At 51.6% G+C, this 69,365-nt stretch overlaps 2 protein-coding genes across 5 annotated transcripts; one reads left to right on the top strand and one right to left on the bottom strand.

The window, feature by feature from the left end:
• Window positions 1-5,566: 5,566 nt before the first annotated feature.
• Window positions 5,567-17,128, top strand: DSTN (destrin, actin depolymerizing factor). Its single transcript, XM_030944987.1, has 4 exons — window positions 5,567-5,777; window positions 14,100-14,407; window positions 14,648-14,724; window positions 15,771-17,128. The coding sequence occupies exons 1-4, from the start codon at window positions 5,775-5,777 to the stop codon at window positions 15,878-15,880; spliced, it is 498 nt and encodes a 165-aa protein (XP_030800847.1). The 5' UTR covers window positions 5,567-5,774; the 3' UTR covers window positions 15,881-17,128.
• Window positions 17,129-20,875: 3,747 nt separating this feature from the next.
• On the bottom strand, window positions 20,876-43,704 carry RRBP1 (ribosome binding protein 1). Of its 4 annotated transcripts, XM_030946113.1 has the most exons (23): window positions 43,605-43,704; window positions 37,491-38,192; window positions 34,691-34,839; window positions 34,362-34,484; window positions 33,439-33,591; window positions 32,830-32,948; window positions 31,921-32,074; window positions 30,140-30,278; window positions 29,626-29,813; window positions 29,437-29,474; window positions 28,211-28,301; window positions 27,525-27,617; window positions 27,090-27,182; window positions 26,908-26,988; window positions 26,721-26,810; window positions 26,205-26,297; window positions 25,230-25,301; window positions 24,992-25,087; window positions 24,464-24,547; window positions 23,750-23,848; window positions 22,854-22,937; window positions 22,290-22,388; window positions 21,531-21,842 (listed from the first exon to the last, which is right to left on the bottom strand). In XM_030946113.1, exons 2-23 carry the CDS (start codon window positions 38,170-38,172, stop codon window positions 21,561-21,563), a joined length of 3,102 nt encoding a protein of 1,033 aa, XP_030801973.1. In that variant the 5' UTR covers window positions 38,173-38,192; window positions 43,605-43,704; the 3' UTR covers window positions 21,531-21,560. The 4 variants fall into 4 exon arrangements, with proteins under 4 accessions (XP_030801971.1, XP_030801970.1, XP_030801969.1 ...); XM_030946110.1 differs by lacking the exons at window positions 21,531-21,842; window positions 23,750-23,848 and adding an exon at window positions 21,327-21,442 and having other exon boundaries at window positions 28,223-28,301; XM_030946109.1 differs by lacking the exons at window positions 21,531-21,842; window positions 23,750-23,848 and adding an exon at window positions 21,327-21,442.
• Window positions 43,705-69,365: the final 25,661 nt, after the last annotated feature.

The raw sequence follows: 69,365 nt of genomic DNA on the forward strand, positions 1-69,365 counted from the left end.
ACAGGTTCAGTAAGTGGCCATAGCCCTGACAAACACAGACAAGCCTGTAGTTCCCAAGCCAAAACAAGGGGCCATCCTGCATGAGCAACACATCTCCAAAAGGTTTCATTATTCTGATACAGCTGAGCACAAATCCTGTCATAAGAAAACTAAACTGCTACAACAACCTTCTGTCTGGGTTACAGACTGTGAAGAGTGGGGGCTCACAACTTCAGGAAATAAAATAATTCTTAATAGCACTGCAGATAGCAATTCCTAATGGCATCAGCAGCAACCACCTCCACACCTGGAACAAAGCCCACATGAGCCACAAATGCTTATTCTCCAAGAAATCCCTGCAGTCGTGCCGCATTCAGTGTAGCAGCACGATCTGATCTCCTTACATGCGCAGAGCAGAGATGGCCCGAAGGGTCGGGTGTTACCCTGCTAAGGCAGCGAAGAATTCATCACACTCGCCACAAATTTCCTGCCCGAGGCTGTGGGAGCCGTGCAGCCTCCCTGGGCTCGGCCCTCCCCCTCTAGAGAAGGGACTGCACACACAGCCCTGTCTCACGGCTAAAGCTCCGGAGCACAGTCCCAGGAATGCCGCAAAGCGTTCGGGTGATGCAGGCAGAGATGCTGCTTAAAGCTTTACCCGCTGGTTCAAGGCGAGCCTCCCTTCTCAGACTGGCAGGGATTTAAGATCCAATTCCCGCGTATGCAAGGGAAACACATCATTGTAAGCTCTGTACATTGCCTGTTTTGAGGATTTGAGCAGTGGCCAGCCCTTAAGCTGATTCTGGAGCAAGATGCATTTCATTCTCACATAAAAAGTATTTCAGACAGGCTTTACTGGCAACAAAACCAAAGGGGAAAAAAAAATAAGCCAGGTAGGAGAGTAGCTTGATGACATTCTTGCTTACTTAAATTAACACGAAGCTGTTCCACTGCTGAGCTGCCTTCTTGTGTTATTTCCTCCTTTGTCTTTCTAGTGGAGAAAATGCCCCGGGGGTAATGAAGCACTGAGCTAACTTTCCCATCCCACTCAATCCAGACCAATTCTGATGAGGCTGATAAAATTCACCCAGTTTTACAGCAGAAAGCAGGGTCAAATTTTAGTCTGGTTGCTTATGGCCTGCAGTTCTTATCATGCAACCTGCAGCAGTTGTGGAGGTTGACAGCAAATTAAAGGGAATACGAGTTCTGGCATTCATCTGTAGCAATTTAGGAACAGCCTTTTCATTACTGTAAAAATAGGAAGTATTGATAAGCAACATCTAGCTCTGATCTGCACTAAATCTCAAATTGTAATACCGAAAAAGCAGGAACAAAGTTAACACTTCAAACCAGGAAACTAATGCAAAGGGGAAAAGCAGCTTGTCCAGACTCACGCCATGGACTAGGATAGGGCTTTGGACCAAATACCAGGCTCTGGTTCCTGCATCCTGTCTGCTGCACCACCTCCTCAGAAAAGGGATGCAGCATCACAGCAGTTTCTGGAAATCACCCTTAGATTCTCCTGTCCCCAAATTTCCCTTTAAATTTTTACTCCAGCGCACCTGCTAAGCAGAATGTTTCAGCAATGCACAGCCATGGGCTCCTTGTGGGGTTTTTTCTGCCAGTGAAATAGCTATGACTGAAAGGTTTACAGAGACTTTCTGTTCCTGTCTAAAATTATCCTTGCTGATCCTTGCGATGCCAAGACCACAGAGCCAATATTCCACAAGCCCTGAGAAAAAGGCACTGTATTTCAGGCACACTCAGCTAGTGTTGGTACAGCAGCATCCATCAGCCGCGACCAAAGCTCCGGGTCACCACCGTGCACCAGGGGACACTGCCTGCTCCTCTGCGGCATCAGACAGCACAGAGAGTCAGGATCTGGGTGCTCTGTGGTTGTTCAGCCAAACAGGAGCCTCTGTGATCCCTGCTCGGGGTAAAAGTGGATGAAAAGACGGCAGGTGGATGCAGGCAGATGGAGGAAGCGGGGCTAAGAGGGAGAAAACAGCAATTAGCATAAGCAGCGGCAGCCTCAGCTCACCAGCTGCTTTGCCGATTGTCTGCCTCCCCGATTTCCAACAGCAAAGCAGCAATTTGCCGACGAGCACAGTCAGTAGCCAAGGCTGCCCCTCAGGACTGAAACTATCAGGGAAAACAAACGATTTCCATGGTACAAAACCATGGCTTGCACGGCTTTGATGTAGGAGTTTGCCTAAGTAAGGCATGGAGCATGCAGCTCAAAACAGACACTAAATACTTCAGAGCGAAAGGCTAAAAAAGGAAGGTTTTAGAGGAGGAAATGAGTCAGTAGCTTGGAGGACGGGAGGGGGAGTTCAAATAGCTGAGGCATATAAAGTAAGCAAGTAGTCACCATCTCAAAAGCTACAAAGTCAGCAAAGTGGATGTATTGATCTCAGGTTTTTGTTGATGTTGGGTCTCATTTGAAAATGGAGACCACGGATGACTTTTTATATTGACCATGCTGGATTTTGAAGCCATCCTTCATTGGGCAGACATTTGCCAGCTGCAGTTCACACTTGTGTTTCTGACAGGAACCTAAGTGGTCACCACCAGCTACAGAACTGCTGGAATATCTCAGGGTCCCCTCTGGCTGAGGGATAGATTTTTGGGAGGCAATGTGTGTGGGGGGGAAGTTTCAGGCTGATTGCAAATACCATTTGCCTTAAGAGCAGGAGGGGGATTCACCTTTCATGATGGTTCATCCAAACGTGCAGCCTGAGCTTCCAGCCTGGATTATTTATAGCACTAACACTATGGGGAAAAAAAGGGCAAAGCTGGTTCGCTGTTGAAAAGCAGAAGAGCTAGTAAAAAACCTTCTTCTCCACCATGCAATTCACAGCATTCCTGTCTGTCATTGTGACTACCTTGTATTGCACTGAGGCTGGGGACAAAAGGGTCCCACCCCAAGGTGGCTTTAGCCTCGCTCACCACACACCAGAGGGTGTAACAGGCTGTGCAACACACTAAGCCAGAGGTGTTGGTGTCAGGGTGGCAGTAACTTCCTCACCTCTGCCAAAGGCTGGCACTGATCGAGAGGGGAACTCAGAAACAGAAACAAAATTTCCTCCTGCCCTCCCCAAACCAGGCAGCTCCCGCTGGGTTCAGGCACCGAGGCAAGAGCGACACAACAGCTTTGACAGGAGGAGCCTGCTGCAAGGCTGGGCCGAGGGAAGGCCAGCAGTACACAGGGTCAGGGTGATGCTGAGGGCACGTGAGGAGAGGCTGTGAGGTCAGGGAGCAGCACAGGGCTGGAGAAGCCGGCTCCCTTTCCCTGCAGACGCAGCAGCACAGGGTTGGCATGCAGCCTGCCATACACACTGTTCATCCCCAGCAGGCAGCTCTGGGGCAGGGGCTGTGGAGCCCTGGGCTAAGGCAGGCACCACCGTAACCACACACTTGTCTGTGTATTTTGGTGCACAGATCCTGCCTCTCCTCAGTGGGCTATGCTGCTTGCTCTCCTGGGGAATTAAACATTTCCAAAAGCCATTGTGGTGGTTGGAGAGTGAGTGCCCTTCCCAGAGCAGGCACATCTTTCTCATGAGGCAAGTTAAAAGTGAGAGTTTTCTCTTACTCTCCTGGTGAAGGAGTTCTTGTCCCTGCTGAATTTCCTTTAACTGGTTAGATACTTTCTCAACCTACTGCAACGTTTCCAAAACCACCTCTCAGAGCAGGCTGAGCCAAGAGGCCAGTTCCACCTCATTTGCCCTTATAAGTACACAGCATGAAATAGCCCCAGCCCTGTTCTCATGGCCTTGCATCATCTCCTCCCCTCCTCCCCAGGATGTCTCACTTCTGTACCCCCCTGTCAGAGTGAAACCCATCTACGAAGAGCAAGCCTGGAGCAGTAACAGACCAATTACCCATATCAGTTATGATTAGAAAGCACAGCTGCTCCAGGTTTCTGCCACCCACCACCAGAGAGGGAGGTCTGCTGTGGCACTGCCACGCAGCTCTGACCACCACTGCCTTGATTTCCTCTGCAAGCCACAATCACAGAAGGAGGCAGGACCAGAAGTTGTCCAGAGAAACTTACTGACAGGACTGAAGCTCTCCCTACTCTACAGGCACTTTATCTGAACTTGTTTTAGAACTACATTTCAAATGGAAAAAAGAAAAAAAACCAAACACATCCCTGTTCATTTCTTGGTAATACTTCCAAAGTAAGTCAAGATTTGGGGTCAAATTTAAGCATTACTTGATTAACTGTATCAGAAAGCAGCCTAGGGAAGAAGTATCCTCTCAGGCCAGTTAAAGGCTGAGTTGTGCTGGTCTTTTTGCTAGTTTCATTACAAATCTGATGCAAGAGCTTTTGCAAAAAAGGAACCCCTGGCAGGAGTAAGTCACCCAGCAAAAGAACCTAATGAAACAGGATGGACTTTTCAATGCACCCCATCTTCAGCATGGGGTCTTTCAGCAACTTCTCTCTCATGTGAGCAAGCCTAAAAACATCTACAAAGAGCATGCCTCGGAAGAGGGGATAAATCAAATAAAAATTAAATCCTTTTAACTAGAACAGCAATATGGATGAAAACTGTAAGGTGTGTAAGCATTGCCCACACCTTTAATAGTGAAGCTTCATGACATTTGTAATGAAGTATTGTTCCCTCATACCCCAGCCCTGAAAACGCCGCCATCGAGTCTTGTTTTTGTTTCCTTCTTACAGGAAGGCACATACACAACAAATAAGCTTTTGATGCTGGGGGTTTTTAGCTCATCGACTCAAGCCGGGAACATCACTGCAGTCAGGATTCGGTGATAAAAACCTAACTCTCTATACATTTTGTACCATCAGCAGATGCCTTTGTACTCTGATTACAAGCAGCCCGAGCCTCGCCGGCCAGGAACATTAAGGAATGAGTATTTTCGCCAGTCAGGGCTGCCATGAACACGGAGCAGCAGCTTCTCGGAGCTGCCCCGGCCTCGGCAGCAGCGTTTCGTCAGGGCCGCCTTTGTTCCGAGGACAAGCCGCCCGTTGTTCCGGCCGCGGGGACGAAGCGGTGCCGGGATCCGGGATGCGCGGGTGCCGGCGGGAAGCGCCGGGCTCTGCCGCAGCCTCAGCCCGAGCCAATCAGCACCGCCTGCCTAAGATCGCACCAAAGTAGGTAGTGAAAAACCCTCGGAGGGAGAAAAAAAAAAAGGAAAAAAAAAATAAAAAAGAGAAAAACTCCCACACTTCCGCCCGGCTGCCCGCCCCTCGCCGCTCCTGCTGCTGCGGCCGCCTCCTCCCGCAGGCTCCCCGCCCGCCCTCCGGCCACCCCCCGCTGCCCTCACAGCCGGCCCAGTCGGTTCCAGCCGCGCTCCCAGCAGCCCAAATCCCGCTCGTGCCCCCCGCGCTGTCCCTCACGGCTCCCCGAGCCCCCCAGCTCTGCCCTCAGCACTATCCCCGCACCCCCACCCGGCGCACCTTGGAACAGGTAACCCCGCCCATCTGGCTGGGCGCGCGCACTATTGGTCGGCTGGCACGTCAATCAGCCGATATCTCCCTGTGATTGGTTAACTTTCAGGGGCGGGGCCCTGCGTGCCGATGGGGTTGCCGCCCCCCGCCCGGCCTGCGCGTGCGCACGGGGCCGGGGCGTCGCCACGCGGGGCTCCCGCCATAGCAACCGCTTCCTCCTCCTCCGGGCACGGCGGCCGTGACGTCGGCAGCGCTTCCGCCCGGCTCGCGCCCTCGCAGCTTCTCTTCCTGCCGCCGGAGCCCGCGCCGCGCCCAGACAGCCGAGGGAGCCGCCGCCGCCGCACCGCGCTCCGCCGCCCGCCCGCCGCGCCCCACCGACGCCATGGTAGGCACCGCGCGCCGCCGGACGGGCCTTTGGCTTCTCTGTCTCCCGCCTCCGCCTTCATCCCTGGGGGAAAAAGGGGGGAGGGGGGCGGCGGTACCGCCCGCCGCATCCCGGCCGGCGCTCTGGCTGGCGGCGCCGCTGTGCCTGGCCATATCGTGCGCCCCTTTTTCTTCTCCTTCCCTTTCTCCCGGTCCTTCCCGTTCGCCTTTGAACTTGACGCGGGGGATCCGTTCTCCTCCCTTCCCCCCGCCCCCATCCCGCCATGAGGCGACGGAAGGTTACTCCCACCCCGCCTTGAAGCGATGGAACTGTCCTCCCTCCCTGTCTTCCCCCCCACCGTAAGGTAATGGTACGCTCCGCGTCGCGCACAGGCGCTAGGGGCGGGCGCGTCCATTCGGCCCTGGGAGGGGGGGGTTGGCGAGGAGCGAGGGCGCGGCGGGAAAAGGCCGGGTGGTGGTGGGGGGGGCTGTGCGCGGCGCCTCCCCGCGCCGCAGGGCGCGGCCGGGAGGGGACCGGGAGCCGGTGGCCCCGCCGCTGCCCACGGGGGGCTGGCTGGCAGCGAGGGGGTCGCAGCCCCGCAGGAAGGCACCGGGCCGTGTCGGTGGGAGGCCGGGGGCTGCCCTGCTCGGGAGGAAGCGCGGCCGCCGCCTCGGTCCCGGCGGGAGCCATCTTCGCACGGCCCTGGGCTTCGGGCCTGGCCTGGAAAGCGGCGGCGGCTCCGCGGGGCCAGCGCGGGCCCTGCCAGGGCCGCCCCCCGCCGCCCGGCCCGGCCGGAGCCCGCAGCGCTGGCGGCGGACAAAAGGGGGAAGCGGAACCCGCGGAGGGGAATCGCTGAGTGTAAAAAACAGGGTGTCGCAGCGGCCGCTCGAGGAAGCTGAAATTTTGAGGCAGTTGCTACAAGAACTTGGGTTTCTTTTTTTTTTGTTGTTGTTTTTTGTTTTGCTTCTCCAGACAGTGCTGAAAACATTCATCCAAGGCATAACGCTGGAAGCAAAGAAACAAAAAAAGTATTAAGGATCTGCAATGATTTGCTTGTGTTTCCTGGCTTTCAAAAGAAAAAAGTGTTAGGGCTCTCCTTGCATAAATGGGGCAGAATAGACCAAACGCGTGTTCAGTCTCATGGTGGCTCATTCTGTTTGCTTTGCCCGTGCTCAGAGTTTGCATCCTCGTTTAACTCGGGAGATGGAGGTTGGCAAATTTGCCTCAATTATTAGCTCATGCAGCTTTAACTGCTGCCCTGTTTTTGCTTGAGTCATGCACAAGCACTTGTCCAGCAACACACACTTGCCAGGGTTATTTACCTGTATTAGAGGTGTTAAATATTGAGGCCTTCCCTTGGTATTTACCAGTAGTTCATTGAACGTGTGGTATATCCGGGAAATAAATTTTTGGTCCGTGGGGTGGCAGACAGGATGTACTGTTGTAATGTCCCTGCTTTCTCCAACACCCAGGCTGGAGCATCTGTGCTGGTCTGCAGCGTGGAGCAGAGCTGATGGGAGCTGCAGATGAAGCTGCTAAAAAGTCTGATGAGACTCGCAGCTCTTGTTTAAAAGAGGCTTGTCTCAACAAGCCAGCTACCACCTCTGCAGTATGCAAACCTAGTTAAGTGTGACTACTCAGCGTGTCAGGCTTCATCTTGCTTTGCAACCAGGGAATTCCCAAGTCAGTCAAAACTACTATTTCTCATAGTGATCTCCTTTTTGCAACAGGGTTTAGGTTGGCTTTTTTGAGAGGCTGCAAACGAACTTGGTTTTGGGCAGAGTGGAGGCCTTCTGGCAAAGTGTGGTAGTGCCAGCAGGAGGGCATCCTTTGCTATCAAAAGAGCTTGGATTTCCAGCTTTTGTGCCTTGCCACAATGTTCAGTTTCTTTGCTACTGGATTAAATGAGTCCAAGGTCTTTGGGGTACCGTGCAAATGATTTTTCTTGGTTGTTAGTCAGTGCTATTCCCAGATCTGTGTAATTACAAGGTACATATGCCTCATATACAAGATAACAGCCTCATGACAATCGGTGCTGCTGATGTCTGGCATGTTCCTACTCGCCTTGGCAGAATCACTGTCAAGAGGCTCCTGCTGGGTGCACGGGCTGACCTAAGCAATCCTGTGTGAGAGTGCCTGACTACAACCAGGACGTGCTTGTGAAGCTGTTCTTGGCCTTTTCCTCACCTGGTTGTTCTGTATCCACAGCACTCTCCTCGGGAGAGGAGGGTCCCTCACTAAAAAGTATCAGGGATGCCCAGAGCTGCCCTTCAAAGCCTCATTTTGAGGGTGGCATTTAAGCTTTAGGTTGCTGTAGGTGCCTGGAGGACCACAAGAAAATTCTTATAGGCATTTAGGCTCATAACAGCTGATTTGTGTGCTGAATGTGTTCCTGAGAAGCTTTGATTTTCTGCAAGAGTCCTGTTACACACCAGCTTCCACCTGCATTACCTTAAAAACTTATATTTCTTCTGCCCTGCTGCTACTGGCCACTGCAGTTCCTGTTTTTCAGTACTGTTGCTGGGATTGCCTTTTGTGGGTATTGCTTGTTCTGTCTACCTTGATAATTAAATTGGGAGTGAACTTTGTGGTGGCTCAGAGAAGGAGATAATTTCCTCTTTGGCTAAAAGCTGAAGAAATGACTTTCAGGAATTCAAAGGATCGTTTTTGGTTTTTTTAAAAATAATTGTTTTTATACTCATCTCATCTTGTCAATAACCTTTCTTCTTGGGGGTTGGGGCAGGAAATAAAAGCTGAATAGAGTTTCACTTCTTTCCTGCACACCTTCCCCCTGCCAAAAGAGACCAAATAATGCAAAATAAAAATTTGAGTCTAGCTGGCAAGATCTTTCTACAAGTGATATGCAGATGACTCTGTACTTCTTGCTGGTTTATGGTGTGCAAATAATGGCCTCTTATACAACAGCAGTAAAAGGCTGCTAGTTCTGTTTCCTGTCAGGCTTCAGATCCGAGTTGAAATCTTGGCCTTTCAGATGTACAGGCTGTCCCCTGTAAATGGAGGTGTCTCTCTGTCCAGCTGTAGGTAAGCAGGGAATGTGGGCTTTCCCAGACTCCTGAAGTCGCTGGTGTTCCCACACTGTTGCTGGTCTCTGGGATGAAGTTAAAGTAGCTCCTCCTTGCATTTCCTCCTTGCACTGCTGCCTTTCCTGCTCAGTAAGGGGGGATGTTAACGTCAGATGTGTTTTCTTGAGTGCTCAGATAACAGAATGGAAGCCAAGCAGTATTTAATATCTTTATGGTTTTGACTGCCTACATTTTCAGTTGGCTTGTTGGCCTTACGTGGTGACACCTTTCCAGAGGTCTGATTTGGCAAAACTTTCTTTCAGCCAGGCTGTTACTCTCCCTAAGTGCTCCCACAACTACCTTGGCTTAGTTTTCCCCTCAAGCTGCTGCTGATGGCCCAGGAGATTGCACTGTGTGGCAGGGGACAGCTCTGTCCCTGAAGGGTGCTGTCCCGGTCCAGTTGGGTGGAAATAGGTTTAATTGAAAAAGTATTTATTGCAGAGATGTACTATGACACATGAGTGAGTCAGAGGGAAATGCCACATGGCTGCACAGGCAGCTCTGGCAGTGGCAGGGAATTTCAGAGGTAGATAGGAGGGAGGGTAAGCCAGGCATGAGGGAAACAGGGTTTGCTGAAGAAACTAAGAACCAGATACATGCCAATAATGTGACCAGCAAACATGGGAGCACAGTGTTCTCACATCTGCCCTTGCAATTAAACAAGGCGTGCTTTAATACATTCTTGGTGTCAGATTCTGGAAAAAATTGATGATACTTTTCCAAGAAGCAAAAGTTTCCACTTGAGTAGCTGTGGATAGTTCACCCTGATGTGTACAATGTTTGTGAGTGGTTCCCAGACAAAACAAGTCAAGAGCTGTATCTTGGAATGTCTCTGGAGATAATGCATGCCCAGGCACCACTGTGGAGAGTTCTTGGGCTCTAATCACAGGAGAGAAAACCAACAGTCTGAAATTCTCAAGACTTAAATTTAGTCCTTCAAACTTGTCTTGAGGCAAACTAAATCATTCATTTAAGGTCTTAGCTGTCTTAGAGTTGAGGAAAACAAAGACTCTTCTTGGGTAAAATATTTTAAGTATTCAAGAAAAATACTGGTGCCCACAGTATTCACTTCCTAACAAAAGAGATGTAGAATTTCATTGTGTCAGAGTTGTGTTTTAATGCAGGCTTGCTGTGAATCCAGTTTATCAGATGTCTGGCATGTCTCTCCTGAAATGCCTTTTCTGTATGTGGGGATTTTTTTGAGAAAGCTTTGGGCTATTCTTCAGTCTTCCCCAGTTTAGATTAAATTTGAGTTTGGCTACTTGGCAATGGAGGCAAAATGCTGGGAGCTCTTAGCGGAGGCAGCTGGGTCTGGTTCCTGCAGTGGAAGCTGGCTGGACACAAGGCTCCCTCTTTGGGCTGCCTGGTGGAGGGAGGGCATTGTGCTCTCTCTCCCAGCACTTGTGCAGAGCTCTGCACTTCAGGCAGAGCGAGGCTCTGAACAAGAGCTGCTGTGTTCCTGCAGAGCCTGCTGACAAGGCAGTGGATGCAGTCTCTGCCTCAGGTGACATCCAGTGGGGACAGTGCCACGGGATAATGGGTGAGGGGCTCAGCCCCCAGCATGTGCTGTGTCTGCAGCATCTGCGTGGTGGTGCTGGGGGACAAATCAGTTGTGCTGATTGCCTCAGAGAAACTTGTTCTGCCTCTTCTTTCCTGAATGTCTCCCTGAATGTGCCGTCCTGGGATGATTTTCCCATCTGGTAATTAGGTGGCTTGCCTGCTTGCTGCTGCCTTGTTGCAATGAAGGGTCTGTCCCCTACAGTGAAATGTCACCAGCTGGCTGATGGTCGTGGATCCCACGAGTGCCTGCAGTATGTGCTGCTCACTGAACCAGCCCCCATGTGCCATTCCAGAGCTGGATAACTGCTTCCATCCTGGAAAAGGAACAGAACCAGGCTGGCTGCTGGGGCTCTACAGCATTCAAGCCACAATGCACAAAATAATAACCACTGTGCTGTACTGAATCCTCTGAGCAGAGCCATATCTGGCCAAAGAGGGAAAATCTAGACTAACAAGTGTTTACTCTGTCATTACTGGGAGGGTGGAGGCTTCTCACCAGCTCTTCTTCTGGACAAGGCAGCAGACACGAGGTTAAAATGTCACTTGAGGACACGTTTTTAAAGTCTGGAATTTCTCCTTGTTCCAGTGCTCTTAGCAGTCATCCTGTTGCTGTTCTACACAGAGTGGTTGCAGCTACCTTAAAACAAAAGCTGCCTGGGGTTCGAGTTTTTTCCTTTTTAAGTATGTTTGTGAGGCCATTGTGGCTGGTGCAGGCCCAGGGTTGAAGGGGGAGCCCTGCAGTCACGACAGCAGATCCTGTTTTCAGAGGGAATTGGTTTGTTGCACTGTCTCATCTCAGCCCATACTGTAACACAGCTATAGGGTGTTCTCAGATGGAACAAATCTGCATTGTCCCTGGCAACACAATGGCTGCTAATGTCAGCTGGTGTGATGAATCCAGGGGTTCTACAGCAGCTGTGAAAAGGAGTAGCACCAGCTACTAACAGCCTTTTGCTTTGGAAAGCTAAAAAATCCAGTTGTCACTATTGTCCCTTCAGTTTCTGGTCAGACCCAGTTATCAGCTGAAGTTTTGCAGTGAATTTTGAGTTTCCAGACTAAATACTTTCTACATTTTTGGAATCTGAACTGACTTGCCAGCAGTGTTCAGTTTCTTTTTAAAGAAACAACTTGTCTCCTGACTTGGAGACATGTTTCTGGCTGTGTAGTAGCACAAGCAAATGCACATGACTGCACAGTTTGCATCAATCTGCAGCTCTATTGCTGCTGCTTCTGGCCCTAAGCTGAGCATTAACTTGTGCTTTCAAAGTTAACATGACTTGGTGCAAAGGAATTATTTGTTGTAGTGTTTAAGCAAAGCTTAAGAATTATCAAAGGTAGAGGTAGGTGACATGTACTGCTTTTTCATTATAAATAGCCTCATTTACATGGCAGTGCAGACTTTCTGTGCATTTTCTAAGAACCTTGGGGGGCTTTATGACTAAACCAGAGTCTTGCCACCCATTGCCAGCCACTAAGGTACTATTACTTAGAAAATAAACCCTGGGGAGGGGGAAAGGCTTCTTTTGAATTCACTGTCCTTAGTGAATGATGAAATAGCTGCAGTTGCTGCACTGTTTGCTTTATTAGGTTATTTTGAGTCTTCCCAAAGAGGCTCTTGCCCACACCAAGCACAGGGACAGGAGAAGACCTTTATTCCTCATTAGCTCTCAGTCACACTCTGACAAAGTGGCAGCCTCTCTGTATGGAGGAGGTGACGCCAGAATGAGTCACTTTCAGTCCATGTTTGCACTGTAGCTTGAATTTGTCCTGAAATAGGCTTTCTCCATGTATTTTCCTCACCTTATTGGTGATATGCAGGAGGATGGCTGCCTGCCACACAGCTGAGGCACAGTGACTGAATTGCTGTTCTCCTGTCCCAAAGTAAGTGCAAGCGATTCTGCCTAGGTTACCACTTACAGACGGAGCATGCATTGTAAATATAGAGGGAGGTCCATTGTATTTAGGTAAACCCTGAGAAAGCACTGCTCTCCACCCTAAAGAAAAGCTGTCTCAGATTGCTGGTGTATGAGATTGTCCTGGTTTTCCGTGACCAGCACTTGGGAGCTCTAGATACCAAACTCCATGGCAATAGATTCTGCCAGCTGTGCCACCTCTCCTCACTGGGTTAGCTGGCTGTGCCAGCCACCCCAAGTTACAGGAGGAGGGATGTTGGAAGAAAGAGGAGAATCTGGGCTTATCTGGGGTCCTCTGTGATAGGCACTGGTCAAGGCTTTAAAAAACCCCCACACATTAAAGTAGGTGTCCATTCCATAACCATCTCTCAAGGACAGCCTGAGCACTGCACCCCTGTCCCCCTGGTTTTGCAGCTGAACTCTGCTGTTCCTTCAAAATGCAAAATCCCTTGAGCTCACATTTTGAAGCTGAAGATAAATTTTAAAAAATGAAGAGCAGCCTTTATCCTTTTTGAGTTGTGTGTCTCACCTGCTGCTGTACCCGACTGTTGGTGCTGCTGACTGTGCTCGCAGCAGTGACGTGTCGTGGTTTGCACAGAGGGAGGAAGGCAGTTTTCCTTCTGATAGATGGATATGAGTAATGTCATTTGAATGTGGAGGACACAAAAGCAGTGAGGGAGGAAGCAGGATTCTAAAGGAATCTCATTGTTTATACTGTGTGTAGCATTTTGAACAGATAGAGTTGTTCAGTACTGGACAGGCTTCAATTTGGTCTTTACTGCTCTGGCCGTGATGTCCTTCCATCAGTGCCTGCTGGCTTCCCACATTTGCAATATTCACTCTTGCACAGCTGCCTTTAAACTCTCCAGCTTGGTGCAGTCTGAGAACAAAACTCAAATGTAAATGCTTCTACTTCCCACTTTTTTTTTTCTGTCTCATTCCCAGAAAAGCATCAGACTGAAAATGCAGTTCAGCCTTTTGTCATTCTTGCTAGGTCTTGTCCTCTTTATTCGGTGCAGCTGCTTTTAACATCAGATTGATAATGCTGCATGTGCACCTCTTGTTCCAGCTTACACAGGGGAACACGATACCACTCACTACAATTTCCCAGCTGACTCCAAGGTGGGGGAGAAATGTTGAGAAGGGTTGAGCTTGCTTTAAAAACTGCTGGAGTAGGTGCTGAGAAGAACAGACTTTAACTGTTAAGACTTGCGAATTCTCTGTTTGAAATACTGAATTCAGAGCAACTTCCCAAAGTTGGTTTGTTCAGGTGAAAGCTACCACTGCAATCCCAGTACCCCACTACATTTCCCTTGATCTCTAAACTAAGTCCATGTGACAAGTGTGGAATTTGGCCAGTTTTACCTCTGCTCCTAAAGCTCCTAACAAGCATGCTGGAAATGGCTGGGAAACTTTGAACAGAAGATCCTTGTGGGCTTGTCCAGCCAGCCTGAAACGGGGAAGAAAATTAAGCTGCTGTAATGCCAAAGGATCTGCCACTACTGAATCTCAGAGAACAAGGGGTTGGCATGCCTGTAAAACTCCCCCAAAACAGTGTTCCAATGGTGGAAGTGGGATTGTGCCTTCTTTGGAATCGTTTTTGGGTTGGCAGGCAGCTGTGGGCAGCAGCCAGACTCCAGATTCTTTACTTGGCTTTGGAAAAGAGGGGCTGCAGTGACTATTGCAAGAATCTATTGTCTCCTAGCCTTGGATGCAAGGCAGTGCCATGTTGTAGCTGGGAAAAGGAGGGGTGCAGGGCCTGAAGGTGTTTGCTGTGGTCTCTGCAGGCCTCCGGAGTACAAGTGGCCGATGAGGTGTGCCGTATCTTCTACGACATGAAAGTGCGGAAGTGCTCCACGCCGGAGGAGATCAAGAAGAGGAAGAAGGCTGTCATCTTCTGCCTCAGTCCAGACAAAAAGTGCATTATTGTGGAGGAAGGCAAAGAGATTCTGGTGGGAGACGTCGGAGTGACAGTCACCGACCCTTTCAAGCACTTTGTGCAGATGCTTCCCGAGAAGGATTGCCGCTATGCCTTGTATGATGCAAGCTTCGAGACCAAGGAATCCAAAAAAGAAGAGCTGATGTTTTTCTTGTGGTAAGCCACCTTCCCAACTCTCTCATTCCTAGCATGCAGTCCAGGCTCTGTGGGTGAGGTCTCTGAGTGTTTGTATTGCCCACACTGGGAAAATGGCAGGCTTAAAGTGAGCTGGGCAGCCTGATGCCTGTATTCTGGAGCCATGAGATGTTCCAGTTGTCCATGCTGGGTAGGATACAGCTTCTGTCTGGGGTGGGTAATCAGTGTCACTAAGTTCACTGTCTGTGGTGTCTCCCCTAGGGCACCAGAACAAGCACCTCTCAAAAGTAAGATGATCTACGCAAGCTCCAAGGATGCAATCAAAAAGAAGTTTCAAGGTACGTAATGTAACTAATGTTCCTAACTCTGCTGTGTCCCTGGAGTACACAGGAAGGCTGAATTGGGGGGGGTTTTTTGTTGTTGTTTTTTTGAGATACTAGTGAGAAGTGAAGTGTCATGTGACAGAGCTAAAATGAGCTCTAGCACAAATTTACATTATCTGACAAAGTTTCAGAGGCACTAGGACAGTGCTCAGGACAAGAGTAGGTTTTGCAATGTGTGATGGACCATATGGAGCAGCACATGGCACCATACAGGCTAGAAACCATAAGATTCATAACACAACCCTGGCTGTGTTTTGTGCAGAGCTGCCTCAGTGGCAGAGCACTTCCATCCCTGTGTCTGTTCAAATGCAGACTCATAAACTTACTATGCTGTAGTAAGCCAGTTTGGCTGATAGCCAGGTAGCACTCTTGATCTCCTCAGGCTGCACTGGGCCAAGATCGTGCACTGTGCAAGACTGACAGGATCTTTGTGCAGCAGTGCCAGCCTTCCAGGGACTGGAACTGCCATGGGAAACTGTTGTGTGCTGAGAAAAAGAAATCCCAAGGAAATTCTGTTTTCCACCATACAAGGCAGACATGGGTTGGCCTCTCCAGCCCTAAAAAGGAAAAGCAAGCACTGTTGGTTGGGTCGCCCAGCTCTCAGGTTTGCAGGGTGATGCTTTCAGCCACCCCTGCAGAGGCAGCGGGAGCTGAGCGAGCCCTCTCCATGTGCTTGCCTGGAGCTCCCTCCCCTGCTGTATCCAGGGCAGCACAAGAAATGAGGGATTTGCTCTAAGAGCCTGCTATGAAAGGCCAGCAGCCTGAGCACTGAGCTAGTGACAGATTTCTGCCTTCGTGTCCCTTCAGTGACATTTGGTGTGCAGCCAGATGTCTCCTGGGACGAGGCAGGGAAAAACCATCAAATTCCCTAAGCTAAGGCAGGACTTGTCTGCTTGAGTGACTGGATTGCTTCTTCTAATATTACTACCAGGTATGTTTCTTTGATTGCTTACCAGCATGTTGAAATACTGCATTATTGAGTGTTTTGCCTCTTTTTTTAGGCATAAAGCATGAATGCCAAGCAAATGGGCCAGAGGACCTGAACCGAGCTTGCATTGCTGAGAAGCTAGGAGGCTCCCTAGTCGTAGCTTTTGAAGGAAGTCCCGTGTAGATGTCATACAGTGCCACAACTCTACAAGCATTCCATGTTTTAATAGATCAGTTATATAAAGCAAACATTCTAGGCAAGGGTTTCACTAACAGTAGGGAAGCTGTCTTGTAGAAAAAAGTAGATTTTGGAGATGTAGCTCGTATGTACAAATGACCCTAAATAAATCAAATTAAGGATTTATCTTGGTGTATTAATATTTGCATTGGTTGTCCAGCCCAGTACTGTCCCCAGTGGATTAACACTAAAGGTCTCTAAAAATTGGAGCAGTGTATCATGAAAGGTGGAGAGGTGAGAATGATCTGGTTCCTGTTCTTGCTTTTCCAAATAGCAACAAGCAAAATTCAAAAACTTTCCCCTGTAACCATTTAAGACAAAACTTAAAACCTGTAGTTTAACTTCAGCTGAAGCAACCTGTGAGCACCAAACTGGGTTAAATTCTTCGTGCTTGCCAGTTGCAGAGCTGTACTAAAAAAGCCTAATTATGAAGCTAGACATAAAACAGACACACTTTTTCTGGAGAAGTAGTCCTAATCCACTCTCTTGTAAACTCACAGTGCAGTAATAATATTTAAAGGTTCACTTGTTCTGTAGGTTCAATTTTCTTGTTATAAAGTGTCTTGAGGTCTCTTTCCTCCTGAGTGATTCTATAGAAATTGCTTTTTCTGTTGACACAGTTTAATTTAGAACTACCTTTCTCTAATATACACTTACTAGTGGATCAGATGCTTCTGAGGCTTTTATAAATGCAGATTCTTAGATCAGAGCTCTCCAGTTATAGGTAGTAAAATGAAAAGGAACCACAACTTTTAAAAATGGTATTTTCAGCCCCAGTCCTTGGTCACTTGGTCCATTTGTCCATAATTACTATTGATTTAACTTAGTAGAACCAATCAGCCTGACTAATATGGCTTGATCTGGGCTTTTTGTCTGTTAGCTTCTTTAATTCTGTAGAAATGCATGGAAATATCACCTACTAGAAAGTTTGACCTGAAATGCCTTTTGTATGGGGGGTAGAGAACATTCCTGTGCCAGCTACAGAGATCTTAAAAGCTTCCATGTTTCATCAGTGGTTGATTAAAGCTGTTTCCTTTGTGTAATGTGTACATGGGAGTTGCATAGAGTTTTCTTGTATGTCTGTAGAGAAAAAGAAAAAAAAAACCAAAACCCTTAGCCTCCAGTGCATTACTGTGATATGTTCTGTGCGTGCCAAATTTGAACAGCCTAAATAAATGGGCTTTCCCTCCCCTGGGTCAGTGCCTGATTGCTCTCCAGCCTCGGGATCAGCCCTCCTGCAGGGGGCTGGCTCTGCTGGCTCTGGGTAAGCACTTAGGGAGCTGCTGTGCCTTCTGCAGCGACTGCCCTGCTCTGCTCTGGGAGCAGGAGTGGGGGAAACAGGCTGGAAGAAAGAGCTGGTGAAGCTGGAGGGATCTGGGGGAAAGCAGCTTTGTCTCTGCAGTGTGTTCTCCCCTTTGGCTCTGCATCCCCCTGCTTGCTGCAGGCTCCAGCTCCCAAACCTCTCTCTGCCTTTAGGCTTTGGGCCCAAATTCCCGTTGGCTGGGGCTGTCCTGGGAGCCATTCCCTGTTTGCAGTCTGAGCCCAGGAGCCCAGCCATGTGCTGGGTGTTGTGCACTGTCTGTCCCATGAGGACTGAGGGAGCTTTCTCTGGCCAGGCCCATGGAGCCAGGGCAGTCACAGGATGGCCCTTGCTCCCTGAGCTGTTCCCAGCTGTGCAGGGACAGAAAGCTGTGGTGTCCCCTCAGCTCCTGGCAGAGCAGTGCCAGCTGTGTGCTGTGTCTGGGGCCCAGGGAAATAATGGGCCATTACCTAACTCAGCATGTGCCCTCTCTGGCCAGGCTGAGTGGGTAAAACCCTTCATTAAAGACAGGCATTGGGTGACTGCTCTGACTTGGCACCCACACGGGTCACAGGGCTGGGAGCACAAGGTTCTCTGATGCAAAGGGACCCACTGGAGTGCAGCTTCCTGATTCTGAGCGAAGCAAACTGGCCTGGATTCTGCTGGGGCTTCCATCCTGTCTTTCAGTCAACTGGGGCCTCACCCAAGTGGGTAATGATCCCCATAAACAGCTCCTCCTTGCCCAGGTGTCTGCAGTTCTGATCCCTGTCCAAAGTCCACCTGGAGATAAGGAAACCACTGTGACACACTGGGAGTGGTGCTGCCTGACAAACAGGCACCTCCTAGCCAAGATCCAGCTGATAGCTGGTGCCTCCAGGCTGCAGGCATCTTTGTCTAGCCCAGGTGATGCTGTGGGCACTTCTGCCTGGGATTTCCTTCCTTGGTCACAAAATGGAGCAGGAGACACTGCAAAAGAGGAAGGATGTCAGACCTGTAAGGTAGGAGAGCATTTCCCACAGTGTGAAAGCCCTTGGATCAGGGACTTGGGTTCAAAGTACCTTAGTCCCAGAAGTGAGTGATAAGAGGTGACACTTTGAGCCTTGGCTGGGTGTGGTGCTATTGCTTCAGCCCATTGGAGAGCTTTTAGGACCCTCACAAGAAGTCCCAAAGGGATCCTTGTGCTCCAGAACTAACTCGTCATCCTCAGAGCTGCAGTGCTGTGGGCTTGTCCACATCGTGGGGTTTGTGGCCAAACTTCCTCTCTCAGGATTGCTCTGCTTTTCAAGGGGAGGAAACTTGTGACTGTTTTTAAGATTTCTCCCAAATCACCCAGACCTTCTGAAAAGGCAAGACAAGAAGGGAGAGACAACATGAATGCTTCCTATAACTTGGCTGGTTGCTGGTGGGAGAAATCACTGCCTAACAGGGGCACACGAAGGAAAAGGTGAAGGAGGTGAGGGAGGCAGCTCAGTCACACTTGCTGAGGTAGTGTGAACATTTTGAAGTACACGTGCAGGCAATGGTTTCGCAAAAGCCATTTTTGGTCATTTGTCCCGTGAGAAGCTGAGAACAGGAAATGGAGACTGATAATTCAAGCCTAAGAGTAAACAGCAGGCAGTGTAAATGTAATTTACAAGGAGGGTTAAATTGAGTCTCTGCAACTGTGCCTTGATAAGCCCAGGTACCCAGGCTGAAAGAGAATTCCAGGCATGGCTGAATCAGCAGAAGGATCCAGTGTTCTTATTCCAAGTCACTCCAGCTGAGCAACTTGTTGATCTTTATCAATGAAGGTACCTGCCTGCAGTGCTGGGGCTGCTCTGAGTCATGGGCTGACAAGCACCAAGCCTGGGTGGCTCTCCTGGAGAAAAGGAGGTGACTCTGGGTGGGCACATGGCAAAATCCCAAATCCCACCAGCTGGAGGGAAAGGGGCTGGCCAGGCCTCAGCTCCGTGTGCTCTTGGGCAAGGTGAGGCTTTCTCTGGCCCCTCAGGATGTCCTTCCCCTTCCATCAAGGTGCCAAGGGAATTAAAACATGGCAACAGTACTGTTCCAGGTGTAAGAAAGTCCAATGAATGTCTTTCCCCAAAAAGAGTTCTTTTATTTCAGCTTTGCTTCACAAGAGCAGTCCTCCTCTCTGTGTTCCTAAAACAGGCAGCTGGGTGTTGTGTGCCAGCAGGGCACTGTGTGCCCTGGGGCTGAGGACACTGGGACAGCCCCCACTGGAGCCAGCCTGCTCCGTGGTGCACAGAGCACGGACTGCCCTTCCTGCCCCGGCTGTGCTGCCTCTGTCACTGCTTCTGAGGGAGGCTGGGTCTCTGCTGTCTGTGCACAGCAGCTCGCAAGAAAGGAAAGAATTGTTGCAAAAGCCAAGAACTGCAAAACCAAAGGAACTGCGTCACTTCCTGGCAGCTGCAGGGCCCTTCCTGCCCTGGCTGCTGGGGGTGAGAGCCACCCTGCCATGCTCCACAGCTCCCTGCTGCCTGTGGCTTGGGTGGGGGTTTGGTGCAATCCTGACACAATCAGCCATTCCCTCGCTTTTGGGGAGCTTCCATCCAACAGGTCAGGCATGCTGGGCTGGGGGAAGTAACAGTGCTGACAGGCTGAGGTCACCAGGGGCCCTCGATTCATGTGTTCCTCCACATGTGCCACAAAGTCCACGAAGATAAACCACAGGCTAACTCTGGCTGTGGGGCAAAGGTCTGCTTCCTTTGTCCCTCCAGGATGGGGAGAGCAGCCCCCTCTGCCACCTGTACTGGGACAGGGAGTGGGGGGACACACACAAAGGAGGGGGCAGGGGTGGCTCTCAGCCCCCCATTTCCTTGGCCTTTGTTCTCACCTGGTCCCAGCTGAGTCACACACAGCCCTCCCCCAGCTTTCATCATGGCCCCAAAAGCCACAGTGCTGAGGGAGGAACAGGATGTCCCAGTCCTGTGAAGTCTCAGGGGTGTGGTACAGGGGTTGGTCACACACTGGCCTTCCCCAGGAACAAAATGGAAGCAGGTCTGCCCCTCATCCTCCTTCCTGGCCTTGGCTCTCTGCAGGCACTGGAGGGACTGAGGGGCCTTTTTCCTCCCCTGTCTCAAAGCCTGCTGATGTCAGCACTGGGCTCAGCAGCTTTATTGTGGGGAGACAGCACCAAGCTGTCACGTGGCCTCTGCCATTTCCTAAGAAACCAGCTTGAAAATAAAAAAGAAAGCAAAAGAAAAGAATAATAAAAGAATAATTAAAAAAAATAAGAAAAAAAAATAAAAAGGAAAGCAACAAGAAGAGAGAGCAGAGGGCTAGAGAGCCTGACAGTAGCCAAGGGCCACCACCACCGCACAGCACCCACAGGGACAGATTACAGGGGAGCACTAAGCTTTAAAGCAAGCAGGAGGAATGGTCCTGTCCCCACCATGCCCCTACTGCCATGACAAAGTGTCCATCCCTCTGCCAAACCCCACACAGGGAGGTCAGCCCTGCACCAGCAGTGGGAAAACAGTGGGAATGAAGTTTCTCTCCTTTGCTTATAGTGAATAAAAACCAGGGGATGGCTTCTGTGACACAGCTCCTGGCCAAAGCAAAGTCCTTCTTCAGTGACCCCAAAGCCCTACCTGGCTTGCAAACTTAAAAAAACCCAACACAAACAAACCTCCAAGAAAAATAAAGCAAGGACAAGCTCTCTTCACTACGTCGTTTTAATCGCATCGACACCCAGAAATACACGTGCCAAGAGCCACCCAGCCAAGAGGGCATCCTTCCATGGTGGGTCTTACTTTCACACTCCTTTCACTCAAAACAAAAAAAATAAAAGAAAATAAAAGAAAAAAAAAAGGAAAAAAATATATAATTATAATTGCACTGGTTGATGTACAAGCACAGTCTCTTCCCTTTTCACACACTGCTGGGTTCTGCTGGAACAGGAGGGTGAAACCCCAGCAGTGGCCACAGCAGCTCCCCAGGAAATGAAGAGTTGTACAAAACAGTATGAAGATTTTCTTACAAACTGCAGTGTTTACTGGTTGGTTTTTTGGATTTTTTTTTATGTTTTCTTGTAAGTTTCAAAACTAGGTTTTGGGTCACTAATGGCTTGTATCTTTTATCTACAGTAAATTTAGCATAAATTTTTATTTTTAGGAATGTGTAAGGCATTTTGGTAAGTTAACTGTAAGGTCCAGGGTGAAGACTCATCAAACTGAAGTCCCTTCCTTTGAACTGTCCTCTTGCCCCTGGAGAACAAAAAAAGAAGTGGGTTACTCAGCTGGCCTCACCCTTATTCTCATGGCAGCTCAAGGCTCAAAGCATTTCACAGATGGGCCAGGACCTTGACCACCATCTCGTGTGGTCTCAGCGTTTCCCAAAAGCCACCCAAATGGTTTCTGGCAGCAAGGACCACCTTGCCTCCACTCTTAAACCCCTGCCTGCTGCACACTGCCCCAGGGCCTCCACCAGCACCAAGGGGAGGGACATGGCCACCACCAGTACCATTTCCTGAAGTTGTTCTTTCAACTTCTTCACCATTTCTCTCTCTTTGGCCAGTTGGTCCTGGGAAACCTTCAGTAGCTCCTGTAGTTTGGTTGCTGCCTGGCCCAGGTCCTTTGTTAATTTTTTCTCTTTTTCAAGTCTTTCCTACATGGCAGTCAAAAGAAGGCACCTGCCTGAGCCTCCCTTTGCCACCTGGTGACCTTCCCCCCTTCAAAACACCTCAGGCCACCTCAGGTCTGCATCAAGCTGTCTCAGTGACCACAGGCATGGGGAACACCCAGTTCCCACCTCAACAGGGAGAACAGGCACCCCCAGACCTCTCTCTGGCTCCCTGCAGATGCTGTGGGCCAGGACTGGATGGTTTCCCAGTGTATGAAAAGCCCAGCCTGTGAGTGTTTGCTCAGAGCATCACACTGATCTCACCTGCAGGGATGCAGTGGCCCTGCTCTCCTTCAGCCACAATGGAGCTCTCAGCCCTCTCCTGCAGGGTGACCATGGGATGGGCCTTGCTCCCCAAAGCTCAGACATGATAAATCATGCCCATAGTCCTGCTCACATGTGACTTCTGCTGTAGTGGCACAGCCAACTCACCTTGAGATGCTGGGCCTCCTCCTTGTCTGAAGCTGCTGCATGTTCAGCCAGCCTCAGCTTTTCCAGCTCTGCTTGCAAGCTGCGTGCCAAGCTCTGGGCCTGCAAAGGGACACACTCAGTGAGCACAGAAGCCAACAGTGCCAGCATCTCCCTCACATCCTGCCTGCTCCAGCCACCCCCAGTGCCTGCTGGGTGTGTCCTGCTGAGGAGCTGGGTGCTGCAGACACAGAAGGCATTGCTTCCAGCGGGGAGATGGCATTTCTCACTTGGAGCAGCAGGAAACCCAGCTCAAGCCCATAACCCTCCAAGGAAAAAGCTGGCACAAGACATGGGGGGGTTGGGACAGCTGAATTTGAGGGGCCAGTGATGCCACATGGCTTTAGCACAGTTGCTGTAAGAAGTCCTTCAGATGTGGGAGGGAACGTCTCACAGGGATGGCTGAGGTGTGGACAGTGATGGGGAAAAGCCTTCAGATTAATTATTCAAATTAATTCTTGGGCTTCATTAGCAGCCCAGAATGCAGGAAGGCTTTGCACACCCTGGTATCCTCTCACCCACACCCACCTCCTCCAGCTCCCGTGCCAGCTTTTGCCGCAGCATTTGCTCCTTCTCTGCCAGCGTTTCGTTCTGCTCCAGCTGGGTTTTCAACTGTGTTGAGAAGAGGGGAAAACACCCAGAAAGAGCATTTTAAAAAAGATTCAAGAAATGAGCTAGCAGGGACATCACCAAGAGAGCTGGGCTGGACAGAAGAAATAAAACCAGAAGCTTTCCCCACAGCACTGAAGGGCAATAGGTACAAGCATGCCCCCTCTGCAGGGAGATTGCTGATGGCGAGCCTGGGGCCTGGCTTAGCACTGCTCAGTTTTGCTTGCTCCTCAGGCAGCACCAGCTGGGATGTGGGATGAGAGGCATCCCATAGAGAAAGATGTGCCTGGCAGGCCCCCATGCCTGGGAGAAGGCTCCACAGTTAACAGGATTAAAGGAGAAAGACAGAGCCCTTGCCACTGGTCAGAGGTGTCAGCCTGGAAGGGAACAGCTGCTGCTAATGCCCTCAGCCCAGCTGCAGCAGGATTTATGGAGCCTCTGTAACCCTAATCCTCCCTGGCAGGGAAGGGATCCCAGCACAGCTCTGTCAGGGGGGTGTCCCCTTCCTCTGAGGAGACTCTGAACCCCACAGGGCACTGTCACCACCCCCCAAAGCTTGCCAGAGGGCTCCCAAAGGGAACAGCCTGCTGAAAGCCAACTGCTATGGGAAAGGACACATGGTTAATGCATTCTCAGCATCCAGGATTCCAGCTGGGGGGTGCTGGGCTGGCTGCCCCCCAGCACAGGATGGGACACCACACAGCTGAGACAGCCCTGAGCAGAGCTGTGTGCAGCTCTCCATGCGGTGAGAGATGGTGACACAGGACATGGGACATGGTTATGGATCAGAGCCTCCCCAGGAGAGGCCTCAGCACCCTAACCTCGAGGGCTGCAGGCTCACTTGGCTCAGATGGTAACCCCACTGCTCCTCCCTCCTGTACGTGGCTCTTTGCCTCACTCAGCTGCTGCCTGTCCTGAGGGATGAGCAGCAAGCCTGGCTCAGTGACACATCCCTGGGCCACAGCCTTCCCACGAGCCTACAGATAAAGCCTGACAGATTCTTGGCTTGCACACCAGCTGGAGTGCTTGGGAGACCACCTCAGTTTCTGCCAGAGCAGGACAGTGGTCTCTGAGCTGGGCAGCTGCAGGCTCAACAGCTCCCAGGGGTGCAGAGCAAATGATTCTACCTGGATGGATGGATGGATGGATGGATGGATGGATGGATGGATGGATGGATGGATGGATGGATGGATGGATGGATGGATGGATACCAAACCCTGCCCCAGGGTGGTGTTGTGACAAGTGTCCAGTGGTGGGGCAGCTGGGTTTTTCTGCTACACACCAGCTTGAGCAAGCCTCTGATCTCCCTTTCCCATCTCATCACAGGAGGAAAGACAAGGAAATAAAAATCTCCTCCTAAATCTCCTCCTGGCTCCCAGCAATCCCCTCTGAACATGTGGTCCCCAGCAGCACCAGGTTTGTCAAGGCTGTGCCTTCCTGCCCTCCCTCAGCCCACAGGAAGGGTGCTGGCCCCACAGCTGCTCTGCAAGCCAGCCCCAAGGACCCAGCAGGGCATTCCCAGCTCTTACCAGGGCCAGCTCCTTGCTCTGCTTCTGTGTTTCAGTCTTTGCTGCCTCCAGCTGCTCCTGGGACTCTGACAAGAGCAGCCTCAACTGCCAAAGAAAGGAAAAAAAAACCAACTCCTTTAATGCACTTGGTTTAGGAACTCTTTGGCCCAAGGAAGCTTTTTCATGATGCAACATCTTGCCAAAAAGGTCATGGTGTCATCACATGCTGTGCCTGCTCAAGCAAATACAGCCATGGGACAGGTCTGTCTCACCTGAGCCACAGCAACCACACAGGCCACCCAGGAGCAGCACCTCTACAGAGATCTGTCCTGTGTCCCTGACCCATCTCCTTGCCCATGATTCTTGGCTTTAGGAGTCTACAACCCAGACTGGAGCAACATCTCCATCTGTTTTCCTCTTTCTTTGCAAAGCTGAAGATCCCTGGGGCACTTCCCAGATGCCCAGGGCACTCCTCAAATCCCCAAAATGTGCATGGGTGGGGAGTCAGGGTTAGAAAAAGCTGAAGAAGGCAGCAGCCTCCACACTTACAGCTTCAACTTCTTTTGTGTAGTTCTGGCGCTCGGAGCTGGCTGTCTCCAAGTGATTTTCCAGTTGTGTTTCCAGAAGAGAGGTGTATTCCTTTAACTGCATGAAAAGAGAGGAAAGCAGGAGGGGGTTGATTGTGTGAAGGTCCAACACATCCCAAACATCCTGTGGCTAAAGGCAAGTCAGGAGATGGGGCCTGACTCAACCCATGCAGAGACCTCCCCTCCCCAAAAGCCCTCACCTGATCTGTGCTCTGCAGATCTGCTTTCAACTTCTCCACCACACCTTCCAGGGATTTCAGCTGCAGGTGTGACTGAAGCAGAAAGGATCAGAGAAGGACACTGAGCACCTTTGGCTCAGTCAGAAAGTGGCTGCTGTTTGATTCCCACCTTTCCCACTTCATCCTGTGCCCATCCCAAGGGGAGCTCCATGGAAGAGCTCTCCCAGGGAGAACAAGTCTAACACACACAGAGGCCATAAATAGGGGAGCAAGGCAGCAGCTGTTGCCTGCAGCATTTCAAATGGCTGCAGTCAGGTTTCAACATCCGAGAAACCATCATGAGACTCAGCACAAGCTTCCGGCTGAAAGCACTTTTTGGTCTGGAAGCAGCAATTTTCCAATGAGGTGGCATGGACTTCGTTATTAAGAGAGACCAAGCTGCCAGAAAAAGCACTTAAACCCAGGCTGGTTTTTGAAGAGGACTCTGCAGATGCTGAAGTGTTTGGAAAGGAGGAATTCACCTCCTCTCCACAGAGAGGCAGGATTGCTCTGGGAGCTGCCCCAGGCACCAGACATTCTTGCCATCAGGAACACCAGCAGCAGCCACGTCACCCTGTGCAATCCCAGAGCAGCCCTCAGCAGTGCTGGCCCTGCAGGAGCCAGCAGCAGGCTGAGAAATCAAACATCTCTTGTACAACAGCCTCCCCCAGCTCCCTGCAGTCCCAGTTAACTCCAAAACTCCATGGGATGGATAGGGAGCAGCCAGACCATGGAAAACAGCTCAGTCTCAGTTCTGCATTCAGGAGGGAAGATTCTACATGAGGTGGGCTTTTTGTCAGCTGGCTTGGTGACAGGAGGGGTAGATTTGGGGAGAAAAGTTCCTGTGTCTCAGTGTTCATAGCTGATGGGAACACTGAGGGCCATCAACCAATTTACAGCCAACAGATCCCCTTCTCCTGGAAGTCCAGCTCCAGGAGCACCAAACCCAACACACACCTTTTGGAGCTCCTCTTCAGAGGCTGTGAGCTTTGCCTTCCACACCTGCTCCTCCTCCTCCACGCTCTTCTGCAGGTTTCGCAGCATCCCCTCCTGTGGGCAGAGCCTCAGCTGAGCCCAAAGCTCCTGCAGCCCCAGCAGGCTGAGCAGTCCAAGGGCTGGAAGCCTCCAAAGCCTCTCCAAGGATTTGGGCCAAACAACAGGGGACAGAATTAGAATCAGATGGGGCTGGGGGCTCCTAATCCCTGTTCTGGCTCAACCAGTTTATCAGAGCCCTTGCTGTGTCTCATCCCATCACCACCAGCAAGGTTCCCAACACAATTAGGCTGAAGAGCTCTAGAAATTCAGCTTTATCCTGTTCCTCTGTCTCACTGACAAATACTCCACCACACAGCAGCTCCCCCACCACACCAAAGGATGCCCACCCTGAGCTCATGGGCAGCCTGGGCTGACAGGAGACCTCTCCAGAGGGGTTTCCAGTGGGAAGCCAACACAGTGCAAAGGGCAGGAACTTACAGTCTCTGCAAGGATCGTTCTGTACTGCTCACACTCTGCCTGTAAAGTGCTTTGTGCTTCTTCTGCCTCTTTTAATTTAAGAGCTGAATCCTAAAAGGAGAGGGAAAGGAAGGAGAGAGAGATTAAAAGAAGAAACATGTGACCCTCCAGCACACCCTCACCCCTCCACTTTCCAGCCATCACTTACTGGTGGCTCTGTCGTGATCATCTGCTGCTTTAGCACACCCACGGTCTTCTCCTTAAACTCCTGTAGCCACATGTCATAGTCCTGAGTTTGGAAAAAAGAGAACAAGAGAGAAGGAGGATGCTTAGACCTCGCTCCTTCCCATGAGGAGAAGCTCTGGGGAGGGCTGAGGAAGCCTGTCCCACCTGCTGTGAGGACACAGTGACTCCTGGGAGGGCGGAGAGCAGCGTCTGCTTGGTTCGCGTCTGGAGTGTGTCGAGCTGTTGGGCCAGCTCCTCCTGAAACAGGGACAAACTGCAATGGATGCAGGTCTTGGGCACCTGCTGGCCAGGCTGACAACACTGATCCTGCTCTTCTGTGCCTACAGGGCTGGGGAAACCAGCCAACACAGAAAACTGCTGGTGCTGGGAACCACTAAAGCATCACTTCCAGTTCAACCATGTCCCTGGTTCCCCACCCATGACCAGTACCAGAGATGCACAAGAAAAATTTTGGAGAAGCTTGCAGAAGGGTTGGACCAGCACTCTTTCTAAGCAGGCAGGCAACCCAGGGCAGGCCTCCCTGGTGGCTTGGGGAAGCTGAATGCTTCCCTTCCAACACCAGGGCAATGCCAGGCTCACCTTTGCTTTGGTAGCAGCAAGCAGTTTTTCCTCACACGCCTTCTCCACCGTGGTCAGCGCTTCCATTGCCTTCCAGTTCTTTTCCCGAAGGTCCTGTGGAGACACCACACACACAGAGGGCAATAAGCCACACAAAGCTGCTTGCTGGCACTGCAGGGGATTTATTTCAAAGCCACTGCTGAGGGAACTGGGTTTGGTCAGGAGTCTGTCCATAAGCATTCCTTTCTCCCCAGTCTTTCCAGTGGCTCCACACAGCCCATCGCTTTGGCAGTGCCCTGGCTGGGACAGGAGCTCCAGAAGCAAGCTCAGGATGCCTGCAGGGGACACAGGCCAAGAGCAGGGATGCAAGGTGGCCTCCACACAAGTGACACCACCTTGCAGTAGAGGGATAAGGAGCACAGGAGCAGGAAGGTGTGAAGGAACCCCCTCAGAGATTGCCTTGGCCCTACCAGGGTAGGATCTCTCTGGCTTACCAGATCCTAAACCTTCCAAAAGAACAAGGGACAGACATGTCTCCTCAGGCAGCCCACCTGGGGTATTCCTGCTCTCTGGCAGATGAGGCAATGCCTCCAGGGCTCCGTGGGGCTGGAAGAGCCTCGGGCCACACCCTGGAGCCATCAGTAGGTGACCATGATGGGCTGTCTGTCACTCACTCACGATGGGCTGTCTGTCTGTCACTCACTCACGTTGTTTTTCACCTTCTGTTGCTCCACTGCCTCCCGCAGCTGTGTGGCTTCCCTTTCCAAGGCTGAGAGCTGGTTTGTCTTCTCCTGGAGTCTGGAAGGGCAGGATGCAGGAGTGAGCCTGAGCAGTCACCTCCCTCACGGGCAGCAAGCTCCCGAGATGGAGACACAGCCCTTCCTATCCTGGTCTGCTCTGGGATCTACACACAGCAGGAGGAAGAGGGAGCAGGACTAAAAACCACAGCCATGGCAATACTGGAGTGGGATCTGGTTTTCTACTCCCTTACCAGCAATAAAAAGCAATCACTTAACTGGCTGGCTGTACACACACAAAAAGAGGAAGAAGCAACCTGATGCAAAGGCCAGGAATTCTGGCTTGCACCACTGGGGCTGCTGCTATCCATGGCTCATTAGGCTGAGAGAGCCCACAGCTCTGCATTTTGAAACTATCGTCCCACTATCTTGAGAAACCCTAAATCAGGGCTGCCAACCAGACAGCAGAAAGCTGCAGGTTCCCTCCACACTCTCAGATCCCCCATCTGCCCTGAAGGGACTCCCAGCTTGAGCAAACCAAAGTCCAGGTTCTTGAGAAGAACTACACATGTCTCCTGGAGTCTCAGGACAACTCAACAGCTGCCTTCTTTAGAGGGATGCTGGATGCTTGCTGGCAATGGGGGCATCTGAGAAATCTCCCCCCCATGCAGAGCCTGGGCCTTCTTGGAGGTGCCCAGCACATGGACAAGGAGTAACAGGCAGGATTCATGACATGGGAATTTAATGGCATTTAGTTAAATGCCAGGAAACCTTTCTGTGCTGGGGGGTGGGGGAAGAGGTGATCAAACACTGGAACAGGAACCCAGAGTGGTGGTGAATCTCCATCCCTGGAGATACCAGGAAACATCTTTAAAAAACAACTTCTGGATGGCCCAGCCATGTGCAGGGACTTGCACCAGAGACATCCCACACCCAGCACCAACACCAGCAGAGCCTCCTGCTCTGCAGGAGTGGTCAGACTCCATGTGCCTGCCAGCAATTCAGTCCTGCTTCAGAATGGACTGGCTGTTATATGGGGCCAGCACCAGAGCCAATTAATATTTCAATTGAAAATAAAGCCCCAAACCTGCCTGGAAGGCAGGAAGCCCTCAGCCACAGGCTCAGGGCTCAAGGAAGCCTGGGACACAAGGACAGCAAGCTGGAGGTGCCACTGCAAGATGTGCACCTGGACCCACCTGGACTGCAGCTGCTTCATTTCTGCTTCATTGGCTGCCTGGAAGAGACAAAGTACTTTGATGACCTGCCCCAGGCATGTGACACAGGTCAGCCCTTTCTGTGGCCTCCCAGAGCAAAGAAAACTCAGGGATTGTGTAAGCAGTGTCACCCACTCCCCTTCTCCCCCCACAATTGAATGAGCACACAACCTGCAGGTCTCTGTCTTTTTCTGCCTCCCGCATCTGGCCTGCCTCCAGCAGAGCTTCAATGGACTTGATCCTCTCCAGAAGCTTTGCATTCTCTGAGCTGGCATCCTGCAGCTTGCCTTTCACACTGTCCAACTCCAGCAGCTTACTTTTAACCTCTGCCTCGGAGCTCAGCAGCTTGGCCTGCAGCTCTGTTGGAGGGAAGGGTGACAAACACAGTAGGGCAGGTGCAAACAAACCTGGACACTCCCCACCCTGCTCTGCCCACACAGGATCTTAGCCAAAGAAGCCTTTCTTGGCCAAGGATGCTTTGGGGAGGCACAGAAAGGGCAGGCAGGGATGCAGGCCAGCACAGGAGAGGGACAGATCCACGGACCAGCCCATGTCTCGCTCACACCAACACCAGGCAGCCTAACTCATCCCTGGATCCATTTGTCCTGCCCCAAGTGGCTCCTCCAAGCTCTCAAAGTCTCCAGTCAGCCCTACAGCCCTGCCCATGCTGATCCCAGATCCTCACCAGCGATGCTCTGCTGCTGCCCTTTGGTCTTTTCTGCATCTGCCAACAGGCTCTTGTAGCTGCTCTGCGTTTTGCGGAGCTCGTCGCTGACCTCGTCCAGCCTCTTCTGCAGCATCACTTCTGCCTCCCGTTGGTAAGCCTGCAGGGCAGGAAGAGAAGGTTTCCTGGAGCGTGGCAGACACCCCAGCCAGTTTGAAGCAAAGCTTCATGTGTCACATAATCTTATTTTTAAGCTGTGTTTTGGGTGATTAAAGTCATCCTCCCACCACGCTCCCTCTGCGCACAGAGCACCCCGCATTGCGCTCACATTTTATCCCGTGCCAGCCCTCACATTGGGAAGCAGACAATACCCAAATGTCTCAGTCCTGGGCCAATTCCACGGCCAATCTCTCCTCTGGAGAGCTCTGGAAAACCTCCCAGAGCCCTGGTTCAAACCGTCCCAGCCCAGCAGGGAGAGGGGCTGGCACGGGGCTTTGCAGAGCACAGACACCCAACCACGCTTCCACAGGAGGAGGAACTGGCTGTGCAATTTGGGCCAGGGAATACTTTTTATTTTCCATCATGGAAAGCAGCAAGGAAGAGGCTGGCAAGGGCAGGAGTTTTGAGGGGGAAGGCAAAGGGGAGGAGGATGAGTTGCAGCTTTACAGGTAAAAGTGGCACTCTTGCAGAGGGAGAAAAATTGCTTTGCATGGAGGGGACAGGAAAAGGTACACCAGCAGGCCTGTGTCTGTCCAAGGGATGCTTTCAGCACCACCAGGAAAGCAGAGCTGCTCTGGTTTTTGAGGATTTTACTCAATATCCTCAGCTCAGAGCTCCAGGTGTTACTGTGGAACACATTCTCCCCAGCACCTTAAGCATATCTCAGACTTTAGAGTCAGCTAGTGTGATTTATTTAACTAGCAATAAGGCATGCAGTGAGCTGACAGCTCTGGAGTTCTCCCAGAAGTATGTCTAGGAGCTCCTGCTTTGAGCAGAAGGGCAGCTCCTGCCTTCACACCAGCTGTGAGCTCACATCACCCTCCTTGCTCCTCACCTGCAAAAGCAGCAGGAGCCAAATGCAGCCCACCAAAATGAGAGCCACATCCTCAGGCACATAAAAAATTAAGAGCAAGGATATGGAAGGCCCCTTGCTCTAGGAACTCCTCTACAAAACTTGGCATGTGCAGATAAAGGTCTCTTCTTGAGAAGAGACCCCTTCTTGAAGAGGCCAGAGCAATTCAGAGACATCCCTCACCCTGTCTGCTACACAGGGATTAATGCTCCCAGCACACAGTTCAGCAACATCCCAGCAACATCCCAGCAGGAGCACTGTCAACATCCCAAGAAGATGCTCTTCCCTGTGTGAGTACAGCCTGCCTGCCAGCAACACACCTCTGTGTGCTCAGAGGCTCTGCTTGGGAGGTGTCCTTTCAACACCCCTAAAACCCCCAAACCCAGCCACTCCCTGCTGGCAACCAAAAAAGCCACAAGCTCCCTCTCTTCCACCAGGGAGAGAGAGCAACAAGCTTAAAACCATCTGAGTTTGATAGAGAGAGCACCTGCAGAAGAATGGCCTCAACCAGGGCATGCTGCTCCCTGGGCTCTGACGGTGATGCTACACAAGGGGGCACAGGGAATGTGACAAGCCAATGGGGGTGGAGAGCAATCAGGAAACCTGCCAGGCAGCTTCCTTCCCAACCATGGACACTTCTGCCCCTCCTAGCCCTTCCCATGGCCAAGTGCATGGATCCATTCAGCACCCAGCCCTGCAAGGGAACAGGGTTTGCCAGTGCCTGCCTGACCTGCAGCTGCTCGATTCGCTTCTCCGAGGCCGTCGCTTTGATCTCCCAGCTCTTCCTCTGCTGCTCCTCTTGCTGCAGCACCTCTGACTTCTCAGACAGCTCTTTCATCAGCTTGCTGCACTCCTGCCTCAACTTGGCCAGCTCAGCATTTTGCCTGCAGCAACAGAAGCAGGGTCATTTCAGCCCACAGGCCCAGCCAAGCCTCCCTGGTGTTGGTCGGGGGAAACACATCCTCCTGCGGGCCTGATACAGGACTTGAAATGGTGAACTTTGTTTGCCTGTTTCTAGGACACTCCTGGTCCTTCAGGGAGGGGGTGGAAAGAGCCAACAAATCACTTTTTAAAAGCCCTGTTTCAGTCACAGGAGACATTCCTTTCTTATGAAGTAGAGGACACATGGATCTGTGCTCCCAGACACAAGAGGAAGCATTACAGCTGGAGTCCACTCTGTGATTACTTGCCTGCTGTTAATCACCAGTCATTTCAGACTGTCTATAAAAAGAAGTGTGAAATTCTTCTACCTAGCTCCTATTTGTTCTGCTCTCTGCACCATCACTCTCATCAATGAGCTGGCTGCACTTCTTCTTGAGTTTGAGAGTATGAGCTCCCCTATGGGGGAAAAACACCACAGTGCCTTCTGATGCCTTCTCCCCACTCCACTGCCTGTTGAATCAGGCATCAGCAGATGACCCCAAAGGAGAGAGGGATTTCCTGCCCTTTCACTTGGGAAGAATACCCTTGTTCTCCTGGTGTATCCCCAAAAGTCATGTGGCAAAGCTCTTCCTCCCTCATTCCCTCCTCCACCTCCAGCTAGTTGAGGTGTCTGTAGAAGTACCTTTGGGAAAGGGGGTGGTCAAGCCAAGGTCTGCCAGAAGGCAGCCCCAGGCTCTGCCCCTCCTCCCTGCCTTACTTGCTTTCCATCTGGCTGGTGGCCTGGTTGAGGGCATCCCTCAGGATGGAGTTCTCCTGCTGCAGGCGAGCCAGCTGCGTGTTGGGGCCGTTCTCCAGCTGTTCCTGCAGGGTCCGGATCTAGAGGAGTCCAACAGGGGTTAATGCCACAAGCAGCCCTTTTGCTGCCCCTGTCAGAGCCCAGGAGATGAGCAGGAGGGACTGGCAATGCAGGGGAGTGTGTGCTGATGCTGACAGCCCTCAGGGGTGTGACATCCCGTGAAGATGCTCCAACGTGCCTCTTTCTCCAAAGAGGTTTGGAGGGGGCTTAAAGAGATTGCGGGGGTATTTAGGGAGTGTGGGGGGTACCAAGTGGCTCTTAGAGGTGTGTGGGAGGACCTGAAGGGGTTTGGGAGGGAATCTGGGGGAGTTTAAGGGGTGTTTAGGGGCGCCTTAAAGGGGTTTTGGGGGGAAATTTGGCACCGTGGCCCAGGAACACTGAAGGTCTCGCCCCTTCCCGAGGCTCTCGCCCCTTCGCATGGCTCAGCCTTCTCCAGAATGTCACCCAGGTGCCACCAGCAGCCACCTGGCAGAGGAAGGAGGCAGGTGCAGGGCTCACTCTGGGGCTCACCTTGCCCTGGAGCTGCTGGGTCTCGCTGACATGGTCCTGGTAGCTGGCCTGCATCCGTGCCTGCACGGCCACGATCTCCCGCTCTCGGGCCAGCAGCTGCTCCTTCAGCCTGCCCTCCACGGCCCCCGCCTTGGCCCGCTCGGCTGCCAGCTCCTTCCAGGAAAGGAGGCCCCCAGTTAGTCCTCAGAGCACAGGTCTCCCCATTTGAAGAGGATGTGGCCTCCTAGCTCAGCAGACTATAAAGTTTAGCCCTCTCGTTGCTGCCCCCACGCCCAGGTACATTTAGCACTTACATTTCCTCCTGCATTTTGTTTTGGGCTCTGTGGCCACTGGATGCCACTGTTGTTCCATGTTGTGCCAGCTAAGAGAAAGGAGTAAGACAGCCTGGAATTTTATTTTCCTCCCCCAGGATAAATAACATCACACAACGTTTGGGGTAAACAAAAAACATTAAGCAGATGGACTTGACAGCGACAAGTTCAGCATGGCAGGGATCTGTTCTGCCTTCAACACCCAAAAAGAGGTGGGGCAGGGGGCTGACTCAGGGCACTGTAAATAGGATCAGGTTCCTTACAAAGGTACCATCTCAGCTCAGGGGAGCTGAAATGACAGAGGATTTGCTTTTCTCCCTGAAGGAGAAGCTGCAATCTCTCACAGAAAGAGTTTTCCCTGCTTCTCCCGTGGCTGCCCACGGGCACTACCCTGCGGTTCTTTGGGCTGGCACCTCCCCAAACTGGAGCAGGCCCAACAGAGGAGGGTGGTGGGGGGAGATCTCCTCTGCTTTTTGGGAAGAAAACAGCCAACAGGTGAAGGGTCCAAAGAGCCCCATCAGGGGGCTGAGATGTGGGGAGCAGGAGGCACATGGAGAGCCACCATGAGCAGAGGCCACAGCGGGGATGGCAGGAGGGGCACCCAGGGCTTACCTTGCTCAGCTCCCGCAGTTTGTTCCTGGCAGCAGCTGCATCCTCCTGCTCAGCAGAGAGCTGCTTCTCCTTCTCCTCCAGCTGCCGTTTCAGGACAGCTACAGGGTCACCCTTCTGCGTGGCCTGCCAGCACGGGATGCACATCAGTGGGGACCAAACACCTTCAGAGCCATCCCCTCCACCCCACACACACAGGGGACATCCTGCCCTCTGCTCCAGGGGAAAATTCAGCTCCCTTCTCCCAGACACCCTCAGGGCCAGCCTCAGCCTGTCTGAAAATGGGGTGCTTCCCCTCCCCCTGCACCTCCTGAGGCTCAGCAGAGCCCTACCGTGTGCCAGGTGTCCTGGATGATTCCTGCTTTCTCCGTCAGGATCTCGATGAGCTGCTGGGCCTCCCCCTCACTGAACACCATGCTGCTGACTGTGGACACCAGAGTCTTGTAGGGCAGGTACAGGGCCCCATCCGAATCTGTAGATGCTAAGGAGGAGAGAGGAGGGATTGGGACTTCTGGGAACAACAGCAGAAATATTGTATCATCTCAGCAGGCTTCAAGCCCACAGCTGCCATCTCAAGCCATCATCCAACCAAATTTCCAGAGTCACATTTGGTACCTCTCTGAGTGAGAACAGCGAGAAAATGCTGGAGATGACACCACACACGTGCTCCTTGAGTCAGCTGTCACCTCTGCCTGGCTCAACAGCTGGTCCCAGCACCTGCCATCACCCTCTACCAAACGGAGAGACTCTCAGGGAGTGCTTTGCCAGTGCCAGGGGCCTCAGACATGTCAAGCATCTTTGCTAAGGGAGCAACATGACTCCAACCCTTCCCCTGCTAACCTGGGAAAGCCAGGGAGCATCAGGGACCACGATGCTGTTGTAGGACCTCAGTGCACATGGTCACAACACAAAGAGGCAGTGGTTTAGGGGCTCCTGCATGTATCTATGGCCCTGTGGGCTCCTCTTCCTAGAAAACCACAGTAGCTCCAGAGCCCCTGAAGTCATTAACACCAGTCTATTGAATACAAAGCTTTGGATGCTCCAAGCAGCAAGGTTCAAAGGAGGAGGAGGAGGAGGAGGAGGTGCTGCAGGTGTTGGAGCAGAGATTCTCCTCTAGAGAATGGATCCCATGCTGGACAAGGTTCCTCCCAAAAGACTGCAGCCCATGGAAGGCCCCACACTGGAGCAGGGGAAAGGTGTGAAGAGGAAAGAGCTTGCAGAGGGTGGCTGTAACAAACTGACCACAGTCCCCATCCTCCTGCACCACTCAGGGATGGGAGGTAGAGGAGTCAGGAGGGAAGGAGTAAAGTTGAGCCTGGCAATAAGCACAGGAGGTATGGGGGAAGGCATTGTTTTCACTTCAAAAAAAAAATCTCTGTTTCTCACTATTTTAATGAGGAATAAATCAGTTTTCCCCAAGTTGAGTCTGTCTGGCCAGTGACAGTAAACTGCTAAGTGATGTCTGGTAGATCCATCTGGAAAAGCAGTGCCAAGCCCAGGCAGCAGCCGTGTCTGTGTCCCCAGCCACAGCCACTTCCCAGCAGTGCAGCCAGAGCAGCTCCACCTCCTTGTGCCACCAGAGCCTGAGGCTTGGCTCACACTTGACTCATGCTGGCAAGTGCAGGGCTGCAGGACAGCACATGGCATCTCCTGGCTCAGCCCTGCAGCGTGCAGGGACACACCAAACAGAATTCCATCCCTCTCCAGGTGGAGTCACAGGAGAAAAATACCCCAAGCCATTCCTGTCAGGTTTGCCATCTGCTTCAGTGCTGAGGATGTGTCCTTGAGCACTCTGAACACCCATTTTTATCTGCCACAGAATAATTTGTTCCTTTGCATTTGATGAGAGACCACAGCTGCTGAAAACACCTTGGTCAAACTGCAGTTGGCTTCATGGCACAAATCCTACCAAGAACTTTCCTTGGCAAAATCCCACAGGAGCAGCCAAGACATCACTCTTCACTTTCAGGACATGCAGGAGTGGCACTTCATACCCAAGGGAATCTAAGTTTGGAGGCCCAAAAAGCTCCCAGCTTAACAATTGCTAAAAGGTCATCTCCCAGCCACATTCCCTCAGCTGTGACAGCTTGGATTTACGAATTCAGGGCTTGGATTTGTGTGGTTTTCACATGGGTGCACACAACAAACCAGACACCTCCAGTTTCCCCAAGCCCACCACCCCTGCAATACCCTCCAGGAGCAGCTTCTCCAGTCATTCCAAACCCCATCACCATGTGGAGATGGTCTTTAGTAAAATCCTTCCCTCAGAAGAGCAGATTCAAGGGGTTTAACCCATCTTTGAAACCCAGCAGCTGCAAATGCCCTGCTGAGTAGCAGGCCCAAAATGTGGGTGTGGAAACTGCCAGGCTGCACAGAGGTTTGAATGTGCTGCAGAAGGGCAGCAAGAAGGGATGTCTTTTAGTTTGGTGGGTTGGTTTGGGGTTTTTTTGGTAAAGAAATAAAGAAATCTATGCACATCACATGACATCTTTGAGAACACCTGGGAGATTTCTGCCATGTGTCCACATGGGAACCCTTCCACAGGTCTGAAAGCACTCACGTTTTTAGTGCCTGTAATTATCACTCAACCAAAAACAAATCCCAAACTGTTCCCACTGGTACAATGAGAGGCAAGAATCCAGCAGAAGAGCTGATTTTCCCCTCCCTACACCTTTTTTATACTCTGCAGAGTTCAGGACCACCTGATCTTTTCCATCTCTTGAGTCAATCAAGTGAGGCACAACTTATGATGGGTAAGTTTTCCCTTCCCTGTGAGAGACCCAAAGTCACTTCCCTCTAATTACTCCACAATCAATCCCCTGCAGTGTGAAACTCCATCAATCCTCTCTGCTTGAAGAATCCTTCTTCACCTCCACCAAAGGAGGAGGAAATGCTAGCAGTGACCAACTGTGGGAGAGCTCCTCTGTGCTTTTGACAGTCAGGGTTCAATGGGGAAAACACCTGATCCTGGCTTTCCACCCAGATGTGCAGCACCCTCTCCCAGGACAGGGACATGCACCTCTCATTCACTGCCATCTGCAGAGCCCATAACACAAAGCCCAGAGGAACCTGTAACTCTCCAACACCCGTGTGCTGGACCAGAGGGATACAGGCAGAGGAATTTGGCCTCACCTGGCTCGCTCTTCTTCTTGGATGCAGCCTTCTTCTTGGCAGGTCCATCATGCTTCTGGTCCTCCTGGGCTGGGAGAGCCTCGCTTTTCTTGACAGTGACAGAGCTGATGACAGGAGCACTTTGCTGGGTGCCAACTGGGGGCACTGCCACAACAGGCACCTCCTTGGGGGCCACCTCCCGCACGGGAGAACTTTTGGGGACGCTGACAGGGGGCGGAGCCAGCACCGGGCTAGGAGCAGGCTCCACCTTTGCCACCTTCTTCTCCTTCCTCCTCTTCTCCTTAGGTGATGGGACGGGTTTCTCCTTCTCCTGGGGAACAACTGCCACCGCTGCAATCAGAGTCTCGACTGTTACAGGCTCGGGCACCACAGCAGGCTCAGGAAGCACCTCCTTGGGAGGGTCTGTCACTTCCGGAGCAAGCTGCTGCTCTGGGATCTTTCCATTCGGTTTCTCTTCCTTTTTCTTCGCTTTTCCCTTTTTCTCAACCAGTTTCTCTTTCTTCTTTTTCTCTAATTTCTGCTGCTGGCTCTTCTCAAGCTCCTTGCGTTGCTTGGCCAAGGCTTCCTCGTAAGATGTCTCCTTCATGGAGAAGGTGGACACCAGGAAGATCCCGATGGCTGAGATCACCATGAAGCCTCCAAAGACCATAACACCCAGCGTCTGAGGGTCGTACACATCCATCCTGCCTCGCTCTTCTGTGCCTGCAAGACACCAGGACAACAGTCAGGGGCAGCAGGGGAGGAAAGAAATGCAATGGCTTTTCTGAGGAGGATCCTCACATGGGCATCTGTGCCTTCCACTGGGAAGAGGAACACTCCAGGTTCACGTGGCTCAGCCTGACCTGCCTGCACACCCCTGAATTTGTGCTCCTCTGCTACACTGCCCATGCACAGGGGTCCGGTTGTGCCTCAGCGACTAAATTTCATCTCCAGAAGAACCAGAGAGAAGGAAACAAAAGCAGGGATGCAATCAGAGACAGCCACGAGCCTCATTCTATGTCCAGTGGGGTGGTTTTGTATGACCCTAAGCCATACCTCCAGCAGTAAGAGAGCTCACTTTCAGACTGCTGGGAGCAGCAGGTCGGCCAAAATCTGAGCTTTCCCTGGAGCACCTGGCTTTTTCACTGCCCCCACATGCATATCCAGGTGCCATCTTTGGGATAAAAGATCCCCCTGGGAGGAGAAAGCTTTGCAGCAGCCCTTCCCTCTTCCCTTCCCCTGCTGAGCAGCAGCAGAGACCACACTGCCTGCCCTGAGCTCTGGCCAGCAGGGTTCAGCCACACCTGGGGAAAGATGCTGCTATCTCCACTCCTCTTAATGGCTACTTGAACCTATCCTGGTTTCAAAGCCAATTTTTGCAGCCCATCCACGTGTTTCATCCACCAGGGCATCACTTCCATGTGGCTCTGAGGTGGCTCCCAGTCCCCCAGTGCTGCTGTCAGGCAGTTAATGTGGGAAGGGACATTTTCCAGCAGTTGCCATGGCTGTGGTTCCTCATCACTGTTACTCAAAACAGAACAAGCAAAATGCAGGAAGTCCTCAGCTACCAGGAGCTCTCATCCCCACGATTAACTGCTGACATTATCGAATTTCCTCTTTAAGGGGGTGTGGGTCGAGGAGGGCGGGAGGGGCTGGAAGGGGAGGAGGCAAAAATAAGACTAAAACTAAGGAGATCAGCATCTTTTCAAACCTCAGTGCTTGCAGGGAGACACCTCGGAGGCCTTCCTTTCTAAGAGCTGGAGCAGCAAACTTGAATCTGCAGCTCAAAGCTGCTCGAGGTGGGGACAGTGCAGTGAAAACTCATCTCCAGCACCCAAGCAGAGGGTGGAGAGCTGGGAGGAGCTGCAATCTCCCACTGGAGACACCCAATCTGCCTGGGAAAGGATGTTCTAAGCAGCTCTCCCTGCCCACCTCTCCAAGGTAAAGCAGCAGAGAGAGAAGCTGGCAGGCAGGAGGGCTCTCCATGCCAGCTGGAACCAGCCAGCCCTGCCAGGGCCAATTTTCTACCCCAGGGCACTGCTGGAGATCCGAGCTGATACTGCAGGCATCCCTCATTACTATTTCACATCTACCCTGGCCATTTGGCACTTAAATGGCCTCAGCCTGCTCTATCCCAGCACATCTGGTGCCAAGTCACTGCCTCCTGACCAAGGAGCATTGCTTTGGGATGTCCCAACCAGGACAGACAGGTAATTCCTAACCCACAGTGTGAAAAGGACTGGAATTCCTCTCCCTGTCAGTAAATAAAAAGCAGGGCTGGAGAATACATACCCCCAAACTTGTGCTGGGTTTAGGGCTATACTAAAGCACCCAGGAGCTGTTTTAGGGCCAGAACAAGGTGACCTACATTCCCCACCCAGCAACCCCAACATACTTGTAAAAACAAACCCCTTCCTGACCTCACAGCACCACAGTTTCAAATCTAGATAAAAATCTACTGCTCCACCTTGGGGCAAGGGCATCCCCAAGTGCTGACAAACACACTCCAACCCCACCAGCAGGTACTGCCACCCTCCAAAGCAGCCTGATGGAGCCCACAAGGGATGGGAATGGGGCAAGAAATCCTAATCTCCACGAGGGAGGATGGATGAGAGGACAGGGGTGGTGAGGTGGGTGACATGGCAGCGCTGGATGTGGCATCATGGCACCAGAGCTGTGTGCCTGCCCATCCTTACCCCACAGGACTGTCCCCAAAGCCCTTCCAGAGCCCCATACCCTCTGTCCCTCGCAGAGAGCCTCACCCAGCTCCATGGGCTGCAGTAAAAGCTGCCTGTACCTTGCCTCCTGCTTTAAGGCCAGGCTGAGATAAGGATGTAAATGAGCACTAAAGTCCTTCCTAGCGAAACAAAAGCACCCCAGCAACCCCATCCAGACCAAAAGCAATACAGGAACAATGCAGCTGAGAGCACTGAGGAGCTGTGGACCTGCAAAAGAGCCCTGGCAGCTGCCAGAGCTCCTGAGAGCAGCCGAGATGCTCAGAGGGGCCATCCGAGCTCCCACTGCTCAAGCAGGGGAACCCCACACTGCTCCTGAGGACAGATGTGCCAGCAGAAGATGCACAGGAAGGAGAGAGAGGTGCCAGCCAGGAAATGATCCCTGCCAGCAGCAAACCCTGGTGCTGTCCCAGCGCTCATGCCCCGCAGCTCCGAGGGAGGAGCGAGTTCTACCTGCAGGGCTCCTCCTGTGGTTGGGACTTGGCACAACCAGCCCAGCAACTTGTTCAGGGAAGAGCCCATCTCTCCAATGGGGCACAGACAGGCTTAAATCAAGCCAGGCTGGCCTTGGCATTTGGGGGATAAGGAAAAGTCCTCCTGCGGGAACTTCCTGGTGCAGAGATGCCAGAAGCGTTTATGCCACGGTGTTAGCAGCCAGCAGAGAAGCTCTGCTTTGACATTTCCTCGCCTTGCCACCTTTGCCCTTCCAAGGGCTGGAAGTTTGCTCCTGGATTTGCAGAGCAAGACACCATCCCCCTTGCAAGCACGTGTTCCCCTCCGTGCTTCCCACCTGGACAAAGTCTTAGCCAGGAGACGGCAAAATGGGGCACCAAAGGGCAGTCTCACATGGTCAGCTTGACAGCCACCTTTGGAGAGGCTCAAAGACTTCAGGATCCTCCCTCCTGTAGCTTCTGGTGCTCCATGGAGCATCACTCCTGTGATGGCATTTTTCCACCTGCCTGGCAGAGGGCTGTGTGCCCAAGAAGTGAGCGGACACCAGCAGTCATTGGAGTCCATGCTCAAAAAATCAAGTTCACGTGCAACACTGAGCACATTTACTTCCATGATGTTTCTGGAGCATCCTCTCCCAGCCAAAAACAGCAGAAATCATCTAATATCTCTATACACAAACTCCTTCCCCAAAACAGCTGGTCCAGCTGTTTTCCCCACATCAGAACAGGAATAAGGTGAACAACTTCACTTGGTATTCACTTGGCCTTCTCATGTAAAGGAGCTGGCTGAAATGCTGGGCTCTGACTCTTCCACTCCTGTGGCTTTTTCCTGTTACCCATCAAGGATTATTCTCAAAATCCCACATAACAGCCCAAGAGACTGACCTCCCTCACCTCCCTGCACATGCAGCCACCTCTGTTTGACCTGAGCCAAAGTCCAACTCTGCCCTAAGGAAGCAGAACCAGAAAAGCACTCAGCCCTGCTGGTTTTTCAGCACTAAACAATTTCCAGGACGAACCAGCCCACAGACATGTGACATGACAGCACCAGGGCCATGCTCAGCGTCTTGTGGTCACATTTGTCACTGACAGCTGTGTCAAAAACCAGGCTGGAACCGTGCCACCTGCTCAGCCTGTCCTCCCCTCTGTGACCATACACGAAATCCATGGGAATTCAGCATCTTTATGACCCAGCCCCTCCACCAACCCTCATTTAAATCACCCAGGCCACACAACAGGTGGGCAGGAGCAATGGAAGAGTCAGGCTGTGCAGTAACTACAGAGATCTTATTTCTTCCCACAGCCAAAGGAAAATACACGCTATCTCCTCCTGGTGTCGACAGGGGCTGCAGACAGGAAAAGATGCTCTTGGCAAGCAGGACATTGACCCCTGCACCCCAAGGCTTCCACTCTGCCATGGTGCGAAGGTGGCATCTCAGTCTAGAGCAATGCAGCAGGGGGGATGAGGGGCCAGAGGGCAAAGAGAGAACTGGGGGCACACAGACAGGCTCTGCATAACCCACAGCAATGCCTGACTGTGAGGCTCCTGCAGCATCCCTTCCTCTACATATCCCAGCAGCTTAAAAAAAAGGAGGGAAAGGGCAAGGACGAGCGAACTGGGAGGCCTGATCAGCAACAGCACGGCCAGCAGATAAAAAAAACAATCACCAGATACCTCTCCTGGAGTTTTTCTCTCCACCCTGTTGCAATAGAGACAAAAATTAAAAACAAACGAGGAAAGCCTGCATGCCGGGAGCAGATCCTGCCCACGTTGCCAGCAGCCTCTGTTTAAATACATTTTCTGTGTAAGTGACTGTGCACTTCCAGCCTGCCAGCAGCATGTGCTACTCCACACAGCAACTCCAGATCAGCCCGTCGTCAACAGTTATAGCTCGGCTTAATTGAACGTGTCTTAGTGCTCCATTAGCTCTGGCAGCAGCAGCCAGCTGGCTTGTGCTTGCCAGCAGCGCTGCCAGCTCCCTTCCTCAGCCCAGGAGTGAGAAAACAGGCAGAAAATACATGTGTATATAGGAGAAGAGTGTAACAGCACCACAACACAGCTGCAGCTTGACTAAACTCTGCAGCGGCTATTGGAAATTCTCTCTCCCCTCCCTGGCCCGAAGCGGCATTTCATTTCACCGCCGCTCCTCATCAGCTCCTCCCTGGGGCTCACATCCCACGTAGCCTCCCCTCCTTCCAGCCCTTTCCCGGCGGTGCAGGGCTTCGACGAAGGTGAGAGCCGGCACTGCGGGCGCGGACACCTCTCCATCCCCTCAGCCACGTGTGCAGCACACGCTCTTCCGCTGGAGCGCGGCCCCGGCGGGGCGAGGAGAGGAGCGGGGCAGCCCCGCGGGAAGGCTGCTCGTGTCCCGGCTGCGCGGAGCCCTCGGCGGCCGGGGGTCTCCGCCTGGGGCGTCGATGCCTCTGTCTAATAAAAGCTCCGCGCTGCCGGGGGTCTCCGGGCGCCAGCAGAGTTTCCTCGGGGGGGCTCAGTTAAGGAAAGAAAAGGGACAAGGGACAGCGGCCCGAGCGCCGGGACCTTCCTTCAGCGAGTTAATGAGATTAGCAATTGTCATCCGGCCGGCGCCGGGGCAGGACGGCGGCGCTGGGGCCGGGGGCAGCGCGGGGCCCGGACCTCGCCCTGCCCGCACACGCCGCCATTCCGCGCTCAGGGCCATTCATCCGCCCGGCCCCGCCGCACGGACCGGACCCCGCGCCGGGACTGCCGCCGCTGCCCGCTCCACAAGGCTCCGCACCGGGGCCGCTGCCGCGCCACACGGCTCCGTGCCGGGGCCGCCGCGCCTCGGGGCTCCCGCCCCGCTCCGAGCGCCGGGGCCGGGGCAGCGCCGGCCGGGGGGTCCCGCTGGCAGCGCGGGGGGATCGCGGAAGCGCTGGCCGGGGAAGGAGCCGGGGGAAGGAAGGGCTGCCCTGCCGCCGCCCCTACCCACCCGTGCCGGGTCGCGGTCCCTCCTCGCCGCCGCGGCCGTGTGGAGTCGTGGCACTTTCCGCCGCTGTCTCGCCGGGCTCGGCCGCCGCGTCCCGCCCCGCCCCGTGGCGTCCCGCCCGCCGCTCCGCGCCGCGCCGCGGGCCCACTCAGCGCGGGGCCGGGCCGGGCCGGGCGGGGCGGCCGCGGGGCCCTCCCCGCGTGGGAGAGACACTGCCCCGCTGGCCCTCACGGTCCCTCACGGTGCCTCCGCGGTCCCGCCTCTCCGCCCGGGCTGCGCTGGGGCCGGGGGAGCCCCACGGAGCTTTGCCCCTGGGCTGAGCCGCCGGGGATCGCTGTGCGCCGGCCGTGGCTGTCCGCCGGCCTTGCCCCGGGTGTCGGTGTCATCGCTGGGGCACGGCGGGGACAGCGTGGTGGGGGAGCCGGGCAGCTCCCGGCCGGCGCTAGGGGTGCTTCTCCGTGCTCCTCAAGGGCTGGGTGTGAGCACCAGGGAGCAGATGGGACCCCCAAGATGCCCAGCCCCAGCGGGAGCCTCTTTTCAGGCTTTGCAAATGTTGTGCGGTTAAACAGCGCTGGGACTGGTCCATCACCCACTGCTTGCAGGTCCAAAGACAGGGAGGAAGCCATGGCCAGTGCCACGCAGGATGGTGGCTGTCCTCTTGGCACATGCCTTCTGTGTGTCTCCCCGGCCTCCCATGGCAAGATCCAGCAAACAAGTGCCTGTTCACCCCAGAGGGAGTTTTCTATCTGGAAGTGGGTCAGAAGGGACTCCCTTCACATCAGAAGCAACCGCCAGGATGAACCACTGGAGATGAGCCAGAGCACCTTCAGGAGATGCTGCACCCTGCCAGCCTGTAATAAAAATATGAGAACCATCTCAGCCCCATCTCCCCAGGAATGTGTGTCCAAAACCAACTAACACCCCGACTCCCAACCAAGCAGGAGGGTGAGGGTTGGCAAAAAGTGTTGGTCTGACAGGGCAGAGGTTTGCTGCCTGCTCTGTAACACACAGGTGGCATTGGCTACACTTTTTATCCCAAAACAGACAAAAGATCTAGTCTTGAGTGGGAATATGTCTCCTATGCCTCCATACCTTCAGCCAAGCTCAGAGTTGTCTCTTTCCCTACCCTGCATTCTCCTTGGCCATGTTTAAACCAAGCTTCTGCTCTGGCTGTGGAGTAAGAAAGGAATCTATTAAAAAGTGTCTGTGAGGGAGTGATAATTCACCATCACAGCACGGGCTGTGAGGACCTGCCAGCCTCCTGGCTTGGCATATCAACATTATTGCGTTTCAGTGGCCAGACCTTCTCAGGGGGTGGCCACTGGGGCTGCTCTCAGTGGTGTTCCTGGGATTTACATCAGCTGCCTCTGGATTGTCACCCCTGCACGGAGAACAAGCCGTGCTATTGAGGCCAGGCCGGGGAGGGCAGCAGCTCCTGCCCGCAGCCTGGTACATCTCGACACAAGGGCAAGGGGAGAATAAGTGACTGTTTCATGAGGGCTGATGTGGTGGCAGAAGAGGAAAAATATGCTAATGGAGAAACATTTCAGCTAATTATGATAACACAGCTTCTGCAGGGGGACCTGAAATGGGCACTCTGCTCTGCGCTCCCTCTGCTCCTTCCCCAGCTGTGTTTGGGGTCTGTAGACAGATGTCTGAAACCCTTGCTTGCCCTCAGTTCCCCAGCCCCTGTGTGGCTGGAAGCTGTCTCATTCCAGAGAGTTCTGCCCAGCACCCACAGTCCCCGTTGGTTTATTCTTGGGTCTTTCCCCTCCCTTTATAAGACATCAAGGGGATACCTTCCATCATGGTGCTTCCCTCTGCAGGTATGCTGTTCGTCCAGACCACTGGGATAACATATTATCAGTGTAATTTGATTTCACCTTCATAATGAAGGCATTCTCCTTAAATACTAAATTCTCCTTAAATTCTCCCAACTCCTGCTCAGAGGCAATATCCAGCCTAAATCCAGAGGTCTGTGTACCCTGTTGTTAAAAAAACCAAAGTGCTGACAATTTTCCACGGTCGTCTTCACTTCAAAAGTTTTTTTTTGGGTTCAGTTTGAAAATCGCTTGCTCCGGCTCAAGTTTTTCAGTTTCTAGTTATTTTTGCATCCACAAGTCTTTGGCTGTTGGTGAAGAAGCTGTTGTTTAGCCCTGGAACGGCTCCAAATCTTTCCACTGGGTGTATTAGTTATCCTGAGCTCCTAACCATAGCTGGGGTATTTTTAGCTCTGCACAGCAGTCATCAAACAAACGCTGCCACAAGGTCTGCAGGGCTCCCTGAGGTCCCCTGCAGCCCAGCTCCTTCTGAAGCTCCAGGCTCAGTTGTGCAGAGATGACCATGAAATCCCACCTGGGGAGCCACCCAGGACTGTGACCAAGGGCTTTGTGCCACCCCCATGAGGTCCACACCCAGGCTGTGGCCGAGCACACGGACAGGCAGAGCTCGTGCTTTCTTCCAGGAGAGCAGGGAGCTCTCCTTGGCCTTGGTGGTGCCCTCATGGAGGTGTAGAGGTGCTTGCTCCCCCTCACTCCCACCATGGAGTTCTTCCTGCTGCAGAAACGCACCAAAAATCTGGTAGGAACAAGAGCAGGGCAGCCCCTTGCTCCAGACTCGGCTGCTGCCTGCTCTGTGGATGTGATGCTGTGTTGTCTCCTGGCCAGGCTGATCCTCCAAGCAGCACCACATCCACACTTGATCTTTTTGAAGACTCTGGAAGCAGCCTCCCCTTTTTCATAAAAGAAGGAATCAGTCTGTCTGGCCTCCCCCTGGCTCCCTGGCCGTTCCTCCCAGCCTGCGTGCCTTGCCAAGCCCTTGCTGGTCTGGGTTTAATAAGCAGCAGCTCTGCTCCAGGGATGGAAATTAGAGGTGGATGCTGCAGCAGAGCAAAGTGCAGGGACGTGGTGGCAAGAGCTCCTGGATCCCTCCTCACCCCTGTTTCTGCCATGGCACAGCCAAGGCCTGGCTTAGAAAATGCACCGTGCCACAGCTGGATTTGCTTCTGTACCTCCTGCATGGCCTCCTTGTTTTTTCACCTAACTCCACATGGGATTGGAAAATACTACTGGAATATGAAATATGAACCAGGACCTGCAGGATGACCCCACGTCAGTGGGCTGGCAGCCAGAGCCCAGTGGGACAGCCCAGTTCCCAGCAGACACTAAATCCCTGTGTCTCTGCAGCTGGGCTTTGCCCTGGGTGTTTGTAAAATAACACTTTTCCAGGAGCACTCCTGGTGTTCGTGCCTTAGATCTCTGTTCTGCTGTTCCCCTGCCCTGACAGCTCTGCTCTGTGAGGTGCCCCAAATGCTGGCAGGAGGAGTGCAAATCAGACAGTCACCAGAAGCCAGAAGTTCAATGAGTTCATCTTTGGGTCCAGTGACAGTGGAAGTGTTGTTAGAGAAGTAGATTGGTAAGGAGCTTGGAGTTCAATCAGCTGATGAAGGGTTTAAGAAGGGAACTTCTATTTTTCCTCCCCACCTACTTCCCATGTTGCCCACTGGCCTCATTGTAGCATCCTTGCTTCTGCCCTCCTGGCCATAACTGAGTTCCCATCCACGTGGAACCCCATCTGAAATTGGTGAAATATAGCTCTGGGCCATCTCAAGGCATGAATAACAAATGTGGTTTGTAATGGGGCAAGGTTAAATATCCATGTGCTTCATCCCTTCCTCCATCCCTCACTGGAGATGTTTTAAGCAGAATTTAAACCTGTTCTCTGGGAGGATTCACTTAAAACATCTTCATCTCCACAGAGGGAGGGTTGTGAAGCTACACCACCTCTGTAGCTCAGCCAGCAATGAAGGAGTGTTAAAACCATCTGATTTCAGACCCCCAGAGGTCCATCTGCTGTGGATAAGGCTTGACACCAAAGAGATCTCCCAACCAGTAGCTTCATGCAAGCAGCTCCTGCTCTCTGTGGCACTCAAGAGCCATTAAATCAGGGCCCTGATTATTTTGATTATTTTCTGTGTATCTCTCTTGTTGGCACATGAAAAATATTTTGCATTCTCCTGATAATTCTTTCCCAGAGCTTTGCGTTGTTTCAGCTGAGAACAATTCCTGGCAGGAGGAAAGCAGGAACAGGTGAGTGACTGGCCAAGGATGTGCTGATGCTCAGACCCCATTTAGGATGGCTTGAGGTACCAGGGATGTGCATCTCAGCCTGTGTCAGAAGTTAACATTCCCTCTGCCAGGATGACAGGGAGTGGGATGCACCCATGTCCTCCATCCAGCACATACCACAGTCCCCCCAAACCTCACAAAAAAGTTTTGGGCTGTTTGGGGTTTTCCATGCACTGGTGGCCTGCAGGGCTGTAGGACCAGCTCTCTGTAGCCTCAGCATCAGCCCAAGGTTACTCAGAAAGGGCAGCTGGTGGACTGAGTGTGGCTGGATCTGTCCAAATGTGAGCTGTGATGCTGCAGTGGAAAACTGTATCCCTGTGCCAGGGCAGGCTTGTAACAGGAAAAGCCAGCCTGAGGGCAAAGCAGGAACACAAGCTAATTTGGGAACACAATGGTTATGCTAATCAAAACACCTTCCAGAGGAGAAGGGAAGGAAATTACCTAATCCTTCACTGTGCAGAGTGGTGTCCCTGTGCCCAGGCTGAAGGACCAGGGCTAGGCACAGCTTGGACCAAGGGCATTTCCATCTGGGCAAGGAAAAACCCCTGGGATCTATTCCCTCCAGACCCTCTTCATCCACACTGGATGGAGGAGAGTCCTCCCCTTCCCATCCCCAAACTGGCTTTAGGTCCTGAAAAATTCAGGCTTCTCTTGAAAGTTTGGCTGGCCACAAACTTATGTGACTCAGGAGCTTAGCAAGAAACTTCATCAGAATTTGGCAAATCAGCTGAGAAGGGGTGAAGCAGTTCAGGGAAGTGCAGCCTGCCTTGCTCCACTGCCAGCAGACTGGGATGGGGCAATCACTGGCTCTGTCAAGGGAACTCTTCCCACTTCCCATGGATGAGCTTAGCAGGGTTCATGCTCATTGCCTGACTCAACATCTGGAAACTGTAATCCAACTGAAAACAGCCCAGGAAGGCTCTCCTAACAAGCCAGGAGCAAGCACAGCTCCCAGCTTTGAGAAATCCTGGGCCATGGCCCCAGATAGAGAACTTTAGGTATTTTGGGGATGCCAGTGCTACAGAGCATGAGTAGAGGACACCAGTGCACTTTCAGCATCCAGTAACAAGCCACAAAGTGCCTCTGGCTTAGAAGAAACACACCTCAGCTGAGGACAGGCTTCCCTGGTTGAGGCTCTCCCACATTCCCAAGGCTCCTCTGCCTACTGCCCCCACACCTCCAGGTAAAACCTGTGCAATGCCTTTTCTCACCTGGCTGAACCCAGGAGCCAGCAAGGAAAAAGTGTGAGCCACGTCCAGAATCAGAGCTTTGGATGCACTTGGAGGGACTGCAAAATACAGGCAGAAGAGTCATGAAGGGAAAGCCAAGAGCTGAAGGGGTTTTTCTTCTGCTCCATGAAAAAATACACTCTATAAGTGGCACATTTTTCTGGAGAAGAAGAACTCATTCATAGAATATGGATATTTCTTCTCCCTTCATCACCCCAAATTTTATGCAGGAAACAAATAATTAACTTGCTATTTTTTTTTTCCCTTTGTCCTGTTTGAATGTTTCTCCAGCCCACAGACACCAAAGGGACACCCATGGAAGGTGGCACTGATCTGTGAGACAGCAGTGGAGGGGAGATGGGTCTGATGGGGGGGACAGGAACCTTGACTGCCTGAGCTCAACACCACCTGGGCTAACACAGCTCCCACCCCACTGCTCATTCTTCTGCTCCTGTGCACCAGCAGAAAGCAGCCAAGCCCTCCACCTGAATTTGTTAAATCCCTTTATTACCATGTCACTTCAACCCCTCTCTGCTCCACATGAATCTTACAGTGAATTTCTCTTGCTGGGTACAGGCATCCAACACACACCCATTGTTGCAAAGAGGACTTTGCAAAGGGCCAAACAGCCCCTCTCTGTCTCTGCAGAAAAAAACCTTACTTTGAATCTCCTGGGATTTGCCACATCAGCATTGAAATGTGTCAGAAGGTCTGTAAAACAAACATACCTAGGCATGGTTATTTACCCAGAGTATCAGGAGAAAAAGAAGAAAAAAAAAAGAAGATAAGAAAGAAAAGGATATTTTTTTTAATTGTACTTTTTAAGCAGTTTCTCTTCCAAAAAAATGTAGCTGGAAACCTCAGGCTTGGGGTTAAATCTGTGTGTGAGGTGGCACTGAATAATGCCAAGGTAAATCCTAGCTCTGAATTAGTCTCCTTAGAGCAGAGTCGTGTACCTGCACATTGCTGTCCAAGAACATGCTGTGCTCTCTGGCTGCACACAACACTTTGTACTCAGAATCCTGTCTCTGAGCAGAAAAGGGATTTTTATATAAGCAAATTAAAAAATAAATAAATAAAACAACTCCAGTCCAAGTACATATACAATTACACCAAGGTGCCAGGCTGGCATTTTGGCCAGGTGAGGGGCTTGAACCTGTTGCTGAATATGGGTCAAAGCAAGCCCCAAATCTTGCTGCAGCAGCACAATGTGAAGGCTGGTGCTGGAGTGTCAAAATGTGGTCTTTGGGACTTGGGGAAGGTCTCAGGGTGTGCAGGGAGAAGCTGCAAGTTGTGGGAGGAATTCAAAGTCCAGTCTCAGGTTTGCCAGAGGTGTCTCTGTTGTCCCCCCACCATGGCACAGGAGACTGCTGTGGAATTGACACTCCAGGGTGGCTGCTTGTGCCACCCCTGTGCTTGGCTCACTTGTTGCTCATGTTTTAAGCTCCCTGGATACTCCTGCACCACCTCACACACCAGCCTGGCCTGACACCTCACTGCTATCTCCTTGTTCTTCGGCTGTGCTGGAAGCAATCCTGCCCTGGAGGGGAAGGCACATCCCCAGCCACTCACACTCGGGCTCTGCTCTCCCACCTGGCCCTGAGCACTGGAAAACCTTCAGCTCACATTCAAAGAGGACTTTTGGCCAGCAGCTCCCTTGGCAAGGGGCAGTGTTATTTGGTGTTTGACAAGAGCCTTAAAAGTAAAACTGGAGCAAAGGAGGTTGAATGGGAAGGCTGGGAATCAGGTCACCATGACTCTGGTCAGTTGGAAGTGCTCTGACACAGCAGAGCAGTGCTGTGGACAATGGCCTTTGGCTTGCTCATTCCTCCTGGGAGCTGAGCATGGATCCCTCCCAGGCTGCAGGAGATTCCACTGCCAGGGGCAGAGGCTCTTGTAAATCCTTTCATGCAGCCTAACTAACCCCTGGGAATGACTTATAAAGAGCAACATGTTGTAAAATCCAAACATTTAGATGTGCCATTAAGTGCCAAGATTATCTTGAAAAGCCCCTGCAGTGAATCCTTTCAAATAACACATTTTGGGGTCTCTCTGACATTACAGCACATGCTTAAAACTTAACAGAGGGCAGGGAGTTACACTTCTCAGACTTTTTCTCAGCTGTCCTGGTTAGACACACACATGTATATTTATACTGCAAGCTGTACTTTGGCTCTGTGCACACAAGAGAAATACAATGTAAAGCTTGTCTGCATTGCTGCCTCCACTCCTATTTGTATTTTAAAGACCTGTTTTGACCCCTGGATGAAATGCATTCTCCTAAAAGTGTCACATTTCCATCAATGCCTAAAAAATCAAGAGCAGGTACTTGCCAGCCTGCCCTAGTTCAAGTGGAAAAGCAAGTCACAGATTTTTTTCCAATACCCAAGTCTGTAGGTATTACTGAGGGCACTCTCCTGATCATCAAAGCTTTGCTCAACCATCAGCACCTGTGCTGCTGGGTGGAAGGTTGGTGTTTCCAGTGATGGCTCTCCATCCAAGGAGGAGGTTGGTGTTTCCAGTGATGGCTCTCCATCCAAGGAGGGGATTGGTGTTTCCAGTGATGGCTCTCCATCCAAGGAGGAGGTTGGTGCTTCCAGTGATGGCTCTCCATCTCAGGAGGAGGTTGGTGCTTCCAGTGATGGCTCTCCATCCAAGGAGGAGGTTGGTGCTTCCAGTGATGGCTCTCCATCTCAGGAGGAGATTGGTGCTTCCAGTGATGGCTCTCCATCCAAGGAGGAGGTTGGTGCTTCCAGTGATGGCTCTCCATCCAAGGAGGAGTTGTTTTCAGTATGGCTCTCCATCCAAGGAGGAGGTTGGTGTTTCCAGTGATGGCTCTCCATCCAAGGAGGAGGTTGGTGCTTCCAGTGATGGCTCTCCATCTCAGGAGGAGGTTGGTGCTTCCAGTGATGGCTCTCCATCCAAGGAGGAGGTTGGTGTTTCCAGTGATGGCTCTCCATCCAAGGGGGAGGTTGGTGTTTCCAGTGATGGCTCTCCATCTCAGGAGGAGATTGGTGTTTCCAGTGATGGCTCTCCATCCAAGAAGGAGGATCCACAGGCTCCACAGTGGCTCAGACCTATCCCTGCACCAGCCTCTGCTCTCCAAACTGCCCCCTCACTTTAGATTCCTCTGTTTTTAAATGTCAGGCCACGTTCTTCTGTTCTTCAGAAGGTGCTGAACACCTACAGTCAGGGCTTTTGCTAGAAAATTTCCCTCATTTAATAACAGCCAGCCAGAACATTTGATTTACCCATGCTTATTTATTCATTGAGATTATTGATGAGGCTACATTCAGGCACTTGAATGTTCTGCCCTCCTCATGTGACCAAACAAATAAAGAGGGAATAAACTCAGAGCAAACATCTATTCCAGAGCCCATGTCTTTGTGAGAGGCTGTCTGAGGCTCAAAAAGAAAGGAAAAATATTAATAACGCTGCCTGATGCTGCTGAACCTTCTCCAACTGCACCAAATAATTTGCAAGGGGCAAGTCCCCAGTGAATCTTGTGAAGTTTTAAGGCTGAGCTGGGGCCAGCTGGAGAAGGGGACACCCAGGGACGTGCACAGCCCACTTTGAGGGAGCGCCGCCGCTCCTGCACCGGCAGCTGCCGGGAACAAAACGTTTTTGCAATCGGCCAGCGGGAGTTAAAGAAGAAAGCAGCCTGGCAGTAAATATACTTAGCAAATTCAAACAGTGAAAGAGTTCCAGGAAACTGAGATAACCCTGCAGGCACAAAGATCCTGATCCAAAGCCCACGGAAGCTGGTGGAAAAGAAAATCCTGTTAGAATCCTTTTAGATGAAGCCCAAATAAAGTGAAATAAGAGGTCTGGTCCCAATGAGTTTGTAATTCTTCCCAATGAAACAGCCACCCAAAACTCACACACCTTCCCTGGCAGCTCCTCTCCTGCAGCTTGGCCCCCACAATGGGAATTTGTACTCATGTATGTACCTGTACATACATTTTTTACTCACAAACTGCTCCTGGGTCCTGCTCCCCTGGCAGCTCTCTGGTGTCTGTGACCTTGTCACAAGACTGAGAAGTTGGTGTTTCTCCTTGAGCTTCCTGTAGTTACAAAGGTATTTAAAGATTTCCAAAGGCAGGGAAAAAGCCCCTGAGCAGCCCCAAGAGCAGCACATTTCCATGTGACAGTGCTCAAAACCAGGGTGTGGGATCCATTGGTCACTCAGTGGGGACCAGCATCCCACAGCACAGAGAGGACACATGACAGGAGCAGCCAGGGAGTTGCCAGGTTGAAGAAGGCACACTTTGCACCAGGGTGCAAAATCCTGGCTTAAGTAGGATCCTTGTTTTGGCTGCTCAACAGACAAAGTGGACCTGGCTGAGCACTTTACTTTTAAAATAAAATGTGGGGGTTTTACTTCGCTCCTTTTAACTGCAATTGCCTGGAATAAAAATTAGCAGTTACACAGTGCCTCCTCCAGAGACCAGTGACATCAACAGCAAATTGTTCCTGCCTTCAGTGGGCTTTGAATCAGATCCTAAAAATGCAGCCCAGCCCATGCACATCTGCAATACCACAGTCAGAAATGAGTTCAAGCATCCTAGTAATCCAGGGGGTGGGGGGAAGGAATCCCCAAGGTGACATATAGGAAAAGAAATGTGCCACAAGCCAGCAGCTGCCCTGGAGCTCTGAAGGGGGATCAGGAGAATGGAAGGGGATTGTTTGGCATGGCCAAGTCAGAAAGACAATTGCCCTCAATGCCAACACTATCCAGCTCCAGCCTGGCCACTCAGTTCCTCCATGCTGACAAGTTTTGCTGTCCCTGGGCTGTCAGGGCAGAGCTAAGCAATAGTTTTCCAACAGAAAGACCTTTGTCAAATAAGCAAGTGTCTTCCTGAGAATGATATGTTTATATGAGAAAATACAGACATTTGCTTTTTAAGCGTCCCCTTCCTCCTTTGGATTTATAGCATTGAAATTGATCAGAGAAAAGATAAGATTGCTGGGGTTTTAATTACAGTTTATCAAAAACCAGCTTTTATGACACGGGAAAGGAAAACAAGCTGAGACTTTGGACAACTTTTCCTGGAAACAACTCCTTTTTTTTTTTTTAGTGTGATTTTTTTAAGGCCATTAAAACAAAAGGCAGAGCATCTGCTCAGCATTTCCCCTCTTTTAACATTTTATCCCCCTGAGCCCTTTCAAACAGATTTTTTAAAGAGTGATAGAGTTTTCTGGGGAAAGGCCTCTGAAGAAGAGCTCCTACAAACCTTCCCTCCCAACCAGAGAGGCAGCTGGGCTGGGAGGGCATCACAGCTTGGCTACCACAAGACTCAGTAGAAGGCCAGTGTGTGATCAAGGACAAAAGTGAAGCCTGCTTCAAGGTAGAGGTGCCTCAGGTTTTCCATGACTACCAGAGGCTCTCTGGAGGTCAGGTCCCCAGGGAATGAGGCAGGCAGTGGTTTGCAAGCCACTGCTTCCCACCCATCACCTCATAGCAGAGCCAGTCTCACCCTGCTTGCTCGTATTTGCCCATCATGGAAAGCATCCCTTGGCTGGCAGCAGGGGAAGCCCTGGCAGGTGCTCTGCCCTGGCTGGGGGCAGCCACTCCTGGCTGCTGATATGCAGAGGATGTGAGCTACAGCTCATCCGAGGGGATAAGCCCTGCTGCAAACTCACCTGCCTCCTTCCCACTGTTCTTCCCCCACCACAGTTCACCCCTCACCAAATCAGGGGCAGCAGAGCAGATCTTACCTGCTCTGGCCATGTCTGCCTTGTTTCAGTGTTCCCTGGTCTCTCTGCACTCACAGCTCTCCATCAGCACACATGGATATCACTAATGCTGCTCTTTGTCACCCACCTGAGCACTGGCTCAGACCCTGTGCCTGCCAGAGCTTCTCTGAAGGCCAAGAGCAAAGGGTTCCATCCCTGAAGGAGACTACTCCAATTCCTTGCCAGCAGAGCTGACCATGGACTCTCCTCCAGCCTTTCAGGCTCACATTTTCTATTGTAACCACCCCCAGAGGCAGCTCACATTGAACAGATGTTCAGCTTTGAGGCTGCCTTGGTGGCGTCCTGGGCTCACTCTTGCTTTTTGAGCACTTTCCTGCCTGAACACAAAGGCTTCCAGCTGCTTGCAGCCTCTCAGGGAGCCACACCAGAAGGTGCTAAAAATCCTGGGCCAGACCACCTGCAGCTGCATCTCTGCCTCTCTGTAAGCTGATGTGCTTCTGCTCATCCACCAGATCACTGAGAAAAGCCTGGTCTGCTCTGTTTTCTTACAGTTATTTCCTCTTTCCCATAGGATTTTGAAGCATCAGGAGTTTTTTTTCCTCCACACAAAATGCTTTGGGCAGCTCAACACCTAGGAGTAATCCCTTTACAGAAGTCTTGTGGGTTAAATTATGTGGTGTCTGTTCTGATTTTTTAAGGCCATTAAAACCAAAGCTAGAGCTGCATCTGCTCAGCATTTCCCCTCTTTTATCTCCCTGAGCCCTTTCAAACTGATTTTAAAAAGAGTGATAGAGTTTTCCAATATTATTATTAATACTGGATTATTATTGTCCTTAATATGTCCCTATGGAGATTCCCATTCCCTGGGGCTCTCTGCTGAGCTCATGTGCTCACAACTTCCTACTGGAAAAATCAGGACAGGGATGTAAAAAAGGTCTGAGAGAAATATCCTTTCCTCCTTGCCAGCTAGCCAAGAGGAGCTGGCAATAAAGACCAGTTATGGCTGCTCCCCAGTGCTCCATTTCGTTTGTGTTTCCAGCACGTGGAAGGAGACTTTTGGTGGGCACAGATGGATTTTGAAAGGCTGAGCTTACAGCCCATCAAGCAGGCACTGTGCAGAGTTTAAAAAGAAATATCAGGGGCCACCCAGAGTACACAAAAGGGAGGGACTGACTGAGGTCAGGCTGCAGCACAGAGCTTAAGATGGGGAATAGGAGAAGGAGAAGGAGAAGGAGAAGGAGAAGGAGAAGAAGAAGAAGAAGAAGGAAGAAGAGGAAGGAAGAAGAAGAAGAAAGAAGAAGAAGAAGAAAGAGAAGAATAAGAAGAAGAAGAAGAAGAAGAAGAAGAAGAAGAAGAAGGAGAAGAAGAAGAAGAAAGAAGAAGAAGAAGAAGAAGAAGAAGAAGAAAAAGAAAAAGAAGAAGAAGAAAAGAAGAAAAGAAGACAAAGAAGAAGAAGGAGAAGGAGAAGAAGAAGAAGAAGAAGAAGAAGAAGAAGAAGAAGAAGAGAATTAGTCATCTGTGGGCTTCACATTGCTGTGTTAAATTGCATTATTTAAGCTGTTGTCTAAGACCAATCACGTCCAAAGGTCCTGTTGCAGGTTTTCCTCACTCATGTCCAGCCTGAGCCCAGCTGTTCATGCAGATACACCGGAAAACACTGCACAGCATTTCTGCCCCTTTCTCTGACAAGTTCCCATATTAAAAATAAATCCTGGGGAAAGGATGCACCCTCTGGGCTTGGGAAGGGTGTTTGTATGAAAGCAGCACCTCAACAGCAGAGCATAAAACCAGCTGAATTCTCATCAGCACTGCGTTGACCACCAGAAATGTGTTAGCACTGTTGCTGGTAATTCCCAGCTGGCACATAAAAAAGCAAGAGCCTTCACATAAATCACACAGGCAGCCCAAATCCTGGCCTCTGTCCATATCACTGACAGCTCAGTGATAGCAATTTGCCTTTCTGGAAAGAGGAAACAGGAGCTGACACAAGAACTGCATCACTGCTGGTAGCTGCAGCCATCAGCAGCTGCAGAGCCCATTCCCTTTCTGTGCCTCAAAGGAGCATGCACACCCAGAGTGGCCAAGAAAGCCAGGACCAAGTTCAGATAAGCCTGTGAGCAAGCAGGTTACCAAATCAGCAAGGCCACCCTGCAGGAGAGCTGCGGCACCCTGCCCAGGAGCAAGAGCACGTCAGGCTGGGGAAGGGAGTCCTGAGCTAGGGAGAAGAGAGGTCTGGGATGAGGGAAAGCTTCCTCAGAAACAGAGAAAAAGATATTACCAGGAAATATCCAGTCAGCAGTGCAGCATTTCAGCAGTGAAAAGCACAGAAATGGTGCTGCCCAAATAGGGAGCATTGCCATAACTAATAAAAATTACAGGTTACACTTGATGAACTCCAAAGGAAACAAACACACTCCCGCTGAGAAGCCTGTCCTGCACCTCACCACAGCCTGTGCAGAGTGGGGCCACATCCCTGAGGTGTGCAAGCCTCAAACTCCCCTTCTAAAAGCACAGAAGTCTGTCTGCAGGGCAGCCACCTTTCAGGAAAAGGGACCCTTACTGTGACAGCTCCACCCCACTCACCCCAAATCCTCCCTGAGGGGCAAGCAAGATGTCTGAAGGGAACAGACGTGTTCACAGAAAGACATTTGTGCTTTTCTGTCACTGGAATGGCAAAGATGACTTTGGCTTCAGTAAGGAGAGCCCAGTCTCTGCTTGCTTGCAGAAAGGGGGCGTCCCCAGGAGGGATCAACCACAGCTCCCCACTGGTGCTCAGTGACAGCCATTTCTGCAGCTGGCAGCAGGGATGGCCAGGATAGATCATCCAGAGGTTTCCCTGGCCCCTCCTTTCGTCAAAACAAATCTTCTGAAAGGAAGGAGTGCTGGTGAAAGCCTTGTCCCCAGGAGAGCGGTGGGCAAGGAGCTCTTCCACCCTGCCCTGCTCTTGGCCCTTACTGGAAGTCCAAGTGGCTGCCAGCAAAGCTGCAGCCAAAATCATGGCCATGATGGGAAATTCTGAAAGTCACAGATGCAAACAAATATTTGATGAGTTGATAAAATGCAGCCTTGACCAGTGCATGCCCAGCATCGGGAGGACCCCCCTGAGCCACGGCTGAGTGTGAATGGCCTCCAGCAAACCACCCACACTGTGTTTAAGCTGCCCTGCTGTGTGCACACCTCTTGCTTTGTTAATGTTTAGACTTCCCCCAGAAGGCCTGTCTGGGCTCAATGAGCAGCAGTCAGCAACATGAATTCCCAGGAGACAAAGTGTCCCCAAATGCTGCTGTTGTCTCTCTTCTCTAGGTGGAGGAGCCACGTTCCTCCTGGCCTTGTCTAGGTGACCTTTCCCTTCTCAGCTCACCTTCCCCTGGGATCGTCTGACCCACATTTCACCCACTCTGGCCACCTTCTTTCCAGCCCTTTTTCCAAGCCTGGGCAGCCACAGCCCAGCTCCTGAAAGAATCCGAAGGGCACTGAGGGGGAAAAGGGATCGGCCCCGCTGTGATGAATCTGCAGTGCTGCTGCACGTGTGACTTTGCCCTCAGCATGCAAGAGACTGCTCACAGATGCACGAGGGTCCAGAGCAGTCTCAGGGCTGTACTTGAACCACTGCTGCTGAAAAACATGGATTTTGTCCCTGTAAAGTCGTACAAGATGCCAGGAAACCTGATTTTGACATGCTCAGTAACCTGTAACCTCAGTCTCTCCTTGTACCCAGCTCTCTGCCTCTCTCCATCTTTGCTTTGCCTCTTCCCTCCCTTATCTCCTTCCCATCCCAGTGGCATTTCTTTCAGCCCAACTGCAAGGACAAGCAGCAGCCTTGGATCCTGATGCAGGGATATCATCACTTTGGGAGCGCCTTTTACCTGCAAAAGGGGGAAAGTTTTCCTACCCTCTAAATTTTGTTGTGGGAAGCCTACAAATTGTGTGTCACAGTGTTCTCACATGAGGGAAACCTCCTTCATGACATGAAGAAGAAGAAGAAAAGCATTTTCCTGAAAGAAGAGACTTGGTGGGATGGAGTTTATATCTTGTTTCCTGACTCTGAAAACTTGGGTGAACCCAAGTGTGGGATGTGCCTCAAGCAACTGCTTGCTCTGCTGGGAGTTTTGTGGAAAGCTAGGAGAGGGAAGTTTTAGAGTTGCTTTTCTCCCTGTTCCTTGTAAATTTTCATATAGAAAAATAAGCCTGGCCATCCCACAGGCCCTCCAGCCGAATTTCCTGCCCCCTCACAGTGTGGAGACAATGAGACCCACCAGATTCCTTCAGCACAGCTCATCCAACCGCAGCACAAACTCAGGGTCCTGCTATCCTGAGGAAAGCCCAGTTTAAAAGGAATTAAGAGGATGCTACAGCATTTTTAGAGGATTAGTTTAACTGATATCTGTACCTCAGACAGCAACAAGCCCCAGTGCCCTGGTGAGCTGTAATCCCCCTTGCTGCAGCACCTAGACATTTATTCTTGCTAAATCCCCCCCAAACCCTCCTCAGCACAGAGCTGCAAGAGCAACACAATTCCTTTGGACCATTTTTTCCCCCTGGCCCTGCCTCATCTTCCCAGCAAAGCAGGTTTGCCACAGATTGTGTTTGAATTCTCCAGCTCCGTGGCTTTTTCTCTTTTAATGCCTGGCTGCCCAAGCACAGCTGTGGGGCTCAGTAAAGCAGGCTTGATTTTCAGCCTTTGAGGTGGTTTCAGACCTAAACCACCAAAAATTCTGGTGCTAAAAATACACCTTGGCGCTTTCAAGAAATAAAAAAGTGGCGAGTAGTTGTGTTAATTCACCTGCTGCCTGGCTTTAGCATCCCCATATATCTCAGGGAGCTATTTGCCATTCTGAAGAGGCGTGTTCTCTTGTATCTTTTTTCACTTTTGGTATTAGTTTGCAATCTGTGATGGAGGGGCCATTTTAAAAAGCATCCTGCTCCTCTGCAGCAGTTTCAGGTGATCCACTTCTCCAAGCCATGCAGCTGCATGGGTTTCTGAGCAGAGGCCCATGTATCAGAAATATTTTTATTTAAAGCTTCTCAAAAATACCAATGGGCAGCCCAGCACCAGGATTTCCAGGCTGACAAATGGGTGTGATCCCAACCTGCCAGCCTCAAGCACTCTGGGGCTGGTGCCTCCCGTCTAGGTTTGGGGCCAGCCTTTCACTTATGGACCCTGTCCAGCCCTGAGTGAGCTGGGAGAAGCAATTCCCAGGTTTCCCTCCATGTCACAACCTGCCAATGCTGCCTGCTCCAGCCAAGGCTTGGTGCACCCAGCTGCAGGGCACAAGGAGGATGTGAAACCTGGATTTGTGAGCAGGAGAACCCCAGCCTGGAGATCACCAGCACCTCCCACACCCACCTGGGCACCAGCTCAGCACCAACAGCCTCTGCACGGCTGCTGTTGTCACACAAGTCTTGTCACAGCACTTGGCAGCCTCTAGAAAACAAATTACTCAGTCTCAGCTGTTTCTACACATTGAGGCCAAGCTGATCCTGCATCACTCCAGGATTTGTGCCATGGGAATGCCCTGCAGTTACTGAGCTGATGGAGCACTAAAATTGGAGCTGTGCATCAAGGCCACTGGCCTGGCTGCAAACAGTGCTTTAACATTCTTGTAGAGGGATTCAAGCAAAATTAGACAACAGCTGCAGAAGGGGCATTTCCCAGCCCTACTCTGCAATAAACCCCACCAGCAGGTGGGACTCACCCCGACATGGTGCAGCAGAAATGTGGGGTAGTTCCCCTCCTGGAGACCCCCTGGCACTGTGCAAGGTGGGTCTGAGCCTTTGCCTCTGTGGCCCCACTCTGGTGCTGGGCTTAGGTCTCAGGTGGCCTGCAGAGGCAGCTGAGCTGCAGAAGCTGTCTCTGTGTTTGATCACCCTGGAAAAACAGCAGCAGATGTCTGTCTGCTGAGCTGAGGCAGAGATTAACGTGCTCAGGGCCAGGGCAAGGCAGCAAGGGGGACTCTGGGCACTGGGTTTCCCAGCAACGTGCCTTGCATGAACATGTGCACCCTGTCACAGCAGCAGAGAGCTGAGAACATCCCCTGCTCTCGTTACGTGCTGATGAAAACGTGTGAGAAAAGGGTGAGAAACCATTTAGCTCAAGCAAAGTGAAAATTGATATTTTGAGAGACAAATGGTAAAAGCAAGGGCTCCTGCAGTTGTCCCTGTGAGTGAGAGAGGAGGAGGCAGCTGCAGAGGGTTTGGTGGGGTTGATTTTAACGTGAAACCAAGCGGAGGAAGTGTGAATCAAAACCTTGCAGAGCCCAGATTTTGCATATTTACACGGAATTGCAATGCACAAGGTGTGCCTCTCTAAGTATTTCCCCATCTTTCCTGGGACCTCTGACAGCAGCCAGCTATGCTTGTGGTGACTCCAAGTGACATCCAGGGACCACCATCAACTCAGGGCTCAGTCAGATCCCTGGCACACCCTTAGGGCACCTACCTCCCTTCTGGACTGATCAGAATCAGACACCCTGGGGTCCTGCTTCCCTGTCCTGGCTCTCAGCAGTGCCAATCCTTTCGAGGGTCCCTGCCAGCAGGGCTGTTCCCCACCTCCTGCTCGCCTTCGCCTCCACGTCACCACCCACAAAGGAGGGCCTGTGCAGGAGCTGGGGCTCATGCTGTGCTGAGAGGAGTCATAAAGCTCCTTTTAAGATGTCCAGCACAAAGCTGAGCCTGTTCAGCTGCAGGTTTGGGGGCTGCTGCCTCCCCTCCCTGCCTCTGCCAGGCACTGAGTCACTGCCCTGCCATGGCGCCGCCAGCCCAGCGCTGCAGAGAGGGACAGGGCTGGTGGCAAGGAAGAACCTGTGCCTCAAAACACTGCTTCTTTCCAGAGGTGCAAATGGGAAATATGATGGAAGAGACCTGGGGGAAGGGGCAGTGACATGGAGGGGGGGTAATCCGTGGGGAAGGGGCCATGTGGGATCTTCCTGGGGTTTGTGTTTTGCACCACAAATCGCTCTCGATGCTCTTTGTGACACAAGGAAGGACACTAAGGTTTCTACCTGTGTCCTTTCACGAGGCAAGAAAGTTGGAGATATTTTGCAGCTTGCAAGACTCATGGCTCTTGTGGTGTGGGCTTCTTCCTCAAAGACCAGAGCCAGGATTGCAAAAAATCCCTGATGTTGTCTGAAGCAGCACAAGAGACACACAATCTTCTGCCCACAGAGAGAAAAAAAATGGTTAAAAGGTGGATCTCAGCACTCTTCCAAGTTTTTAAAGCACTTTCTTGGCTCTGTCATTTTTATGACACTCTGAGCTGGCAGGAAACCTCACAGGTCAGGGATTTTACTGGTGCCCAAGGAATTGAGGTGCTGGTTCTTTAGCTCTCTCAAAAAGTAAAGTCTGGTTCCTTGAAGGGAAGATGGAGACCTCTGTAGAGATGTGATGGCTATCATGAGCAGACAGGAGGCAGAGCTAGAGATACACATTGTGACTTCAATCTGCTGTTCAATCACAGAAATACCCAAAATAAATAAAAGGCAGGATAAAGCTGGGGAAAGGGTCCTGCTCAGGGCCAGCAATTCGAGATGTGTTGGAGAAATGCACTCCTGACTCCTTTACCCTCCCATGCCTGCAATCCTGGTGCACACTCCCACAAAGGCCAGTTAGAAACAGCAGGAAAGTGCAGCAGCCAATATAAATTGAGGGAAATAAGAGACTTGGAGAGAAAAATAAATAAATAAGCTCCTTGAGCATCTCACCTGTGCCCAGCTGTGCAAGCTCAGCAGCTGGGAGCCTTGGGCACTCACTGTGGCAAGGGCTGTCACACTCCTAAGGAAGCCCCAACTGCCTGGCTCCACTGAGTAATTGCCCTTTCAAATCAAACAATTGGAAGCAGGAGGTGAGGGGGAAGACAAGCCAAGCAGCTTAGAATCTGCAAGCTGAGAGAAAGTAACTGCAGCACAGCGAAAAGGGAGATCCATGCCAGGCAGGAGATTCATCCTCTCCATTCTTGTTTGTCTTCCTGACTCTGCTTTTCCTCTCTCTTTCTCTTCCAAGTTATTGAAGACAGGAGAGCCTCTGCCAGCATCACCTCCTGAAAATCTAAAGGCAAGGCAAGCCCCAAGGACCAATTTATAAATTGGCATCAGTGCTGCACGAGCTGATGAAGGCTTCCCACACTCTGCCCTGTGCTGCATCCAAACCCACACCATTTCTGGGTTCACAGGTATCATGGGCACTCTCTGACGAAGTGGGGGTTTGTCTGATGCCATGATCCTGTCAGGACAGAAGCACAGGTCCTGCTCCTACAGGGATCTTCTCACAGATTTTCGTGTTGTCCTCCCTGGTCACAAGAGGTACATTGTCACAGACATCTTTTATGAAAAATCCCTTCCTTAGGATTTTCCCTCCTGAGAAGCTGAGAGGCCTCAGGAACAAAATGTAAACATTGATTATCTGCTGCTGTGGAATGCAACAGGTGGATCTGGGATTGGTCTCATGTAGTTGTTTCTAATTAATGGCCAATCACAACCCAGCTGGCTCAGACAGAGAGTCCAAGCCACAAACCTTTGTTATCATTCTTTTTTTTTTCTATTCTTAGCTAGCCTTCTGATGAAATCCTTTCTTCTATTCTTTTAGTATAGTTTTAATATAATACATATAATAAAATAATAAATCAGCCTTCTGAAACATGGAGTCAGATCCTCATCTCTTCCCTCACCCTAACACCCCTGTGAACACGGTCACAGTAGATAAGCCTTCACACACACCCCTTCTTGTATTCTTAACTGAAATTAACTGATTTTTAAGTGATTTTTCAGGGAGTCAGGCTGGAACAGGACTCACCACCAAAGCTATTTTAAACCAGGCTTTCCTCTGCTTCCCAGCAGTCAGCAATTCCCTCCTCCCAGGGGGATGCTCTGCCCACGCAGCCCACAGTGCACTGGAGCACTGAGGCACAGTGGAGTGGGAGGGCTGGGAAGCCACTGGACCCTCCAGGACTCCCAGCAGCTCTTGGCTCAGCCCCCAGCTCCACTCCCTGCTCAGAGCCCTGGGGATGCTGGCCTTGGCTGGGAATCTCAAGTGTGCCTGAAGATCCCTCAGCCCTTCCATCACAGCCAGCCAGGAATGGTCTCCCCTGAAACACATCTGGTGAATCCAAGCTGGATCCTTTCAGGTGGAGCAAAGCTGGATTTGCCATCCCTTGAGCTCCTTCAACAGCAGTGTTGCAGACAGTCAAGAGCAGAGCTGTTGACTCAACCAGCTGAGTCACTCCCGGCCACCCTCAATGTGCCAGGGGTCCAAACTGACCTCACTGCAGTCCTTCCCCCTCTGCAGCTTCTGGAAGTCCCTGCATCCTGCTCCCTGAGCCCTGAAATCCACCTCTCCCAGGCCTCATCTCCAAGGGCATTTCCTTTCAAGGAACAGCCCAGGCAAGCCATATCCTCTCCCTTCCCTTAAACACACTCCTGTTTAAATGCATCACCTTGTTGGGGCTGGCTGTGCTCCACAGAAAATCCGTGTGGGTATCCCCACATGGGCTGCCTGATATTCCTCTGGGCAATGCTTCACCCAACAGGAGATCTGTGAGGTTTTCTGGGGTGGTCTGTGCTACTTAGGGCCAGACACTTGGTAGGGAAGAGAGAGAGGGGGACAGACGGTGGTTTCTCAGCTTGTTCCAGCTTGCTGCAGGTCAGCACTTGGCCATCAAGTTTACATGAAAAGCTACTTGATTTTGGTGGCAATCCTTTCCTTTCCCCAGCCATAAAAAGGGAAGCCAACCCTGCTGCTCATGGCAGTAACTTTGAACAGCTTTCCTTAGAAAAGAGCTTGAGTATGTATTCCATTCCAGGCACACAGTAAACACACAAACCAGACAGGAACCTGCTCAGGGAACCTCCAGGCACTGATGGGCACAAAGTCCTGGCCTGGCTGAGCCCCCTTGTGAGGGCCTGACCTGCAGCTGCATGGGAGCCCTGCCAAGCATCAGGAGCTGCTCCTGACAGCCCTGCACAGAGCCCTCCTCAGGGTGTCAGGACAAACTAGTGAGAGTGCAGCAGCCAGGGCAGAGAGCACTGCAAGTATCTCTGCTCCCAAGGCTCCTGCAAAGGGACCAAGGCACTGTGACCCTTGGGAGGGGCTCCAGCAGGGCCATTGAGTGAGAAGACCCTGTCCTGTCACACCCCCCAAAATCTGTACTTTGCCAGCAGGCAGTGGGCAAGGACCTGCAGAAGGGCCAGAAGTGAAGAGCTTAATTCCTACCCTAGAAAGGCAGCTAAAGAGTGACACTGCTCCATGCCCCTGCCTCCCCAGTTTCTCTGCAGGAGACTTTCCTGAAGCCCAATATAAACGTCCAAGCAAAAGCAGCTCTGACTTCATGGATGAAGACACTTGGTCTTCTGCATCTCACTCACTCAGAGAGTCACAGAAAGTCCCAGAAATTCTGCCCAAGGGAGATAAGAAACTGCCACCCAAAGTGACTGAAATATTCTTCCAGATCCCCCTCCTCCAACCCCCATATCAATTGTTTTCCTTCTTCCCACACTTTATCCCCTAACCTTCACTTCTCACACAGTCTCAACCATGCTCACTAGGGATGCTCTGGCTAAGCACTCCCATGGGAGTGGGAAACTCCACCTCAAACAGGACCAGGATCTGAAAAAAAGCCACAGGAGTGCAAGAGTTCAATGTTTTTCAGAGTAGCTGGTATGTGCTGCCTGATGAGGCTCCTTGGCCTACAGACACCTTCCTGCTCATCCCCTAGGACAAGGAAACCCTCCTGGAAATCCCGCTTTTGGGCCATGAGCAGAGCAGGGTGGACCTCTGTCCAGCTCTGATCCACTTGGGAGGGTGAGGCAGTGCTCCAGCCACCATGAAGGGGTGCCCCATGCTGCTCTCATCCCTGCCTGGGGATGGGAAGGAAGGACCACAGGGTCTGCCTGCCAGGGATCCTTCCCTTCCCCATCACACTGACATTGGAATCATCCTCAGCCCCCCTTCCTCCTACCTTAATTACTTTAATTTTCCCTACCTCCTTACCTTCATTTTCCCTACCTCCTTACCTTCATTTTCCCTACCTCCTTACCTTCATTTTCCTTTCACTTTTAAAGATTTTTCTCACCCCCCCCATCCCTGCCCTTCCTTCAAGCCCCACATTGCCTCTGTGACTCATTGCTGGGTGCCAGAGGTGGCTTTTTTTTTCTTTGTAGAGGTAATTTTGCCAACCAGCCCTCCCATGTGTCCTGCAAGTGGCTGACAGGCACCAGCAAAGAGTGCAGTGAGTGCCTGCAGTCCTGGCCCAGAGAGGACAGCACAGAAGGATGACAGAATATATTGAAAGAGCTCATTAAACTCGCTTTGGTCACGCTCCAAAGCGTGTTGGAAGTCAGGAGAGAGTCCCCCACTGACATGAGCAGGGCTTGGATCGGGGTTAATTCCATTAACCAGGCTGTTTGGTAGCTGCTGAGCCCAGCTGAGTCCTGGGGTTATTACTGTGCATGGAAGCTGTCCCTAATAAAATAAAGAAGACAAACTGGCCACCTGTGTTTAATAATCTGTGCTGACTTATGAATCATCTGTGTTTGGTAAGACCCATCTCGTACACAGACTCATCTTTCTCTCACTAGCACCCAGCTCACCCTTTCCCATGGAAACCACAGCCAGCTTTCCTGCAGGAGGTGAATTCCTGTCAGAGTTACATTTAATCTGCTGCAAGCTACCCCTTTAAATCCAGGCTTTTCCATCCAGTTACTCCAGAGAATATGAGGAATGCCTCTGCTGGTTTTTCACTGAGCCTATTTAGCCTTTTTTGGACAGAAGGAAGCCTCTGGGAGGGAGGGTGCATTTTTCCCTCTTTAAATCACAGAAGGAACATCACAGCTCATTCCTTGTGTCCAGACTGCTTAACTCTTCCCATATCCTAGCAGCCCTCGGCTGCTGCTCGGGACTGGAGAGGCTCTGGAGGCCCTGGCTGTCCCTTTCTCTGCCTCCTGGTCTGCAAGCCTGGCACACAGCTCAGCCTCCCTGGCACACAAAGGTGCGGGCGTTCTCCATCCTTTCAGGTCTGGAGCCAAGTCACTTGTCCCCATCTTGATGCTGCCATTCCAGCCACAGCCTGACATGCAGCCCCGCAGTTCCTTGCACAGCAGGGCCCCAGGCAAGAGGGATTCTTCTCTCTCTGAAACAAGGAAAGGTGTTTTTCCCTTCCCACTCGTTTATGCGCTGCCACAACAGCTGCTCTCCACGGGCTTGCTGTAGAGCCCTCAGGCTCAGCTCGGTTTTCAAGAGCCCTAAATTTGCATCCACACCACATGACCCAGGCTTTAAGCCTGCCCACATGGCTGGCAGAGCTCCTGAGTTTAAGTTTGGCCGCAGGGACCGACTTTGTGATGACCATAGCATTAGTAAGAGATTCCCTCACCCTCTTCTCCTCCTCACACTCCCATGGGATGGAGTGCCATGCCAAAATTCTGGGCTGGAGAGCACAGGGAAGGGCAGAGCACCAGCTGTGGGACTCCCATTTTATGTATACATAGAAGGTGTATACATATTTTTATTATATATATTTTTTATATTTGATATAATATATAAATATATATATGTAGATATAATATTTATATTTTATATAATATATAAATATATATACTTTTTTTTGCTAGTGTTCGAATGGATGTTAAATTTTCCATACAAGCAAAATGAAGGGTGAAATGAAGCAGATCACATCTCTCTGCTGGGTTCTGAAGAGTGACAGAGGCTGGCCACATTCCATAATCATAGATGCTGGGAGGGTTGTACACCATCCTTATGGTAAAGCATTCCCCAAGATGACTTCAGGTAAGCTTGCTTTTGTAACTGAGATGCTTGTTTGGTAAAAGCCCTGCTCTTAATAAACAGAAAATCCCACATGACAAAGCGCTGACAACATGAAAATCTGACAGATGTGCCTGTTTGAAAGGCTTGCAAAGGGAAATTGTGTAACAACAGTTTTACAGTGAAAGAAACAATTGATGTCAGATGCTGCAAGCTGTAGGGACGTAAAGAATCCTCACATCTCAGCTGTGCCACATCAGCATCTGCACCTGCACTCCCAGCAGTGGGGAAGACCCAGGGATGGAGCAGCAGTGAGGCATGGTCACAACCAGGGTCCCATCCCAGCAGGCAGTGCCAGGACTCAGGGACAGCATCCCAGTGCCAGGGCTGACTGTCCCCCATCAGGAACCATCTGTGCACCAGTCCACCCGTCAGCATACATTCCATCTCAGTTTTGCACGAGCAGAACACCCAATTTCTACCCAATTAGCCATGGTTCATGGAGTTTATGTTGTCTCTGTGCAGGAAAACAGGCAAGCCATGGTGCAGTCAGTGGGACACAGAGACAGGCAGCTCCTCACGTGGCACAGAGCCTTCCAGGCAGACAAAAATATTCAACAAATCTGAACCAGAAAAAAGTGAGTTTGCATGGGTCATTAGTGCCTTGCATCACAGGGCTGGGATGTTTTCTGATGTGGTTCTCTGGAGCCTTGAAACCACAGCCTGCAGCTCAGGGAAGGAGCGTGGCAAAGGACAGGAGGTGGCACAGGATTCAGCGTGTGACAAAACAGCACAGCTGTCCTTGCTTCATTCTGGAGGGCACAGCCTTGGAACACAGTCAGGGGAGGACCACACAGATGAACAACCAAATTTCAGCTCCTCCAACGTGCTTCCAGAAGGGCCTAAGAAACTTAAAACAGCAAAAACAGCAGCAGAAAAAAAACACCCGCAAGGTTAGAGATCCCCAAAAAACGTTTCTAAGCTGACCAGACCTCTGCAGTTGTGAGGGTTTCTGCAGGTGGCCAGAAGGACAAGAACAGTCTGTTTCCCTCAACAGCTCCACCAGCCCAAGGCCAGGACTCCTCTGAAGGGACACTCAAGTGTGGTGTGCTGAGGGAAGGGGCTTTGCCAGCACTTGCCCTTTCGGGAGCAAAACAGGTGTCCTATAAACACTGAACCAGTGATGGGAGATGCAAGGACCCAACGGGTTTGTACATCCCCAGTCACCACCATTTGTCAAGGATGGGCACCCAGAGGAAATGTGCCCTCCGGCATACTCTGGAATCTCCTCTGGAAGAGGAAAACCTGCTACAGAACAGCAACAGCACTTCCAGCTCTTCTCTCTAAGGTTTAGAGAGAACCTCTTCCTTAGGTTCTAAATAAAGAGAGGCTGGAGACCAGACTCTGGCAGAGGCAAAGATGTGGCTGCAGCTACATGTTCCAGCAGGCAGGAATTGCCCTGAGCCCCCACTGTGCTGCTGTGGCCCTGATTACCCACTCCTCAAATCATGTGAGGGCTGCAGCCCTCCTTGCAAGCAGGTCTGATTGTGGGGTGGTTGTCACCCCGTGGCTGCCACACACGTGCCACTCCCCTGCTGGGTGCCACCACCTCCAGCCACACCCCAGCTGTGGCTGGCAGAGCTCTGCTGGGCTTCACTGGGCTACAGACCCAAAGCCAGGTGGGCAGCCAGGCTGGAGAAGGGCTGGCCTTGCCTTGTTTAGCTGGACGTGCAGACCTGACCTTTCTCCCTGCTGTCCCTGCTCACACTCAGGCAGAGAAAGCCACTTCCTCACCTGGGTCATCCCAAGGTGAACCCACAAGGAAGGTGACAAAAGGGGAGAACTAAAGGAAAAAATACCCTAAGACTCTTCCTCCCAGTGCCCTGAGACAGGCAAAACATATGGGCCGAGTGTGGCTGGACTTGCCAAGGCAGGGCCATCAGCTGCTCTGCACTGAGCAG

Source organism: Camarhynchus parvulus, chromosome 3, assembly GCF_901933205.1.
Source record: "Camarhynchus parvulus chromosome 3, STF_HiC, whole genome shotgun sequence".
Taxonomy (NCBI): Eukaryota; Metazoa; Chordata; class Aves; order Passeriformes; family Thraupidae; genus Camarhynchus; species Camarhynchus parvulus.

Coding starts and splice junctions, on each gene's coding strand:
- DSTN (XM_030944987.1), top strand. Junction 14,408..14,647: donor GAGCTGATGTTTTTCTTGTG/GTAAGCCACCTT, acceptor TGTCTCCCCTAG/GGCACCAGAACAAGCACCTC. Junction 14,725..15,770: donor AATCAAAAAGAAGTTTCAAG/GTACGTAATGTA, acceptor CTCTTTTTTTAG/GCATAAAGCATGAATGCCAA.
- RRBP1 (XM_030946113.1), bottom strand. CDS start 38,172: ATGGATGTGTACGACCCTCAGACGCTGGGTGTTATGGTCTTTGGAGGC. Junction 22,938..23,749: donor CTGCAGCCCTCGAGGTTAGG/GTGCTGAGGCCT, acceptor TTCTCAACACAG/TTGAAAACCCAGCTGGAGCA. Junction 21,843..22,289: donor AGGAGGCCCAGCATCTCAAG/GTGAGTTGGCTG, acceptor ACTGCCATGTAG/GAAAGACTTGAAAAAGAGAA.